Source organism: Malus domestica, chromosome 14, assembly GCF_042453785.1.
Source record: "Malus domestica chromosome 14, GDT2T_hap1".
NCBI classification, from domain to species: domain Eukaryota; kingdom Viridiplantae; phylum Streptophyta; class Magnoliopsida; order Rosales; family Rosaceae; genus Malus; species Malus domestica.
The window spans coordinates 18256930-18325771 of record NC_091674.1 but is presented as its reverse complement, the minus strand read 5'-3'; the positions used below and the strand labels follow the sequence as shown (position 1 = coordinate 18325771).

At 37.5% G+C, this 68842-nt stretch overlaps 4 protein-coding genes across 4 annotated transcripts; 3 read left to right on the top strand and 1 right to left on the bottom strand.

Annotated features, from left to right (window-relative positions):
• Positions 1–7936: 7936 nt before the first annotated feature.
• Positions 7937–8998, top strand: LOC139191205 (uncharacterized). Its single transcript, XM_070811777.1, has one exon. The coding sequence runs from the start codon at positions 7937–7939 to the stop codon at positions 8996–8998; it is 1062 nt and encodes a 353-aa protein (XP_070667878.1).
• Positions 8999–21641: 12643 nt separating this feature from the next.
• LOC139191204 (uncharacterized) lies at positions 21642–26467 on the top strand. The gene is made up of 2 exons (XM_070811776.1): positions 21642–21755; positions 26129–26467. Exons 1-2 carry the CDS (start codon positions 21642–21644, stop codon positions 26465–26467), a joined length of 453 nt encoding a protein of 150 aa, XP_070667877.1.
• A 19804-nt stretch (positions 26468–46271) lies between these two features.
• On the bottom strand, positions 46272–46907 carry LOC103412278 (late embryogenesis abundant protein At1g64065). The gene has a single exon (XM_008350870.2). It carries the CDS (start codon positions 46905–46907, stop codon positions 46272–46274), a length of 636 nt encoding a protein of 211 aa, XP_008349092.2.
• A 14280-nt stretch (positions 46908–61187) lies between these two features.
• LOC139191202 (uncharacterized) lies at positions 61188–61808 on the top strand. The gene has a single exon (XM_070811774.1). The coding sequence runs from the start codon at positions 61188–61190 to the stop codon at positions 61806–61808; it is 621 nt and encodes a 206-aa protein (XP_070667875.1).
• The last annotated feature ends 7034 nt before the right edge of the window (positions 61809–68842 follow it).

The window sequence follows — 68842 nt, the reverse complement described above, 5'->3', positions numbered from 1 at the left end:
ACAATGTGATTCATAATATGAACAGATCTAATTATAAACACAAAACTTTATGATTAAAACACTAGTTTTGAGTAGAAGTTCCTACTCATCTATAAGTATCCAAGTATTGTTCTAAAACAAGAGGATTCATGCAAGAAAGAAAATGAGAGTGAAAATTACCTTAGAAATATTTCGTTTGTCATGTGGGAATAAATAATAAAATCAAGTTTATAAACAATAATTTGCCAACGATGTTAGGAAAGTGATCAAGAAAGTTTACCTTAATATTATCCCTCACCTGTCGTTTTCACAAAAAGCATCGACCATCTAGAACTTGAAGTCAATAATTCCACCTTCGGCAAAGGGCGCGTTGGGCGTTGGCATTAAATTAATTCCTAGACAAACTCCAAACACTATATATAGCACCCTACTTTTCCATTACCTCCACAAACAACTCCCTCCACTTCCAAGTTTCATCGTTGCAAAAATACATCTCAAATTAAGAGAATTTTCTTTTCCATTGTATCACAAGAGAAGAACATGGCCGAGAAGAACCAATAGGTTTATCCTTTGGCACCAGCAAATGGTTACACATGAAGCGATGCAGAGTCTTTGGAATCCACTGATGAGATGAAACGCAAGAAGAGAATCAAATTGGCCATTTATATAGGCATATTCATTGTGTTTTAGATCATGGTCATAACTGCGATGAGTCTCACTGTCATGAAAGTTAAAACCCCAAAGGTCCAGCTAGGCAACATCAACGTGCAAGACCTCAACTCCGTCCCAGCAACGCCTTCATTCGACACTAAATTCACAACACAAATTAGAGTCAAAAACACAAATTTTGGTCCATACAAGTTTTGTACCAAGGGCGACTGTTGGGTAAGTTTCTATTCCCAAGAGCAAGGCTGGAATGCTTTCCACCAAAAAAATCAATGTCGAGGTGAACTTGAGTTCAAGTGCATTGAGCGGTACCGACCTTGGTAGTGAATTGAGCAGCGGGGTGTTGACTCTGAACAGCGCGGCTAAGTTGACGGGAAAAGTTGAATTGATGTTTATAATGAAGAAGAAGAAGTCTTCCACCATGGACTGCACCATTGCATTTGATTTGTCATCCAAGACACTCAAAAGTTTGCGATGCAAGTGAAAACAGAGTGGCTACATGGCAATGGAGCTTGTTTGTACTATACTTGACCAATCCCGAAACTATTGAGCACCGGTCAACGTTATACTGTCAAGGATCCAGAAGAGTTTCCTTCTAACCAGGAGGCCAATCATAGCACGACACGTATTGACATCAGAAGCCAATCATAGCACGACACGTGTCAATGTCAATGAAACTAGAAACTCTCTTCTATAAATAGAGATCATTCTCTCACAATATTTCCTAATGTCATTTGTACTAAATCATTCACTAGAACTCACTAAAGGAGAGCTTGAACCTATGTACTCGTGTAAACCCTTCACAATTAATGAGAACTCCTCTACTCCGTGGACGTAGCCAATCTGGGTGAACCACGTACATCTTGTGTTTGCTTCCCTGTCCCTATCCATTTACTTACTTATCCACACTAGTGACCGGAGCAATCTAGCGAAGGTTACAAACTTAACACTTTCTGTTGTACCAAAGTCCTCGCTGATTTTGTGCATCAGCAGAGCTAGTACTAGTACTCTGTATCTTTGCGAGTGATCAAGACTAGTTATTGGATTTTTTTAATTCGTTGATCCTTACATTTCCTATATACGTATATTTGTCAAACAATTTCCGACCAACTTACACTTTAATTATGAAGTAAGATTTAAAGTGAATAAAAACATTTCAAACTTTTTGTAACGTTAACATTAAGGGAACTTCTAAAGAGGCCACTTAAAACATAGTATTGATTCAACAAGGTTCTATAAATACCAAGGTTATTGCTATTGTTGGTGCCAAAACTCGTTCAAAGTTTGGACTAGGTTCAACATGTATTTCTCCGAGTTGTTGGTTTCGGTCTTAGTGCCATGAGATGGCTCGAGAGAAAGAGAGAATAGGTGTTCCACTGTTGGAGGCTACCAACAAACAGTGTTGTGTTTGAGTGGGTGTGAAAGTTGCATGTAAATCTGACTTCTTAACCAAATGAATGTGCATAGAGTGGGATGCTTGTTTGATTAAGTTTTTTCTATGCCTCAAGCGAACGAGGACTCTTTATGTATGCTTGCCTAAAAAGTAAATGAAAGCGAAATAGAAACTAAAATGAAAACAAAATGTAATCATTTCAAGATGGAGTCAAGATTACAAATGTCTACAAAAGTAAAATCTAGGCTGATGGGCCGAGCTATATGACTTGAAATGTAAATTGATTAGAAATGTAAAGAAAGCATTAAACTTTAGCAAGATTTAGGCCATGAAAGGTGAGATAATGCTAGGAAAGTCCACTGAGATCACTGGTGTCGAGTTGGACTTAGTGCTAAACATGGACCTTAGAGAGGGAATTAGGGAGGTTGGAATTGCACATCAATCGAATCATACCACAGGGCGGCAGAGCTGTAAAAGTTTTAATCTCAGGGATCGTAGGTAGTGTTTGCTTGAAAGGAAGGCTTTGAGATTGTAGATGAAGAGTGAAGAGAGGTTTGTGGAAGAGCAATTGTGTTTATGCTGAAAAATAGTTGGGTTGATTGATTAATCAATCAATGTTTTGTTTAATTGTAGAGATTGAATTTGATAAAGATCCTAAGCCTGAAAGGCTATGGCTCTATTTATAGGCAGTGGAAAAGGAGCAACCTCAATCCTATCGCTAAGTTGGAGCAGGGTAAATTGGTCATTTGGTGATGGTTGTGGCTGTAATTCCTAGTTAGATGGCCTTTAACCATGTCTTAAGGCGGTTCACCCAACAGCAGTAGTGATCTTAGCGTGTCGGATGATGCGTGTGTATGCATTTAAGGGGCCGAGATATTCTCGAGCCTTGGTTGTCTACTTGGCAAATGCGACATTGAGAAAACCGTGTTCGAGCCTTCAGACAAGTTAGAGAGAAACGAGATGGTCATCCAATCCCTAGTTTGGAATTGGAAACTAGTAGGCCGAAGTCCTGCTACTTGGCGTAATTAAAAATGAATAAACCTATAGCAGACCTTATTTTTATTTATGGCCCAAAGAACTATACCCACCCATATGTCTTATTTTCCCACTTGTGCACCTTGTATGCGTATATGAAGAACATTTTTATTAATAGGTAGATGAGACATAGGATCGTTGAATAAGCATAGTAGAGCTCAATGGCTAATAGGAGTTGGGAGTGAAGCAAGCAGTGCTTTGTTCTTGCCTTATTCAGTCGAAAATCATCTTGTCGAATTCTGACTTTTTGTATTAGTCGTTGTTAATAGGGTTGTTTTATTCGTATTTTACATATTGTTGAATACAGTTTATATATTTAAATACATTACATACAGTTTACATATTGTTGAATACAATTTATATATTAAATACATCTCACGTCTATTTTTGAATCAAAATTGATCTTGATACACCTTATATACTTTCTCATACTATTCTCATACCCCACTTTCTACATGTCTTCCCCTCATTGTTCCTTCTCCCCACACCTCCAAATTTCAAGACTCTCACTAAATATGTAAATGCTAATTATGAAGTTGACCACATGGCATTCGATTGTTGTTTCTGTTACTTGGGGAGAACAAGTCCAAAATTTACATCTCTCTCTGTTTTAATACTCATCTCGAATCAATCTCACAAAATTGTGACCCAAAAAAGAATCACAGAACATGGGTGAATTTTTTTTAATATTTTTACTTTTATCTCAACAATTGTATATGTCATAGCCCGTCCCGAAAATTTTATATCGGGAATGTGAAATGACAGAATTACCCTTGACGGGTATTAAGGTATGTGTGTATGTGACATTATTTAGACTTAAACTTTATAAACTTTGGAATTTGCTTATGTGGGATTGTTGTGTGGTTAGGGAATTAAGATGAAAAATTGATGATGTGGTTTGGTGTTGGACCACACAACACACACTTACGTACTCCCTGCTCTCTCCCTCTTCCCCGTATCTCTCTCTCTCTCCTCCCTCTCGACTCTCACTCTCTCTCACCCTCGATTCTACGGACAAGACCAAAACCCTCCAAAACTTTGTGGATCAAAGCAAATAAGGTACGATTCTTCATCCTTGTGATGTTCTGAGTCGATTGCTACTAGTTTTACGAAGTGAAACCCTCAGAATCGTCGTGAAATCCTAACCCCGAAAATGTGCACTGTTCATGCACACGTGAAATCTTGCATTTCAGGGAATTTCAAGCTCACAGTGAGCTTAAGGACATCCTCACGAGCTTCGGAGTGCTTCGTTGGTGATATTTGGACGTCGGAGGACCGAGAACGGAGGTTCTCAAAATTCCCGAACTATCGTGCTTCCCCAGGTAAATTCTAGTGAATTTTAGACCTTGAAACTTGTCCATCGTGATTCTACATGTTGAGGGCTTCAAATTGATAAAAAAAGTCGAAGAAAACGGTTGAGAAACGAAGGAGAACAAGTGATTTTAAAACTCGCCGGAATCCAGCCACGGGAAAAACCAGTCCGGCGATTGGTTGAGGAAGATGATGCGCGTGGGGGCGCGTGGCAAGCCAAAAAAAATTTCTACAAATTTCTCTACGTCCGTGACGTCGAGTAGGTCGATGTGGTATATTCATATACCCAAATTGAGCATCGTATGAGAAGTTATTTCGAATTGTTGGTTATGTGTTTAAATTAACGTTTTTATAGTTGTTTCGCATATAGGTGACACCTATCCTAAGGACGAGCGCATCCAGGGACGTCACGGGGGTTACGACCCATCGACTTACCAGTGAGTGGGCAGTTTTGTTTTCGTATTACCTATATACTACTGTTTTTCCTAGAAAATGCGTTTATATGAAAATATGTTTTAAATTGCCATGCATGTAATTGTTGAGATATTTGAATTGATAATTGATGCATATATATGTGAATTGACGATGTGGACGCACAAGTGAGTTTTTACATTATTCATACGATTTATTTATGTGAATTGCATTGAAAGCTCATAACCTACACCCTAGGTGTTAGTGCTTATATTATTATTCACCACACCGCACGCTCGCCTTGGATCCAAGTAGGTGGATGTCTTATAGACCATGTGAGGGTCCGACATGCTAGTCTTATAAATCACAAGATGTGATTCCGACTAGTGGGTGACATTAGTTATGCGCGCCGATGATTGATGAGAGAAGCACTAGAGCGTATTCTGAAGGGAAAACTATGAGATTCATGTATGGGATTTCTAAATGACTATCATGCATATACAAATCAAATTTAATATACGAAAGCAGCGGAAGCATTTATAACATATTATCAAAGCTATAGTCATGCAAATCCCCTTCAAGGTTCATAGGTTTATATATAATGCATCAAATAAAATTTTAGAGAAAAGAACAAAGTGAAGGTTTAGTCTTATACCTCTTGATCTAGACTTGAGACCAAGGATGGACCACCTCCAAGCCCTTTGTTCCTTGAACTCCTTGAGCCTAGCTTCCCTCCTTGCCTCCTCCACTTTGATAGAATGAGTGCTCCTAGGTTCTCTTCAAGTTTCCAAAGTAGGAAACCTCTAAAGATCCTCACCCACTAGTGTAGTGAGAAGGATGAAGGAATAACCAAAGGGTGAAAGATATGTTAGTAAAATCACCCCAAGGTGGCCGGCCTTTGTAGTGTTAGAGAGCTATTTTCTTTTGCCTCTTTGTAGTTTTAACACTTCAAAAAACCCTAAAGAACTTTGTGCTATAAAGTTCCTTATATAGACAAAAGAAACCTAGTCAACCACTTGACTAAATATCTCTCCCTTTCACCTAAAGTGGCCGGCCCTCTTTGTGTTGTTTGGGCTTTGGGCTTTTATTTATTTCAAGTCATCCAATGCTTGAATAAAAGCCCAATGGGTTTAGGCCCAATGGGCCCAATTAAACCCGAACGTTTCTTTAAGCCCAAAACAATCTTTATCGCTTTTATGATTTCTTTAGACTTTCTAAATTAATCACAACACTTAATTAATCCAATTAATTGTTTCCATCATCCATTAATTACTCACTACAATAGTGTATTGGTGAACAATCTTTTAGGTTCTAATTAGCAAGGTAGTGAGGTGATTGGCATTAATCCAATTGATTATATTTAATTCAATCACTTAGTGAATTAAAACTTCATTTTAATTCACCTTTCTTCTTTGACGACTACATTTAATCATCTAGAAGAACTCACAAGATATGAGTGACATCTAACCATATGTCATAGCTACCCAAGCTAATGTAGAAGTTTATTCGGAGAACCTATTCAGTTGGAATTACAATGTAATTCGATCCTTCTCTAAAACAATACTCTCAATCACATCATTAGGGTATGGATATATTATGTCAAACCCCTAATGTGATTATTCCTTCTTATATGATTCATTTGAGTCGTATAGGAACGCTTTCCTTTTAATACGCTCGATACTTCGGCCGAAGATTCCCGAATCATATCTTAGAGTATTCTTCCTCTCTTATCGAGGATTAGAGATTCCTTGTTGCGCATACACTTGCCTTCATGACTAAGTGGCTTAACCCCAACTATGCCGTTGACATTCTGATAGAGTGACTTTTGACATAATCAAAGATCAAGTACTTAACCACAAGACAACGACGATGCCTCAGGTCAAAGGACTACTTACACTATTCCAACCATTAGAGTTACTTGCTTGATATGTGAGTAGACCTCCATGCAAGTACTCTCGTTCGATTGTGTTCAGTGAACTCATTCCCTTAATGAGCACCTACATACTTGTCTTAGTGTCACAACACGAATGGGATGAGACTTTCCATCCTTCCAATTGAAGCGGACACAGTATGTACCGGTCTACGCATTGTCAGTATCCCTCCGACAATCCAATGACCAGGAACCTTTTTGGACATTTGGTTATGTGAAGAAGGTCTCTGTAGTCTAACATCATTAGATTACTTCTTCAATCGATCCATTGTCCATGGATACACTATTTAAGACATATATCGTTTATTGAGATAGTCCTAATTCGTGTCTTTGCCTTTTGATGTATAAGATTCATCTATACATCCATTCATTTTTCCTGAAAGGTTTCTTCCAAAGATTGACTTTCAGGGCATATTTCCAACATATTCTTACACCTTTCATCGTACAGACTACCATACGTAGTTCCGAGTGACGTGCAGAGTTGGGCCGTATAGGTCACTGTGGTGACTCCGGCTGAGTGGGATGTTGAGCTATAGAATCAGCCGTATAAGACCATTGTAGGGTCTCCGGTTGATTTATTATTTCACCTGATTTATATTGATGCATTCTTATTATATTTTGGCATGGCATGGCATATTCTTTCTGAGATGTTATGTTGATAGATGGTGAGCTGAGTTTTGATGATATATGTATATATATGTTTATATACTATTTTCTAGGAAAGTATACAGGTTTTACGGTGAGGGGTTAGAATTGTTTTAAATGAAATGTTTTGGAAAATCTTTGGTTTTACTGACCCACTCATCTTTATTTTGCGCCCATCCAGGTTCTAGTTAGCAGTTGGTGGCTCACGAGGTCTTTTTTGGCATTCTGACAGACGTTCTGCATGTATGACTCACCTGCGAGTGTTGTACTTGTAATTATAGTCCTACTTGACTGCACTTATACCTACGCTCTGAATTTGTGTGTTTTACTTTATAACTCACCCTTTTATGCTAGTAGGTTATTCTGTTAGTGATTGGTTTAAATTCCTTCATATTTATGTTTTATCTTGCTTCCGTGTCGCACTTTTGGCTACATCACGCTCACGTGACAGCCAGCACGCCTTGATTCTCAGGATAGGGGTGTGTCAGTTTGGTATCAGAGCCTAGGTTGCAGTCCTGTATAATTGTTAATGCTCTAATGATCTTTTGATGTTTTCTGTCAGAATTATGCCGCCTCATAGGGAACGTAGGGAATCCTGCCGTACTCCTGAACCTAATTTCCCTGATATCACCCAGTTAGGGGAAGCAATGGCCCAGGCTTTTCAGAATGCAATTCGTCCTCATCCCCCTCCTCAGAGGATACCCCTGGAGACTATGTACAATTTGAAATTGGATCGTTTTATGGGTGATGAGGGTCACGACGGGGCAGAGAAATGGCTAGACCATATTGAGAAGATGTTTCAGGTGATGCAAAGTCAGGGGAACTTTCCTGCTGATAGGTGGGTTGAGACCACTACCTGGTTTTTGGGTCGAGAGCCGGCAGGTTGGTGGAGGAATCAAACTCAGTTTATGTCCCCAGCAATGGCAGCTGATTGGGAAGTATTTAAAGAGAATTTCAAGAAAAGATTTGTCCCTCCAGAGTATATTGATGGCAAGAAACAGGAATTTACTCGATTGAAACAAAGGAATATGTCAGCTCATGAGTACTATAGAAAGTTTACTGATTTATCTCGTTATGACCCTAATACAGCTGGTAATCAGGTAGAGATGCTTCGACGTTTCAAGTTGGGAACTAAGAGAAAATGGCGGACTTTTGCCAGTGCACTTCCCTGCACAGATTATCATGAGTTTTTCGAGATTTTGGTTAGGATGGAGGACTTCGATAATCTTCCCAGTGACAGTGAGGATGACGAGGACAAGAATGATGGTCAGAAAAATGATGATAAAGGTAAGGGTATCTCCATTCTGGGACCTCACAAGACGCAGAATTTTAAGAAGAGTGGAGCGAGTTCGAGTTCTTCTAGTGGAGGATATAGTATTACTAGCCCGAGGATAGGTGGTGGAAGTTTTTCTGGTGGACCCAGATTCCAGAGGCAGAGATATTTCGGTGGTGCTGGTGGTTCTGGTGCTCCGTGGTGCCACCGTTGTAATTTTCGTCATCATGGTGAGTGCAGGAGAGGTGGTGGTGCTTGTTATACTTGTGGGCAAATAAGACATCGGGCTTCTCAGTGTCCCCAAGGTCAGCAGAGACCTCAGCAGACCACTATGCCACCTCCAGCGCCGATTTAGCAAAGCTTTGAACCAGGCAGTTATGGCCAGTCGGGTCGTGGTGGTGCCTACCACTACCAGAGGGATGCTGCTCCTTATGCTTCCAGACCTTATCAGTATCCCCATGAGCCTTATTCTCAGACGGGGTATTCCCAGGACCTTGGGGGTTATTCTTCTTATTCATCCATGCCAGCTGGTGGATCTCATTGGCATCAGGGAGGTCAGCCCCGTTAGGGGGAAGTTGCTGCTGGTGGTGCAGGATCATCTAGGCAGTCCAATCAGTCAGGCCAATGACGTACTTCTCATGGGTGAGGTAATCAAGGTAGTAGAGGTCGTGGTGGACGACAGCAAGCTCAGGGGCGTGTTAATCACATCTCACTGGAAGATGCTCAGAACCATCCAGATTTGATCATGGGTACGTTAAATGTTCTTGGTCATTTTACTAGAGTTTTGATTGATTGTGGTGCTACGCATTCTGTGATTTCTCATACGTTTGCTCAAATGACTCAACCTCACCCTTCACCTCTAGGATTTGATTTAGAGTTTGCCATGCCTAGATGAGATAAATGTTATGTTGATAGTGTGTATCTTGGGTGTCCAGTGATGGTAGAGGGCGTAGTTATGCCAGCTGATCTTATTCCGTTAGATATTGTGGATTTTGATGTGATTCTATAGGCTGATTGGTTGCATTATAATCGTGCCCATATTGATTGTTATGGGAAATCAGTTACTTTTTATCGTCCTGGACTACCCGAGGTTACTTTTGTGGGCGAAAGAAGTGGGGTGAGACATGGTGTTATTTCTGCCATAAGAGCAAGGAAGTTATTATCGAAGGGTTGTCAAGGATATTTAACACATGTGGTGTTAAATGATGTTGTTCCTAGCAGTGTAGAAGAAGTTGGTATGGTCAGGCATTATCCTGATGTATTTCCTGATGATTTGCCGGGGTTGCCGCCAGACAGAGATGTGGAATTCTCTATTGATTTGCTTCCAGGTACTGACCCTATATCTTTAACTCCTTATAGAATGGCTCCAACTGAGTTGAGAGAATTGAAAATTCAGTTACAAGAATTACTTGATAAAGGTTTCATTCAACCTAGTTCGTCACCTTGGGGAGCTCCAGTATTATTTGTGAGAAAGAAAGATGGAACTCTGAGATTATGTATTGATTATAGGCAATTGAACCGGGTAACGATTAAAAACCGTTATCCATTGCCTCGCATCGATGATTTGTTTGATTAGCTGAAAGGTGCGTGTGTATTCTCTAAGATTGATTTGAGATCTGGTTATTATCAGTTGAAGATTAAAGATGAAGATGTACCTAAGACGGCTCTCCGAACCCGTTACAGACATTATGAATTTCTGGTTATGCCATTTGGGTTGACTAATGCACCTGCAGCTTTCATGAGGTTAATGAACGAGGTATTCCAGCAATATCTTGATAAATTTGTTATTGTTTTTATTGATGCTATTCTGGTATACTATAAGTCTAAAGTAGATCATATTCGACATCTTAACTTGGTATTAAAGAAATTGAGGGAACCTCAGTTGTATGCCAAGTTCAGTAAATGTCAGTTTTGGTTGACTGAAGTGGCATTTTTGGGGCATGTTGTATCGGTACAAGGAATTCAAGTAGATCCTCAAAAGATAGCAGCAGTGGAAAATTGGGAACAACCTCAAACCGTCACTAAGGTACAAAGTTTTCTTGGTTTGGCAGGTTATTATCGACGGTTTGTTCAGGATTTTTCTATGATTGCCTTGTCGTTAACGAAGTTGACCAAGAAGGATGTTAAATTCGAGTGGGATGAGAATTGTGAGCGGAGTTTCCAGCAATTGAAATATTGCCTCACTCATGCTCCAGTATTGGTACTTCCTGATGATAGCGGTAATTTTGAGATTTACAGTGATGCTTCCTTGAATGGTTTGGGATGTGTTTTGATGCAGCATAATAGAGTGATTGCTTATGCTTCTCGACAGTTGAAAAATCATGAAAGGAATTATCCTACTCACGATCTTGAATTGGCAGCCAGTGTCTTTGCTTTGAAGATTTGGAGGCATTATTTATATGGTGAGAAGTGTAAGATCTTCACTGATCACAAGAGTCTCCAGTATCTATTTACTCAACATGATCTTAATCTTCGTCAGCAAAGATGGATGGAATTGCTAAGTGATTATGACTGCACTATTGAGTATTATCCGGGTCGTGCTAATGTGGTAGCTGATGCACTGAGTAGGAAACCTTAAGGTCGACTCAATGCTTTATATGCTTGCCGTGTTCCTGAACTGAGGGCAACTGGAGTAAAGTTGGAGTTGGAAGATCGAAGCGAAGCTTTTCTTGCTAGTTTTCAAGTCAGGCCAGTTTTGGTGGATCGTATACTCGAAGCTCAGATGGTGGATTAGGAAATTCAAGAAATGGTTCAATTAAGAAATGAAGGGAAAAAGAAAGACCTCAGGATTCGAGAATCAGATGGCATGCTTATGCAGGAGAACAGAATGTATGTATCGAATAATGAGGAATTAAAGAAGGAAATTTTGGATGAAGCGCATTGTTCAGCTTATGTGATGCACCCGGGAGGAACTAAGATGTATCATACCATTCGACCATTTTATTATTGGCCGGGTATGAAAAGGGAAATTGCAGATTATGTAAGTAGATGTATTATTTGCCAGCAAGTCAAAGCAGAAAGAAAGAAGCCTTTTGGGCGAATGCAGCCACTTCCCGTTCCTCAGTGGAAATGGGAAAATATAACTATGGATTTCGTGTATAAGCTTCCTCGTACACGAAATGGATTCGATGGTATTTGGGTGATTGTGGATCGACTTACCAAGTCAGCGCACTTTATTCCAGTGAGGGAAAAGTATCCTCTAAATAAATTGGCTAAGTTGTTCATCACGAAGATTGTGAAGTATCATGGAGTTCCAGTGAATATTATTTCTGATCGGGACCCAAGATTTACTTCTAAATTTTGGGTAGCTTTTCAGGAAGCTCTTGGTACGAAATTGCTTTATAGCATTGCTTATCATCCTCAAACTGATGGGCAATCAGAGAGGACTATTCAGACGTTGGAGGATATGTTGAGATCTTCAGTGTTACAATTTGGTGATTCCTGGAATGATCGCCTGGACTTGATGGAATTTGCCTACAATAACAGTTTTCATTCGAGCATTGGTATGTCACCATTTGAGGCACTTTATGGTAGGGCGTGTCGTACGCCATTGTGTTGGTCTAAGGTTGGTGAAAGAGTGTTAGAGGGCCCAGAAATTGTGGATGAGACTACTCAAAATATTCAGGTGATTAAGTCTAACCTGAAAACAGCCCAGGATCGACAGAAGAGTTTAGCAGATAGACATGCTACTGATCGAGTGTATGATGTGGGTGATTGGGTATTTTTGAAATTGTCACCTTGGAGAGGTGTAGTACGATTTGGGAAAAGAGGAAAGTTAAGTCCTAGGTCCATAGGGCCCTATGAGATCACTGAAAGGATTGGTGAAGTTGCCTACAGATTGGAGTTGCCTCCGGAGTTATCTAAGGTTCATAACGTGTTCCACGTCTCTATGCTTCGACATTATATTTCTGATCCTTCACATATGATCCCTCCTCAATCGCTAGAGATTAATCCGGATTTGACATATGATGAGGAACCAGTCACTATCTTGGATTGGAAAGATAAGGTTCTAAGGAATAAGATGGTGAGCTTGGTAAAGGTGTTGTGGAGGAACCATTCTGTAGAGGAAGCTACCTGGGAGACAGAAGATCGAATGAGAGAGATGTACCCAAGGTTATTCTATGGGTATTAAGCGGTTTATTTGGTGGTGGGAATTTCGGGGATGAAATTCTATAAGGAGGGGAGATTGTCACAGCCCGTCCCGAAAATTTTATATCGGGAACGTGAAATGACAGAATTACCCTTGACGAGTATTAAGGTATGTGTGTATGTGACATTATTTAGACTTAAACTTTATAAACTTTGGAATTTGCTTATGTGGGATTGTTGTGTGGTTAGGGAATTAAGATGAAAAATTGATGATGTGGTTTAGTGTTGGACCACACAACACACACTCATGCACTCCCTGCTCTCTCCCTCTTCCCCGTATCTCTCTCTCTCTCCTCCCTCTCAACTCTCACTTTCTCTCACCCTCGATTGTACGGACAAGACCAAAACCCTCCAAAACTTTGTGGATCGAAGCAAATAAGGTATGATTCTTCATCCTTGTGATGTTCTGAGTCGATTGGTACTAGTTTTAGGAAGTGAAACCCTCGGAATCGTCGTGAAACCCTAACCCCGAAAATGTGCATTGTTCATGCACACGTGAAATCTTGCATTTCAGGGAATTTCAAGCTCACAGTGAGCTTAAGGACATCCTCACGAGCTTCGGGGTGCTTCGTTGGTGATATTTGGACGTCGGAGGACCGAGAACGGAGGTTCTCAAAATTCCCGAACTATCGTGCTTCCCCAGGTAAATTCTAGTGAATTTTAGACCTTGAAACTTGTCCATCGTGATTCTACATGTTGAGGGCTTCAAATTGATATAAAATTCGAAGAAAACGGTTGAGAAATGAAGGAGAACAAGTGATTTTAAAACTCGCCGGAATCCGGCCATGGGAAAAACCAGTCCGGCGATTGGCTGAGGAAGATGATGCGCATGGGGGCGCTTAGACCCGTGCCACCCACGGCGCATGGGGGCGCGTGGCAAGCCAAAAATTTTTTCTAAAAATTTCTCGACGTCCGTGACGTCGAGTAGGTCGATGTGGTATATTCATATACCCAAATTGAGCATCGTATGAGAAGTTATTTCAAATTGTTGGTTATGTGTTTAAATTAACGTTTTTATAGTTGTTTCGCATATAGGTGACACCTATCCCGAGGACGAGCGCATCCAGGGACGTCACATGGGTTACGACCCATCGACTTACCAGTGAGTGGGCAGTTTTGTTTTCGTATTACCTATATACTACTGTTTTTCCCAGAAAATGCGTTTATATGAAAATATGTTTTAAATTTCCATGCATGCAATTGTTGAGATATTTGAATTGATAATTGATGCATATATATGTGAATTGACGTTGTGGACGCTCAGGTGAGTTTTTAGATTATTCATACGATTTATTTATGTGAATTGCATTGAAAGCTCATAACCTGCACCCTAGGTGTTAGTGCTTATATTATTATTCACCACACCGCACGCTCGCCTTGGATCCAAGTAGGTGGATGTCGTACAGACCATGTGAGGGTTCCGACATGCTAGTCGTATAGATCACTAGATGTGATTCCGACTAGTGGGTGACATTAGTTATGCGCGCCGATGATTGATGAGAGAAGCACTAGAGCGTATTCTTACACCTTTCATCGTACAGATGACCATACGTAGTTCCGAGTGACGTGCAGAGTTAGGCCGTATAGGTCATTGTGGTGACTCCGGCTGAGTGGGATGTTGAGCTATAGAATCAGCCATACAAGACCATTGTAGGGTCTCCGGTTGATTTATTATTTCACCTGATTTATATTGATGCATTCTTATTATATTTTGGCATGGCATGGCATATTCTTTCTGAGATGTTATGTTGATAGATGGTGAGCTGAGTTTTGATGATATATGTATATATATGTTTATATACTATTTTTCTGGGAAAGTATACAGGTTTTACGGTGAGGGATTAGAAATGTTTTAAATGAAATGTTTTGGAAAATCTTTGGTTTTACTGACCCACTCATCTTTATTTTGCGCCCATCTAGGTTCTAGTTAGCAGTTGGTGGCTCACGAGGTCTTTTTTGGCATTCTGACAAACGTTCTGCATGTAGGACTCACCTGCGGGTGTTGTACTTGTAATTATAGTCCTACTTGACTGCACTTATACCTACGCTCTGAATTTGTGTGTTTTACTTTATAACTCACCCTTTTATGCTAGTAGGTTATTCTGTTAGTGATTGGTTTAAATTCCTTCATATTTCTGTTTTATCTTGCTTCCGTGTCGCACTTTTGGCTACGTCACGCTCACGTGACGGCCAGCACGCCTTGATTCTCAGGATAGGGGTGTGTCAGTATATTTGAGATAAAATTAAAAATATTAAAACTCTTACCACTGTCCTACTATTTCTTGATTTCTAACTCTCTTGAGAAATAATAAAATATTCAGAATTTGTTAGAATAGTTATTGTTGTTGCAAATATTTAGTTATAATGGCTAACCAAAACAATTTTTTTGGAGCTTTCCCTCTTTTTCAGCAGTGTATTCGCTTGGGAGATTCTTTCCATGTATGTCGCTGGTCTTGGATTCCAAGATCAGCTAACAAGGCTACACACTTTTTGGCTTCGTGGCAATGGGGTTTGGGTTCACAGACCTCTATCTTCCCTGGTTTCTGTGCTTCGCAATGATGGACTTCCTTGTCCACACTAGGTATCTCGGAGGGTAGTGTAGGGAGTGATGTTTTAGCATCAGGTGCGGCATCAGGATCCTTGTATCTCCTTGGATTGCCTGTTTGTGGTGTAGTTTTTGGGTGTTTGCCTCTTTGTAGGCTTACTTGTACTCTGTTAGCTGTTTTTCCAGTAAATCTTATCTAGTTTTAAAAAAAAGTAACAAAAGTATGAGGAGTATCTTGGAAATGCTTTGCTAAATTAAAGTCGTAGGACAAAACAGTTTTTGGAGTCTATTTGTTAGCTAAGTTAATGCATATATCATGTAGAAATTTTTTAGTTTGATCAGAATACGGAATGATATATCACGTGTTAAAATATTAACAATTAGAAAAAAAAGATATTCGTGTTAAAAAATTAACAACATAAAAAAATAAAACTTTTTCTCTACTTATATAATAGCACGTAGTGTATAATTCATGATGAAAATATTCAAAATATTATGATATGGAAGGATGAATAGACCTCTAGTTGCCACTTGCCACTTGCCAACTACTTGTTTTTGTAAAAGCTCCAGTAATTATGGGAACTATGGTCAATCCAGATGATCTAGATTAAAAGACCGTAAACACGGACGGTGAAGAGTTTTTTACTTACTCTTCTAGCCGTCTAATAGGTTCTCTTGCGGTAGAATGAAGTCATGCCCATAACTAACATAAGCTTACTCTGGAACTAAATACATAGCTAAAAGAATAGTATGTGTTGTGGCCTATATTAAACTGAGGGTGTGGCATAGAGAGAAAGAGAGTGAAGAATAGGCTTGAGGAATTGTGTGTTAATTCCCCATCCTTGTGCCTTTATTTATAGTAATAAGGAGGAGAGAAACTTGCTCTCCAAGTAATACAAAGTCTATTAGAAAAGATCTTCTAGATCACAAAGAAATCCTAATCTATCTCTACTTAGGATTTATACAATCACAATATGTGTTAGAACATATGTCATAACACTCCCCCTTAAGTGTGCAAATATTCAAGTAGATGACGCATCAAATCTTCAGGCAAATGTAGAAGCAGTTGATGAAGTCGTCTCGTCTAGTCGACACAAGCAACAAATGTAAGTCTCAAAACAAACGGAAGAATGCATGGGTGGTAAAACTCACAAAAACTCACAAAACCTCACTATGGCAAAACCCAAGGTGGGACAAAAGCCCATAGCTAAAGGAGAAGAGTGAGAAGTTGCATTAAGTCAAAACTATACGTGTTCGGGACGCAAGTAGGACGTACACAAGGGTATGACCAACCCATGATGGGTGCCTCGTCAAAACCTAGTTAGGTAGCAAAAACCCAATGGGAAAAATGCTCCTAATCGTAGGAAAAAAAGTACATTAAGGTCAAGTGAGTATACTTATGCATACTTCCCCCCTGAGTTTGACAGAACTTCTAAATGAAACTACAAGCATTGCAAGTGAGAAAGTTACGCATACTAATTCCTTGGGCAAGCTTTTGGAAGGTAGACTTCGGCAGTGACGTCGTGTAGAGGTCGGCAAGGTTGTTTGGGATTAGACTGCTTGACTTCAATCTTCTGATGCTTATGCTGATGTAGACATAATATGCTTGACGTTGACTTGTTGGATGTATCATGATCTAGTTGATACATACAACGTTGTCTTCATAAATCGTTGTTGGAACTTAATGATGGATGAAAACTGCAGAAAGTTTGAATAAACTCAATAAGAGCTTTCGACCATATCTTTCACGTGATGAGATATAGTGAGTCTTGGAATGATTCAAAGGTTTCACAACAAAGGTCCATCTGGTTGACCTCCAAGTTATTGCAGTGTTCCTTCATGGTAAAGACATAACCATTCGGGAACGTACCTTGTGTGGTCAGATAGTTAGTCTGATTCAGCAAATCCCACAAGGTAAGCATCATTCCGAAGATCAAAGGGGTATGATCTATTCTGAGATGCATACGGATAGATAAGCCCAAATCCGTAGTAACGGAAAAATATTTTTAACACCAAATTGGTGGTAGCGTGTAGGCGCAGTGTTGCTTTATGCCAAAAAAGTATTAGCATATAAGATGTTCGATCTAGTGCATTGAGCTAAGCACAACAAACACCAATGGTACTTAGATATGGTTTTCTCACGTTTCAATATGGAACTTTATGCTCCATACCCTCCATAAATGTTTCATTTGCATCTAGCATACAAACGATCAGGGTATACTTAAACGTAACACCTTCTGGGTCTAATTCAAGTGGTGGACTAGAATACCATTAGAACTAGCTCAAAACTTCAAGTTGAGGTAATTTCGAGTTTTTCCAAGATCATTCATCTTAAAGTTCGATTTTAGGTGTGACTCAGTATTCTCAACTTTAACAATTTTGGATTTTGTATACGCAGGGGCATACCTCCCTAACTGATCAAATATTCACTTAGATGGGTATACTATATCCGCCCAGATAGTTATGCATCCGCAAAGTGAAAGCTTCTTGAGAACTGAGTGGGTGTTCTTGTGGTCTAGAACTATTTGAATCAGTACATGTAAGTCATTTGGAAACTCCATATAGGTTTCGTATCAAGATCCTAGATATACTACAACCACCTATGTAATGTTGTAATCAATCACATGGCGTACGAGAGAAGCCTTGCGCCACAAGGCGTCATATTGAACTATTTTATTCGTCATCAATTGATTCTTCTAGTTGACCAATCAGTTCTACATTGACACTAATTAACAGAATGCGGTTCGTTATCGGCACTTTTCATTTATGTCAATAGTAACCATATAAATAAAACATCATCTATGATAATCTCATTCTGATTCCATATTTCATCCAAACTAGTATATTGGACCAAGAACCTTAGGTCTTATGAGTAATCCGAAAACTTATGAGATGGAAAGGATTGAGACAGCGATCGAAGGGCGGATTTGTTCATGCCATGTTTCTCCACTTTTGAGGAAGTGAATCCTCGAAACAAGTGATCTGCCACGCTTTTGGCACATGAGAGATTGATTGGCTAGCCTCCAATGTACGAGGGTCGGCCATAGTAGTGGCGTTCCTGCTTTCGGGACGAAGGTATGTCGTACATTTGGTACACATATTGGCAGACACATTTTCAGCTAATATATGTGATCTCGTCACTTTTGCTAGATTAGAGGAAGTGTCTGGTTATACTTTGATGATCTAGATTGGGATCGAGATGAGACATAGTGAGGATGTCCATGATAATTCGCATCGTTCTTTTAGGAACATTAACGTTTTATCTCCCTGTAACGACGGGAAACTATCTCATAAAAACGACAATCCGCAAAACGAGCGGTAAAGAGATCGCCTGTCAAAGGTTCTAAGTAACGAATATTAGAAGGAGAATCATAACCAATATAGATTTCCATCCTTCCCTGAGGACCCCTTTTTCTTTTGTATGTAAGGGCGGTGCAAATGGCACATAGACCACACAACCAAAGACGCATAGATGTGATATGTAGGGTTCGTATCTGGTAACCAACTAACACATGCTTTATAAGGTTAGGTCGTGATGGGCCTCAGGTGGACCAACTTGGTTGCTTGCAATATTGCATGGCCCTAAGCAGAGATCGGAAACTTGGTACGTATAACCAATCAATCGTGCAATCATTTAAAGGCGTTTAATGAATGCTTATGCTGGGTCGTTCTAGGTATGAACATGGGGTACTTGATGTTCAACTTCAAAAACCCAACCGACATGCATATCTATCGAAAGTTTTCAATGTAAATTCTCCAACTTATCCAATCAAATAGGTTTGATCAGATAATCAGGGTGGTGAACCATGAGCTTGTTAATCTGAGCCATCAGTGTGGAGAATGCAGCTTGTGGACAACAGCCACACATGTGACTAACGTGTAAAAGCATTAACCAATACTATAAAGTATCTAAATGGTTTGCACGGTGGTTGAATCAGTCCATATATGTCCCCTTGAATCCTTTGTAGAAAAGATAGAGGGTGCTAAGGCATGATACACTTCCAGGTATGATTTATTTACTTATGGTAAGAAAATGCCCAAAGTGGCGCATCACGGATCATCCTAGATTTCCCATATGTACATCCATAGCGAAATCGCGGGCTTCTGGTTGGCCACGTAGTGGGCCTAAATGGGTGTAATCCACTCGTTAAGCATTTCATCTTTTTTAGAATATGCTTCTGGCTATATTCGTAGGAAGTACAATATGGTAATAAGCCAAGGAATTTTACTCCATTTTCTACATTGGTTTCAATATGGTAAAAATGCTCTTGAATATCCTTAAGGCTTAAAAGGCGTTCTTCCTCAAGTGAGTATAAGGTTTCCCTTTATGGTAAAATTAGTACCATTTGACAATATATGGTAGTGCCATGCCAAATAATCAGGTTGGATAAGCTTGAAAGGTTGTCAGGGGATGATTAGGTATGAAGTTAGCATAGAACCAGACTGCTAACTTCCCCACAAAACATACCTAAGCATGAGTTAATTGTACTCACATGTGGTAATTTTCGTTAATTAACTCGTATTCGAGAATAATAGTGACATCCAAACACCAGTCTTAAATCCGAGAATAAATTGTTCACAAAGTAAACAAATATGCAAAGCGGTCGGCCAATAGGCCTTCCATGTCAAATTTCTCTCTTGCAAATGTGTTAGGTGGAGCAAAATTAGTTTCACGGATGGACTATGGGAATGATACTTTTAAAAAACATTGGTGAAAGCACAGAAAAATGCATAACCAATGATCTATTCCGTCAAAACAAAGTTAGATTTTGCAGAGTTAAGGTTCGGGAATACTATCCCTTATTCTTAAAGTTTTAGGTGCCAAGGATCATGCTTCGGGCATGATACCACCTCTTGGCAGGCTTGATTCTACCATATATTGTAAAAACAAACTCGAAATGGGATTGTGAGAGAGAGAGATAGACCCAGACTTGGGTTTGGTAGGCTTCAGCTAAAGCTAGAGGGGTTTGTTTAGTACGCCTCTGCCAAAGCAGAGCAATACCGTTTGGTGCATCTCTACTAAAGTAGAGCATACCCTTCGATGCACCTCTGCCGAAGAAGATCACCACTATTCGGTGGACTCCAGCCAAAACTGGGCTATACCGTTTAGTACCTCCCAATCGAATTGGTGGGGTACCTTTTCTCTCACAAGTGTAGTATTAATCATATCCGAGAACTTGGAAAGCTTCAGCTCTCTATACTGCTACTTCATGAGCAATATAGAGATATAGAAGGACAAGAAAGATTTTCTTCCAGTCAAAATTCGATTGTATATAATCTTCAGAATTGTACCTATTCATGGACATAAAGGTTTCGATCATGGTTTGCTTTGGGCAAGAATTCATCTTTGCATGATTGTTTATGGCGAGTCAAAGAGCCATGGAGTCCTCGATAGTGAGGTACTTCCATTTGATACGCTTCAGGCATAAATGTTCAAATGAAGATCATGGCAAAGACTTATTCAGCTCTTCCACACCATAACTGGCTACAATGATTTCGCAACTAGTCGTAGTCAAGCGGGGTGTCACGTCTTGTATCCACATAAAGTAGTTTCTTGTTCGAAGCTTCCAAATTAGTGAAATCGAACTTGTTACGATTCAACAATACGCTGAATGGCAGAAACAAGAATGTGTGGTGCTTTAGGAAATAAAATTTCCATAAACATCAAAATTAGAACATTTAGGTTTTATGACATAGTTTGGTTTAAACGGATTTAAGCAAGAGAACTTCGGGTCCCAGCATGAGTGTTGCGCGTTAAGAAACTTCAGGTTTTTATGGCACTTTTGTGAAACTTCGGGTTTGGAAGTATGAACTTTAGGTTCATAATACCTGCAAACAAACACAATATATACAAGACATAATATATAAAGCAAAATAAAACAAATATATTAATAGTGGGTAGCTTCGGGACCCTTTGTGTGAAAGTTTAGGGAAATGGCCCTAAAAGGATGGAGCTTCAAGTCCAAAAATATTATTTTAATTGGCTAGGCTGCTAGCCAGCCAGAAGAATTGGGTTAACAGAACCTAGAGCCAAATATGGGCTAAGAAAGAAAAAGCGAAAAACAACTCCCATTAAATGGGGCATTTTTTCATGGGCTAAAGTAAATAGGCCAGAAAGAAATGAAAAAAATATATATACATTTTTGGCTTTGTAGACTATAGGTCCATAAAGGAAAACTGGGCTGAGGAAAAAAAAAACAAAAAAAAACCCAAAGAAATTATAAGCCCAAAAACGGGTTGAGGCCATTTGGTTTAAAAAAAAATGGCCCAAAAACTAAAGGACAATCTATTTAAGCCCAAGACAATGGGCTGGGCAACTGGGTTAAGGACCGAGATGAGGCCTAAGTCCTCGGGTCGAGTTACCGACACCCCAGCAAAACCTGGGTGTTCTGCCGTTGATGAAACCAAGCATGGCACTGTAGGTGGCGGTGAGTTCTAAGCAAAATCAAACGAGGTTTTAATGGGGAAAGGTTCCAAACATCTGAGGAGTGAGAAATCTCAAAATGTATAGAGATTTAGAAGGAAAACTCAAAAGGGCTCTCGTCGGGAACAACGATGTGAGCTTGAGGGATGACTGCTAGTCATCAAAATGAGCCACGGGACGAATGCAGGTCGTCAAAGAAAATCGATTTCACCATGTTCTGGTGAAAAACGATGGTAAGGTAGGCTGCAAGCCACCTAGACGGCGACCAATTTGATGCGAGAATTACTTGACACACAAATTAAACCCTCTTTTTGACAATTGTAGTATAGATGTAAGTAGGGTATCGTTCTAGGCCGGGGATTAGGAGGGATTGCTAATCTATTCTAAATTAATTTAAAAATATTAAATAAGACTCAAGGACACAAAACTAGGCTAAAAACTCTAATAACTCAAAACACACTTAAAATGACTCAAAATAATGAAAACAATCAAATTAAACACTAGGAACTGAAATGGACGGAAATTAAATTAAAAGACTAACAATAAAGAAAACTAACTAAATAATATAATTTAATAATGGATGGGTGTTTGGTTTTGATGAAAAGTAAATTAAACTTAATTAAATTACAGAATTGACAAAAACATAAAATTAAGGTAAAATGATAAATGACAGACTAGCTAGAGGGTTCTTCTCCACACATGACACATAAGCAACCTAAATTGATTTTCAGTTGTTCTTTCAATAAATTGTAAATCTCAACGCCCCAAATTAACCGTGAATTGCACTAATTAACCCTCAGTTTTTCCACAAGTTATTGGGTTGGATGATTGCATACGACAACCCAAAACATTCCCTACAAGTTCCCTACATGAATTGCATAATAGAGATACAAGCAAGAATCATTAAGTTCTATGAAAAACATAAGCATTGACGAGACACTCGTTACTATGATTTGCATGAAACTTATGCCAAGAATTTACTTAACGTGATTGTGACTAGCAACCTTCACTACTTGTGAATATAAGTTCATAACGATTAGGTGAAATTCACTTATATTCTAGCATCAAATTCATGCATGTAAATTAAGTATGCATCCTTAATCGACATACAAAAATAAGTTATCAATCAAGCAGTTAAGCAAATTAAATCACAACTCAGAAATCACAACTGAAGGTAATCAATTCATATTACAAATATATTCATGGCTTTGAATTAACCTCTAGCCAAAATAAATTTAGTTACACATTATTAAAACAGAAATAAAATAGAAGTTTGGAAAGTTTTAATCGAGGAGAAGCTTGCTGCTTCTGTTTCTGTCCGTGCTCTCCCTGTGCAGCTTGCGCTGTTTTTTTTATTTCTGCGCTGCCAAGTCAGCTTTGTTATTTCCCAGACTGCGTTGGCTTCCTCCATCTCTGCGCCTGCTTTCCCTCTGACTTCTCCTGGTCTCTCACTCCCGTCTCACTCCAGCTGCCCAAGGCAGCTCTTTATTTTTTTTTTCTCTTTTTTTTCAGCTTCTTTTCTGACCTCTCTCGCTGCCAAAGGCAGCGCCTCCTCTCTGCGAGCTGCCCAAAGGGCAGCCCCTTTTTCCCGCTCCAAGACCCCTCTGACTTCTGTTCTCCTCCCGAGGCTCACTCCCCTTCGCACGTCCCAAACAGCCCTCCTTTATGCTGCCCTTTCTGGCAGCCTTTCTCTCCCCCCTTCTTATATTTTATCTTTTTTTTCCGCCAGTCTCCCATCCACCTTTCCTTGTCTGCCATCCCTCTTATTTTATCCTTCTTTCCTCTGAGCTGCCAAAGGCAGCTATCCTCCCTTCCACCGACGCTTGTTCTGTTTCCGTGCTTCTGTTTTTCTCATGCCCTCTCACTTGCTGCACTTTCTTGTCATGTATCATAAACGTCCCAGACATTTGAATTATTTTAAATTGACCCTACAAGAAATTTCAATATATGTTAGAATAACAGAAGTCTCCAATAAGCACATGCAGAATGATCATTTTTTATACTCTTTAAATGCTGCTTTCTTTTCTCCTTTCAACCCCCACAACAACTCTTGTCCGTTGCTTTTAACAAAAAGCAAGTTCCCACCATTCCACTACTAATCCCATTTCACTAACCCTTTTCCATATTAAATATCCGGTTCATTTGATTTGTGGCCTTGCCACATCATGCTGCTTATATATTTATTATTATTATTTTTTTATTTGCTTAGTCGAAAGGATGAATGAGATGTTAGTTTTGACGAATTTATTACATAAAATTTCACTTGTGCCATTTTTATTTTCTTTGCATAACAAATCCTATAAACACAAAAATAACGTAAATAGCTCAAAAATATAAGGAACTAACTAAGAAAAGACGAGTGAATTTGAAGTAAAAATATATATAAAAATGATCCGATCAGCGACCCAATCTCAGTGAGCACGTTGCTTTTGCACATTAGGGTTTGGAACGGTCAACGACTTCGGCACGATGGCTCGGCGCAGCTCTGGCGCGAGTTAGGTACTCAAGTGCTGGGTTTTTGGGTCGGGCCAAACAAAAACAGAATTGTCATGCTTCTAGGCCCAAATTGGAGCCGGCTTGGCTTAGCCCGACGACGTAATTAGTAGGTTAGTGGCTTAGCGCAAGCTGCATGCTAGCCATATGAAATCAAGGCCTAGTCAAAGACAGACTAGGTTTTCAAGCCCAATACGAATTCTAGGGTTTCAACATCCTTTTCTCTTTTCTTTTTCTTCCTTATTCACACATATTCAATTCACATAATAGCAATATTATGGATATAATGCATAAACAATTGATGCAGAATCTAAAATTCATAAAACGTAAAGTTGGGTCATGCATTATGGTGAAGGTTTATGCAATCAAGGCTGAAAAAATATTGAAATAAAAACCGTTGTTTTAGAAGAACTTGGACTGCGTGATGAATATTATGAACCAGTTTGTAGGAGTTCTTTCTTCAATTTCGGATTTCATCTTCACAACCTGTATCATGTTCAACATAAGGAAAAAAAATAAATAAATAGAATTAACAAAAGTATATGAATTCAATAAAATCAAAATTAATCAATTAAAAATAATTAAAATGTAATACTCTCCTGATTGAAGACGAATAAATTCTCTTTAGCACAACGTGAAGAACGCGCTGATAACGTGTTGTGGCCTATATTAAACTGAGGGGTGTGGCATAGAGAGAAGAGAGTGGAGAATAGACTTGAGGAATTGTGTGTTAATTCTCCAGTCCTTGTGCCTCTATTTATAGTAGTAAGGAGGAGAGAAACTTGTTCTCCAAGTAACAAAGTCTATAGGAAAGATCTTCTAGATCACAAAGGATTCCTAACCTATCTCTACTTAGGACTTACACAATCACAATATGTGTTGGAACATATGTCACAGCAGTATGAACTTTCATTTTATGACACAACTATTTGCCAAAAACTTGCATGCTAAATCCCAATTCTAGTTTTGAGAACTATAATTCAAGCCCCAGCCCATCTCTGTTGCGGATTGTCCTTTTTTTGTCCAGATTGGTGCTGAGCTATAGTTGCAACTTTTAAATTCAATGGGTGGCTTGCATTAAATTTTCAAACACAACTCGTTATTTGCTTTTGCCAACAGCTGCAGCTATAGATCTACACCAATCTGCAAGGGAGACACGCGTGGGATTGAATTAGAGTTGTGAGATTGTTTTAGTGGCCATGTTAGAGTCAAAGAGTTGTTTCAAAAATGAAATGTCCAAACTAATTTTTAATTTAATGTCTATTTGGTGGAATTGACAAAAAAATAAGTGAACCAAGACTAAAAGAGATGAAAAAGATAATTTCAGAAGATAAAATGAGATAAAACTAATTTCAAAGCGTAAAATAGTGAGACTAAAAGGCATTTTCAAGAGTCAAATCACTTAATAAGCCTAATATTATATAATGCTATAATAAACAGGTTTCTTATCAGTCTCAATCATCTACTAGAGTATTACAAGTCAATAAAATACAGAGTAATTATTTGCGCGTTTTGCTTCCATTTTCCAGGAAACTATTAACTCGGTTGATGTTCCCCTAGTTAACTCATTATCCAAAACATTATACATACCAAGCTGCACACAACAAACGTTCACACAATCAACACATTTGTTCATCAGTTCGTATTGTACACATAGAAAAATAGAGAAACCAAACAGATCATTTTTCTTTCGAAGCTTTTATTCAGCAAAAGAAATTAAGATGGCTGAGAAGACCCAATAGGTTTATCCATCAGCCCCAGCAACCAATGGTTACCAAAGAAGTGATGCTAAGTCCTTACAATCAGCTGATGAGCTCAAACGCAAAAAGAGAATCAAGTTGGCCATTTATGTTGCTATTTTCATTGTGTTTCAGATCATCGTCATAACTGTGATTAGTCTGACTGTCATGAAAGTTAAGACCCTGAAGGTCAGGCTAAGCAACATCAATGTCCAAGAGCTCACCTCCGTCCCAGTAACGCCTTCATTCGACACAAAATTCACAACACAAATCAGGGTCAAGAGCACAAACTGGGGTCCTTACAAGTTTGATGCTAGCACTGTCTCGTTTCTGTACCGAGGCGCGGCTGTCAGACAAGTTGTTATTCCAAAGAGCAAGGCTGGAATGCTTTCCACCAAAAAAATTAATGTCGCGGTGACCTTGAATTCAAATGTATTGAGCTGTTCCAATCTTGGCAGTGAATTGCGCAGTTGAGTACTGACTCTTAACGGCGCAGCTAGGTTGAACGGAAAGGTTGAATTGATGTTTATAATGAAAAAGAAGAAGGCTTCCACCATGGACTGCTCCATTGCATTTGATCTGTCATTAAAGACGCTGAAAAGTTTGCAATGCAAGTGAAAACAGACCCAAGATTCTTTGAATTTGTTTTATATTTCCGCAAATTTTGAATATTTTTTGGGTTTTGCCTTTTGTCCATATATCCTATAGTAGTATATATGCAGGGCCGGTCCAGAGATTTTTGAGGCCCGGGGCGACGTAAAAAGAAGTGCCCTAACTTTATGTAAGAAAATTATTTATTTTCACACATAAGATATCGAAAAAATTATACTTAGAAAAACACTTCAAACTCAATAATTTAGAAACACAGAAATACTAATTTATTTTGTATTGAGAGAGGGAAACAAAAAAACTTCGGGCTTACAAGTAGATAGATGATGAGTTTTGTTTTCCATTTGAACTTTGAATGTGTTTTTGAATAAATCGTGAGATGTTTTTTTCTTATTTACTAACCTTGTCAATATGGGACTAAAAAATAATGATGTTTTCGAGTCTTTAATTGATATGTATTATTAATGAATGGGCACTAAATTAAACATTTTGATGACACGTCATATAATTTACAAATTTGGTCTACGTATTATTCTTTGTTGAAGATTAGACTTGAATTAAAACGAATATTTAAAAATAACAATCCACATAGCTACTAGATAGTAACTAAAAATAAATTAACAACCAAACAAAAATTTGTAAAAATTGAAAAGAATAAACATGCACATAGCATTTCGAACTTAGGACCTCTTGTTAATTTTAAACAACAAAAATCATTATTTCTAATTAAACTTCTTGATCATTTAACCAAATTTTCTAAATTTATACTCTTATAAAAAGAAATTTGTAAAAAAAAGGAAAGTAAATAAGCACACATGGTGTTTTGAACCCAAGACCTCCTTATTATTTTCAAATGACAAACTACCACTTCTAGTTAAATTTCTATGTCTTTGAATCAAATTTTATAAATTTATACTCTTATAAAAACATATATAAACATACCGCCCTAATAATTTTGGTGCCCCTAAATTTTTTGGGCCCTGGACGGTCGCCCCTCCTGCACTGGGCCTGGGCCGGCCCTGTATATATGTATTCATACCAAAGCGCAATTTTGCAGTTTGCTTTTTTTTTTTTTCCTCCTTTGGTTATATAAAGATTGAGACGGGTATAACATAGCTCACAGAACTTTTCAATAGGATTTTGAAAACGAAGAAGATGCCAAATGAGTGGTGAAAGAGTACTTTGGTGCCTATCTACAATAATAAGGGTATTAAGCTAATTAGTCATACAATGAAGCTCTGGGAGAAAGTCATTGAGCATAGATTGAGGCAAGAGACACGGGTTTCAGACCACCAATTCGGGTTCATGCCATGACACTCAACCATGGAGGCAATCTATCTCTTACGAAGATTGATGGAAAGATATAGAGATAGGAAAAAGGATTTACACATGGTCTTTATAGAAAAAGCGTATGATAGGGTCCCAAGAGACATTATTTGGAAGATTTTAGAGAAGAAAAGAGTACGAGTAACATATATCAAAGCTATAAAGGATATGTATGATGAAGTAAAGATTGTCGTAAGAACTCATGAAAGACAAACCGAAAGTTTCCCCATAACTGTTGGGTTACATCAAGTCTCATGCTTAAGTCCTTACCTTTTTGCATTGGTAATGGATGAGTTAAAGGGACATATTCAAGATGATATTCCTTGATGTATGCTTTTCGCAGACGATATAGTGTTGATAGATGAAACTAAGGAATGGGTAAATGCGAAGCTTAACATTTGGAGAGAAGTGTTGCAATCTAAAGGTCTTTGCCTAAGCCGATCAAAGACATAATATATGGAGTGCAAGTTCAGTGCAAATGGAAGTCAAAATGAGTTAGGGGTGAGAATCGGAGATCAGGAAGTACCAAAGAACGACCACTTTCATTACCTAGGATCTATCTTGCAAAAGAACGAAGAATTAGATGGAGACCTCAACCATAAAATACAAGCTGGATGGATAAGGTGGAAGAGTGCATTCAGCGTGATGTGTGACCGTCGTATGCCACTGAAGCTCAAGAGAAAATTTTATAGGACGACAATATGGCCGGTGATGTTGTATGGCACAGAATGTCGGGTGGTGAAGCATCAACACGTACATAAAATGGGTCTAGCGGAGATGAGAATGTTTCGTTGGATGTTTGGGCACACAAGAAAGGATAAGATTAGAAATGAGGATATCCGAGGTAAAGTAGGAGTAGCCGAAATTGAAGGAAAGATGAGAGAAAATCGGTTATGGTGGTTTGGACATGTGCAAAGAAAGCCTACTGACGCTCCAGTTAAAAGATGTGACTGCGGGACAGAGGTTCAGGGCCGAAGGGGTAGAGGAAGACCTAGGAAAACTTTAGAAGAGACTCTAAGAAAAGACTTAGAGTACTTGGATCTAACGGAGGACATGACACAGAACCGAGGGCAATGACATTCTAGAATTCATATAGCCGACCCCATTTAGTGGGAAAAGACTTTGTTGGTCATATAAAGATTGAGAGTGCTCTTGTTTCAAATTATGAACTGATTCTTCGTTTCCTAGCTTTCTTTTTGTAAAGCTCAGTAACATAATATTGACACTTGATCTCAAAATAGTAACTAATAGCATTCAAACATTTATAAATGGGAAAGACCATAAAGATTGCAAGATGCACATGTTGCTTTCAAACTAAGAGAAACGTTAGTAAAGTGGTCAAACGTTCCATTGTTTGGGATGGTGACCCTTTAATTTCATCTAATCCAACCCAAGCTTCAAGTGACTGATACGTAATTCTTTGTCTGTCCTACAAGGGGACAAATTACAAGCTGTGGTCTTGTTTGCAGTGGGGTATGATATTGATGTCTAGTTTGTCCATCGTAAGATGCTGTTTGATCAACTCTTTGATTAATTGTGGTGTTTTCATTCTAATTTATATGTTGTGCGTACTATAAATGATTTTCAAAGATAAATATCTAGGGAACATATGTTGTTATGTTATTAAACTAATGCATAGTTCCAGGCAACATTTTCCTTACCTTTCTAGTACATTTCCCAATATATTGTTAACTTTCTGTAGAAATTGAATGCCAAAATCTAAAACTATGAACGAAGACTTTGATGACGAAGGCAAGAGGAATTTTCTGTAAACCTGCAGAGAGAGTTCGTTGCTCTCAGTGCAGTGTGATGTATTGAAAAATTCACACCTTAACACAAGTCTAGAGCTAATTTTGAGCGGCACATGTTTAACTTAAACTTCTAACAGAAAAGACTTTTGGCACAACACAAGCCATTAAGATGTTTTAATCTCAGACATACATTGTGATCAAGTGTTCTCTCTATTACTAATAACAGCACTTAACTTTTATAGAAAACTTGAAAACCAAGCAACCTTCAATCCCGCAACAAGCTTAATCTCCAACACTCCCTTTTAGGGTTGTTGCAGATTTGACTCCAACCATACTTTTGAGCATATAGTACCTATCTTTGCGAAGAGCTTTGGTAAATATATCAGCCAATTGTTCTTCTGATTTGCAAATCACCAAGTTAATTATGTTGTTCTATAATGCACCTCTAATGTGATGATACCTCCAGTGAATGTGTTTTGAATCTTTGATGAAAGACTGGATTCTTTGTCATGGCAGTTGCATATTGATTATCACAGTAGAGAGTAGTTGCATCAGTTTGCACCTCACCAAAATCCTCAAGTACAAACCTCAACCAAACTGCTTGAGTTGTTGTTTCAGAATCACAAACATACTTAGCTACCGTTGATAATGCAACACTATGTTGCTTCATTGATTCCAAAAAGAAGATACCACTATCAAATGTAAAGGCATAACATGATGTGCCCTTCATATCAGTTTCATCTCCTCCTAGTTCACTATCACAGTAGCCGACAAAATTGCTAATTTTCCCTTCTCATACTCAATACCATAATCAATGGTTCCTTGAATATATATGAGTACTCTTTTTACAATTCCAAAATGTTTCTTGGTTGGATTGTGCACAAATCTTGACAATAGATTTCCTACAAACATTATATCAGGTCTTGTGGCAGTGAGATACAAAATACTTTCCACAATTTGTCTATAAACTATTTCATCCGCTGGTTCACTCTTATCACCTTTATTGAGCTTATCATTCACAGCCAGATGAATACTTACAAGTTTACAATCTTTCAAATCAAATTTCTCCAAGAGAGTTAAAGCATACTTCATTTGATTGATAAAAATCCCATGTCCAGACTGCACAATTCCCAATCCTAAGAAGTGATATAACAAACTATGATCTTTCATTTCATACTTCTTAATCATATATATCAGCCTTGAATTCATTTATCAGCTTCATACTACTTCTAGTATACACAATACCATCAACATAAATTGATACAATTAGTGACTCTACACTTTATCTTCAGAACCAGGAACAGTGAATCCCTTAGGTTGATCCACATAACCCTCTTTAGTTAGTACTATAATAAAAAAATGTTGATTTAACATTTAGATGATATAATTTTCAGCTTTTCTGAGCTACAAGAGAAATAAATGTTCTTATGGTATATAACCTAGCAACATGAGCAAAAGTCTTATTTGTTGTGCGGAAGCGGCATTCGACTGTACGTGAAAAATTAAAACAGAACAAAATAAAACCACTATCAACAAGAACACCAAGATTTATACTGGTTCGGCAATGCCTACATCCAGTTTGGAGACGACGGAGTATTCCACTATAATCAATGAGAACATACAATAGTGTTTATCACTCAATTTCCCAAAGACCCGAATAACCCAAGCTCTCACACTTACAATAGGAAGAGAAAACCAAAAATACAAAGCAAGACAATTTGAGAAAATTCTTCTCTATGCCGAATGGCTTCTTGCTATTTTTCTCTCTTCCTTGTTGTTCACCTCTCAATGCTTATGGGATGTACCTTGCTCCTCTTTTATAGCCAAAGAAAAGCTTCTCAAAGACATCAATGGCCAAAGGCCTACCATCAAGTCAAAAAGAGTTAGGCACAAAGAGTTAGGCACAATTGTAGTTTGTCTCCCATTATCACAAAGTAGCCCAAAGAATTGAACTTTGACTACATGTTTGAGTCAATAATCAACAATCTCCACCTTGGCTCAAACCCTCTAAGTAGAACTCCTAATAGTCGTCTCCCAATCCCCCATGGGGCAATCAACAAATTTTACAAATGCCAATCAAGTCTAAGCAGTGCTTAAACTTGTGCAATGAAACTGGCTTTGTTAACATATCCGCAGGATTGTCAGCGGTCCCAATCTTCTGAAGAAGAATATCTCCCTCGTCAATAACCTCACGAACAAAATGGAACCTCACGTCAATGTGTTTCGTACGTGCATGATGAACTTGATTCTTTGCTAAATGAATAGCACTCTGACTGTCGCAATGAACATCCATATGGTCTTGTTGAACCCCTAAGTCATAAAGCAACCCTTGAAGCCAGATGGCTTCCTTTATAGCTTCTGTCACAGCCATGTATTCTGCCTCAGTAGTCGACAAAGCAACTGTAGATTGCAGAATCGACCTCCAACTTACTGGACCTCCAGCAATAGTGAATACAAAACCAGTAGTGGACCTACGCTTGTCCAAATCACCTGCGTAATCAGAATCCACATATCCAACAACACATTGACCAGTAACTTTATCCTGCTGGAACAATAAACCAACATCCACAGTACCCAGAATATACCGTAGAATCCATTTCACAGCTTGCCAATGCCCTTTTCCTGGATTATGCATATATCTACTGACAATACTAACAACTTGTGAAATATCAGGCCTAGTACACACCATAGCATACATCAAACTACCAAAAACATTTGCATAAGGAATTTGAGCCATGTACTGACTCTCTTCAACAGTTTTAGGAGACATAGAAGCGCTAAGTTTGAAATGAGAGGCAAGAGGTGTACTAACCGGTTTTGAATTTTCATTCATCCTGAAACGTTATAGTACCTTCTTCAAATACTGCTTCTGACACAGACTAATCTTGCCCTTCGCTCTATCTCTTTCAATTTCCATACCTAGTATCTTCCGAGCTTCTCCCAAGTCCTTCATCTCAAATTCATTACTTAGTTGAGTCTTCAACCTTTCAATCTCCACTTTGCTCTTACATGCTATAAGCATATCATCAACATATAAAAGCAGATAAATGAAGGTTCCATCTTGTAGTTTGCAAAAGTATACACAATGGTCATAGTGACTTCTTGTGTACTTTTGCCCGATCATAAATCCATCAAATCGTTTGTACCATTGTCTTGGAGACTGCTTCAAGCCATACAATGATTTTTCCAATTTGCAAACCCAATTTTCCTTTCCAGCAACCTTAAAACCTTCTGGCTGAGACATATAAATCTCTTCCTCCAAATCACCATGTAAGAACGCAGTCTTGACATCAAGTTGGGCCAACTCAAGGTCAAACTGTACAACCAAAGCCAACAAAATACGAATAGAAGAATGTTTTACTACAGGAGAAAATACCTCATTGTAGTCAATGTCTTCCTTCTGAGCGTAGCCTTTAGCTACCAATCTGGCTTTGAATCTTACATTGTCTTTTCCCAAAGATTCCATCTTTTTGGCATACACCCATTTACAACTAATTGCTTTCTTTCCCTTTGGTAACTGAACCAGATTCCAAGTCTCATTTTTATGAAGAGATTTCATCTCCTCATCCATAGATTTCTTCCACAACTTGCACTCTGAACTCATGACAGCTTCTTTGTAGGCGGATGGAATATCATCTTCAATAACAAGAAGTGCATATACCACAATATCAGTAAATCGAGCAGGCTTTCAAATTTCCCTTCTCGATCTTCTGGTTGCAATATAGTCTTGTTGCTGTGGAGGCTTTTGGGTAAGTGCTTCCTCTTCATCATCCTCGTCCTCATCATCATAATTAACTGTAGGACTAGTGGCTGTAACATCAAACCTTACTAGAACAACTGGAGTCTTCAGTAACTCCACCTGCTTTGAGCTACTCATGGTCTCGGTCGCTTCAGTTTCACCTTCATGCTTGTTCTGATTAACCATAGCAGCCTCATCAAAAGTCACATCTCTGCTTACAACAAATTTCTTCTCATCTGGACACCAGAGTCGGTATCCCTTCACGCCAGTGCTAAAGCCCATAAATAGAGCTTTCTTTGCTCTTGGATCCAACTTGCTTTCTCTGACATAATAGTAAGCAGGACAACCAAATATGTGTAAAAACTTGTAATCAGTACAAGGTTTACCAGACCATACCTCCATGGGCGTTTTGCCTTCATTCACAGCCGCTGGCAATCGATTAATGAGATGGCTTGCATAAGTGAGTGCCTCAGCCCAAAATGCCTTGCCTAATCCAGCATTAGACAACATACACCGAACTTTCTCAAGCAAAGTACGGTTCATGCGCTCTGCCACCCCATTCTGTTGCGGTGTCTCCCTAACCGTGAAGTGCCTCACAATACCCTCATCTTGACAAACTTTCAAGAAAGGATCAGACTTATATTCACCCCCATTGTCTGATATGAGAGTCTTGATCTTTCGACCGCTTTGCGTTTCAATCATCTTTTTTCACTTCAGGAATATCTTCAAGACTTCATCTTTACGCTTCATGGTGTACACCCATATTCTTCTAGAGAAGTCATCAACAAAGGAGACAAAATAATGGCTACCTCCCCAAGATGCATTCTTGGAAGGTCCCCAAACATCAGTGTGAACATAATCAAGAATGCCTTTAGTGTGGTGAATAGCAGTGCCAAATTTTACTCTAGTTTGCTTACCCAACACACAATGCTCACAGAATTCCAATTTGCATGCCTTTGCACCTTTCAATAAGCCTTGCTTCACTAATCCTTGCAACGCTTTTTCACCAGCATGCCCAAGACGCATATGCCATAACCTCGTGGTATCTGAGCTATCTGCATCAGCAGCTTCGGTGACAGCTGCTCCACCAATAACTGTATTCCCCTGCAAGAAATACAAGTTATTTCATCTTGTACCTTTCATCACCACCAGTGCCCCATACACAACTTTAAGAACTCCACCCTCCATGGTGATCTTGAGACCCTTGGATTCCAATGCACCCAGTGACATGAGATTTTTCTTCATATTCGGTACATACCGAACATCACTTAATTCTCTGACTGTTCCATCATGCATCTTCAAACAGATTTTGCCTATCCCTTGTGTTTTGCAGGCATTATTATTACCCATCAAAACAACTCCACCATCCAGCTCCTTGAAATTAGAAAACTATTCCCGAATGGGACACATATGATAGGTGCAACCTAAATCCAAAATCCACTCATTTGAGTGACCATCAACATATGAACTAGCCAAAGCAAACTCGAAATCATCATCTCCAGATTTTGCAATATTTGCTTCAGAACCGGCTTTCTCCTTCTCTTTGTTCTTCAATTTGGGGCAGTCTTTCTTCCAATGACCCTTTTAGCGACAAAAAGCACATTCATCTATTAGCAGGAAACTTCCCTCGTGACTTTGAACGAGATTTTCCCCGCTTCCTAGATTTTCTTTCCTCTGTTCGACCCCTTGCAACAAATGCCTCGGTTTGTGAATTGTGAGTCTTCAGTTCCTTCTTACGACACTCATGATTCACCAATGCCGTAGACACCTCATCAAGTTTCACCTCGGATTTTCCATACAACAGAGTAGTTGTCAAATGATCATAATCATCAGGCAATGAATTTAATAAACATAGTGCCTTGTCCTCGTCAGGAATTTTCACATCAAGGTTTGCTAAATCAGCAAGTATTTTATTATAATCATTGAGGTGTTCGTGCATAGAGATACCTGGACGATACTGAAATCGGAAGAGTCGCTTCTTCAAGAAGAGACGATTTTCTGCGCTCTTGGTCATATACTTCTCCTCCAATTTCGTCCATAACTCCTTAGCAGAAGTTTCCTTCATATACGGGTATTTCAACTCCTTATCAAGGAATGATTGAATAGCAGCACAAGCATGAAGATTAATTCGCATCCACTGCTTGTCATCAATATCTTCTGGTTTATCTTCCAGAACCATATCCAACTCTTGTTGATACAACACATCCATAACTTCACATTGCCACATACCAAAATTATTAGAGCCATTGAATTTATCAACCTCTAACCTTGTAGTAGCGGTTGGATGTCTATTGGATGAAGACGATGCTGACCCCTTCTTTACAGATTCATCTTTATCTCCAGCCATCTACTCAGCACTATTCACAAATACGGCACTGTTCACAGGTACAATACTGTTCACAGATACTGTAGCAATTCACTGTTCACGGAACTGTAGCGCCAACACTATTCACGGAACTGGGCTCTGGTACCACTTGTTGTGCGGAAGCGGCATTCGACTGTACGTGAAAAATTAAAACAGAATAAAATAAAACCACTATCAACAAGAACACCAAGATTTATACTGGTTCGGCAATGCCTACATCCAGTTTGGAGACGACGGAGTATTCCACTATAATCAATGAGAACATACAATAGTGTTTATCACTCAATTTCCCAAAGACCTGAATAACCCAAGCTCTCACACTTACAATAGGAAGAGAAAACCAAAAATACAAAGCAAGACAATTTGAGAAAATTCTTCTCTATGCCGAATGGCTTCTTGCTATTTTTCTCTCTTCCTTGTTGTTCACCTCTCAATGCTTATGGGCTGCACCTTGCTCCCCTTTTATAGCCAAAGAAAAGCTTCTCAAAGAAATCAATGGCCAAAGGCCTACCATCAAGTCAAAAAGAGTTAGGCACAAAGAGTTAGGCACAATTGTAGTTTGTCTCCCATTACCACAAAGTAGCCCAAAGAATTGAACTTTGACTACATGTTTGAGTCAATAATCAACATTATTGTAATCCACTTCATACTTTTAGGAATAGCCCTTAGCAATCAGCCTTGCCTTATGTTTCTATCTGGTGTCATCCTAATTCAATTTGGTCTTGAACACCTATTTCACACCAGCAATGGGTTTATTTGTTGGTCAATCAACAACTATCATGTTTCATTCTTCTTGATCATCTCAATTTCACTATCTTCTAAGCTTCATCAGTGGCAACATCTTCATATTTCTCAGTTCAACAAAACAGAGATTACATTTTGCATAAACATCACTCAATGATCTTACTTTCACTAACTTGCAGAACTGGTTTCACCAACTTCAGTCACTGATTCAGGAAATACAACTCTTGGAGAATTTCTCCCTACTAAATGTAATTCTCCTATATTCTGGTTACATGCATCTTTTTCAATTGAACTGACATCTTCATTGAAAAGCATGACTTTTCATTCTCAGAATTCCACCTCTAGGTAGCATTCTCATCAAATATAACACTTCTAGACAATATGATCTTCTTTGTTTCTGAAATGAACACTATGTACCCTTTCTCAGTTTGCCATATCCAACAAATATTCCTTTAATTGAACATTCATCCAGTTTGTACCTTAGTTGTCCAGGAATGTGACACACAACCAAAGACTTTTAAGATGTTTCACTCTTGATCTTCTTCCAGCAAAAGCTTCAAATGGAGTTGTGTCATTCACTACCCTTGAAAGACATCTATTAAGTATATCGACAGGTATGTTAATAGCTTCACCCTAAAGATAATAAGGCAGTATCTTCTCATGTAGCATACTCTTTTCCATCTCAACAATTGCCCTGTTTTTCCTCTCAACAACCTCAATTTGCTGTGGTGAATAGGCATCTGTTGATTATTTCTCAATCCCAATATCTTCACAGAAGCTTTGAAACTCATTTGAGGTATATTCTCCATATCTGTGACTCCTTAACTTTTTAATTTAATAACCAGATTGTATCTCCACCATTGACTTGAACCCTTTAAAAACTCCAAAGACTTGAGACTTGCATGTTAAGATATACACCTCACACATTCTGGTGCAGTCATTAAGAATGTGAAGAAATACCTATTTCCTGCCATTGTAATCACTTGCATTGGTCCACGCACATCTGAATGTATTAATTCAAGAGGTTATGAAGCCCTCTACACTTGTTCTTTGTTGAATTCCTCTCTATGTTGCTTTCATGCAGCACAACTAGTGCAAATTCCACCACATCCTTTGAGCTTAGGTAGCCAATACACTATTTCTTTTTCATCCAACAGTTGTAAACTTTGAAAATTCAAATGCCCCATTTTTCTATGTCAATCCCATATATTTTCTTCAATCACAGCCTTCCTAGCAACTGTATTCATATCCTCTATAAGTAATGGAAATCATCTATTTCCTGTGATTTGCATTGTGACCACATGATGTTCAAGCTGTCTATCTTCAAAGATTGCCACCATGTCATCAACAAACAACAAAAAATATACATGCTGAACCACATGACTAACACTCAAAAGATTTTCATCAAGACCAGGAACCAACATTACCTCCTTAATGTACCTAGTTTTATTTTTAGTTTCAATCACCAATGTACTCTTCTCTATAGCTTGAACAATTTGTCCATTGCCCATCTTGATCATAGTATTCACTGACCCGCCAACATATATCAACAAGGATTTATATGAAGTCATATGATTATTGCATCCACTACCAATGAACCACACATGCTCATTCTTTATCATTGTAGCTGAGTAGCAGGCAAAGAACATAGAGGTTTCTTCTTCCATTTGCTGAGCACAATGTACTAGTTGGATAATTTTGCTTCTGCAATCCTTGGCAATATGCCCAAATTTGTGACACTTATTCTTTCAATGTTTTCTACCCTTGGATCCACTAGCATATGAACTATTTGTTGACTGGATACTAGGGTTACTAAAAGCCTTCTCAATGGCATCTCCATCCTCAGCATGCCTATTCAACTTTTGTTCAAACATTTTCAGAGCTGCTAGTACCTTAATAGGACAATTTTACTAATATCCTTAGTACCCTTAATCACAGATACGATATTATCAAATATAAGAGTTAATCTTATAAGCAATTTCTTACAATTCTTTATCATACATCTTCATTTTATTTATCAAATCAAACAACATAGTAACATAAGCATACAATGATTCATCATTTCATTCTGGCATATTCAAAATTTCTTCTAATACCTTGCAATTTCACAACTCGAATTTATGAATCACCTGTACTCTTGTTTCAATGTATCCCAAGCTGCCTTAGCAGTTTCTTGATTTGCAATCCTTGGAAAATTTCATCTGGAACTGAGTTCTGAATTAATCTCAGTGCTCTAGAATTGTGAACAATCAGATCCTGAGCTGTGATTTCCTTCTTCTCAGCTTGCTTAACTTTAGTCACTTTAGGTAGTTCATAACCTTCATACACCAGAAGTCATAGTTGGCTCTGGTGAAAATCGAAGCTTATAGCTTACATCCTGATCCAACCATTTCAACTGAATCTTCTAAATTCTTCATTGAGAATCTCAAAAAAAAATATTCACAGATCATGCCCTTTGATTCAAATAGAACCAAGCTTTGAGGCCAAGTTTACTTTCTATAAAAATTGAATTCCAAAATCTAGAACTATGAATGAAGATTTTGATGACGAAGGCTATATGAATTTTCTGTAAACTTGCAGAGTGAATTTGTTGCTCTTAGTGCAGTGTAATGTATTGCATCATTCACACCGTCACATAAGAAGCATGAATGAATAGAAGAAAGAATCTAGTAGTTAGGCCTCATATGATTTGCATGAGTCTAGAGCTAGCAAACCCCATGTGAGCGGCACATGTTTCACTTAAACTTCTAACAGAAAAGAATTATGGAACAATACAAGCCATGAAGATGTTTTAATCTCCCGAGTGTTCTAGCTTTAACTAAGAACAACACTTGAACTTTTACAGAAAACTTGAAAACCAAGCAACCTTCAATCCTGCAACAAGTTTAATCTCCAACATATATATTTTTTATTCATTTGTTGTTTTTGAACGTGAAGAAGTGGCGGGGATGCACTCATCCTTCATACTTAACCAAATAGAAAAAGAAGTCTAAAAGAACAAATAAAAATTGAGTGGCCTTATAGGGGCTAAAAGTGAGAAATAAGTAATGGTGAGAAAATTAGAATTAGATATTGTTCTAAAAATCTCTGTCTAGACGTAAGTGGCTAGTTACTGTCACGCTTAATCTCCAAGAGTTTGGAAATTAAGAAATGACGCATAGACCTGCTTAGGCATCCGCCTAGCCCGCCTACGGGCGCCTAGACACCTAACTAGGTCGCGACTCTCACTTATCGATAACGTTCATTCATTTTATTTTTATTTCAATAAATTGTAAGAGACTCATCGAATACTTGGATGAACACTCATTATTGTTGTCATATTTTCAAAATGATGTAACACCTTAATCTATGTGTCATTTTATTTTGCAATTTATTTATCCCGATATAAGTATGTAATCTTTTAAGTGTAAATCGTCACTTATTTATACGATATATAATAAATTTGCTTAAATCAGCCTAATCTGCATAAGCCCCGCCTAGACAATAGGCCCTACGCCTTAGCTCACCGCCTGATTAGCGCCCATTATCTTTTAGAATCTTGGAATTAGATGCCTCATTTTAGACTTTTGTAGATTAAACATTTGTTAGATCCAACTTTAGATTAAAATACTTTCAGTTTTGATTAAATGACACACCCCGACCCGGAATGTCCACTAGGACTCCGAATCGAGTTGTGCTAGCCGACACCTAGAAGGTGACGAAGCCATAAAGTGTAGTGATGTAGAAAATGTGTATAACTTTAAACCTAAAAGTGCTTAAATATAAGAGTGCGCTATGAGCGGGAATGAACTCATTTCACACATGATGTTAGAGTATAAGTACAGGGTGAGAAGTATACTATCGTTACGAAAGCTCAGCTACTAAAACCTGGATGGGCGAAAAACAAGGGTGAGTGGGCCTAAAATAAAGCTTTATAAAAAGCTTTTTGAAAACGTTATAACCCTTCGCAGTAAAACAAGTATAGTTTCCAAAATATACACACTGTGTATAGTATGAACACTTACCATAGCCTACACTATTTTAAGGATGCCAAACGTCACAACTTCTGTAAATAAATACATGATGCTCGTAATCACATATTTTCACGTAAATAAACATATCACATCAAATGCTCATTGATAGATGCTGACACATGAGTTCATGCAAAGGTATTATGACATGAATAGGACTGGGTGTAATAATGATATTCACTCTAGTATTATAATCATGTGAAGACTGACGCTATACGCAGCATATACGAGTCGGAGTTGCCTATTACAACTTGTACGACAGGACTGGCACCTATAATGGATCCAAAGTGAGCGTACGCTGTGATGTGTACATACACGTGAAAGCCTGGCCCTGGTCCTAGCCCGGGCAAGTACTAACACCGGTGCAACAATGATGAGCAAATAGCTTAAATATAATCATGCCACAGTAATTTCAACAATTCTAGTCATTATAATTAAGGCATCCCCTTTAATAATAAGCTTACATGTGGATCCCATAGGATTATTTCATCATTTCCCGACAATAAGGGATTTCTTATAAACGTTAATTTAATCATGGCAATCACGTAGAGAATTTATTAATAATTGTACACACACACACACACACACACATATATATATATATATATATATATATATATATATATATATATATATATATATATATATATATATATAGCAAAGACCCACTCATAGATCATGTCGTTGAGTCGAACTTGTTCAAACTAGAATAGCCGAAGTCAGCGATAATAATTGCAACTAAGCATAGTATTAGGACCTATTAGTAAAACTCCACTAAAACAATTAAATTTGGGAAAATGGAGTGCAAATTAGGAATTAGAGTGTCGAAATACGCTAAGGAGTGTCCTCGACATATTTTACAAAAAGTTAACGGTTAAACTTAAAAGTCAACCGAGACGCCCTGGTGGTCAACAATGTTAAAACTTTAGAATTTCATTAAATGGATGCCAAAAACAGACTCGGGGCGTCAAAGCCTAGGAGGGTTTCCGAAAATTTTCCAAAAAGGCCAACATAAGGAATATTCCAAGAATATTTTAAGAACATTCCAAGAATATTCTAGGAATTCTTGAGAATATTCCAAACCCAACTCAGAAATGGGTCTGGGCTGGATCTGGGCTTGGGTCATGGGCCTGGTTTTTGGGCTTAAGGCCCTTTTTTTTCCCTTTTTCTCTGGTTGGTTGCCAATGCAACCGTCGGATTCTGGAAATTTCACTGGAGGACAAAACGAAGTTCGAATAACCACAAATCTTCACTAAACCTAATCACCTAATATACCAAATCGAAGATTAAAGGACGAGGAATCGAAGTATACCATTACAACTCCCGGCCATGGCAGAAGTAAGCCAGAAAAGCACCTGCAACTTTCTCGAGTTCGCCGGAAAATATGGGGAAATTTCCACTGTGCAATTTCTATGCCAAAATCTCATCAAATCAAACACCTAATGATCTAAAAGTCACTTCTAAATCACAAAAGGGATAAAAGGAGTTGATCTAATGCTTACCCAATGTCGAAGAATGAAGGATCTCGTCGGAGTTCACAAGGTTAAGTGTGCTACTGCTACTATGCAGTGGTCTATGTTTCTGTGTATGTGTGCCCCGACAGTGGAAGGGATGAAACATAGGGGAGGGAGAGAGAGAGAGAGAGAAACGTGAAACATGGTGGTGTGGTGGCCGTCAGATTTATTCCCGGTGTTCACGTGCAGTGACCATAGAGGAAAGAAAGTGTAGAGAGTTTAAGAGGAAGAGGAATGCGAAGGTCACATCGAGGTGGTCATCGCTGGTGGCGGAGGAGCTCGCTGAAGTGGTGAGTTGTGTGGGTCGTCGGGTTCTCTGTGTTTGCAGAGAGAGAGAGCTGAGAGTTAGATGAGAGAGAAATGAGAGAGTTTTAAAATAGGGAACGTTAACGAAAAGCTCCCGATACTGTTCACTTTAACAAACAATCACATTTTTACACTAAAAAGTCAATCATGGTACTATTCACTTTACCCTTTATTTTGTCTTTATCGTTAAAACTCAAAGTTTTCAAGCCCTTTTCATTAGTTTTTCTTTTAAAATAAGGGAGATGGTGCTCCAGAAAGAAGGGAGACACGGGGACAAAAAGGAGAGGTGACCCATGTGGGTGGGTCCCATTGGCTCACAAAACAAAACCACAAATGACAAAACAGAAAAATAATTCCCAAAAACATGAAATTACTAAAACGTCCATCACATTCGTAGTTCCGCAAAATTTTAATCGTAACTCTGATTTCGGTTCGCTTGCACTCATGCATTCGTAGCGACGAGTACTAAGACAATATGCTAAGAGGATGGTTCATACGTGTTACAATACAACAGTCAACAAAAGTAAAAAATCTCGCTTCTAGTGGTATTTTCGTAAAATTCACTCTTTTAAAATTAATAAAATCGTAAATATAGGGACATGCTATGACATTAAACCTTATATTTCAGGTATATTCTTAATTTTAGTGTTTTTCATATTCATTTTAAATTTATTTATGCGTAAAAAATGCACTTAATAATGTTAATTAATTTATCGCTATTTTCTCATACCTTCCTCAATTTAAGGATTCAATCATATATCTAAATTATTTAAGAAATTAAATATATCTAAATTATTTGTAACCTTTTTTTACACAAAAATTGTTTGTAACTTTTTTCTTCATTACCGTAACTATTGTTGTTAATGGTTATTTCTCATTCTTTATTTTCGTCTCTAGAAATTCAAGTGTGATTTGAATTGAAATGTGTCATCGTTCTTTAAAAATAAACATTGACATGTACCAACACAATTTATTTTCAAATTGAAACGTACCTATGCTAAACTAAAATGTATTCATATGTATTAAAATGTAGGCTTACTAAATTGAAATGCACACATGCCGAATTGAAATGTACCATATAGACTTGAAACATACCAATAATGTACACATAATGTACCAATGATGTACCAATAATATAAAAAATCATTGGTACGCTATTTTTCAATATATTTTTAAAGCTTAAGACGTCCTCAACAAATCCTCATAAGGAACCTTCCTCAAAATATGTCATCTTGACCTTCAAAATACCCAAAACGTCCAAAAACGTCAATATGAGAACGTTGTGTGCTGGGCTTTCTTTTCTTCACCACCGTCAAACTGCCTGTAATTAAATTTTGGAATTTTGACACAATCATCTTGAAAGACTAATGAATCTACTCCAATTGGAATTACTCCAAAATTCCTTCATTTGATCACTTTTTGCTCAAAGTAGATTCACATGTCCTACAATTGAAATATATAACAAAGTATCAAAATTCAACCAACATAATTGTCAAAACATACTAAAAATAGGGTAGAATATATAATATAAAATCGACTCATCACATGTACATTTCCACATATTTCTCCCTGTAACGAAGGATAACTTTTGTCCCAGTATAGGTGAGGCAAGGAAGAAAATCGATGCCGAATATTGATAAGTACTTTTTGGCTACCTAAGCTCCTCATTACAGTGAAAGAAAATTAATTTTGTGGAATATATATAGGGTACGATATATAGATATGGGAGACTTTGGATGTGGTCCTTAGTTATGAATATTCTTTGATTGAGACCTTGTTGGTTTTAATTTTTTATCGAGGTCCCTGAAATTAATGTGATAATTTATTTCTATGTACGTTACTATATTTTTTAAATTAAAAATTAAAAATTTTAGTTGTTTATATAAATGAGATTTTAAATAAAAAAATCATAATTTGTGGGATTAAAAATATTAAAATATAAATATACTATTGTGTGTGTGTGTATATGTTCATCAAAATTAACCAAAAAAATTATTGTATCAAAACATGGGTACATTCTTCAAAATCACAAAAAAAAAAAAATATTAGGCTTATTAACATTAGTAAATTTCTTCGATTAAACTAGACATGGATACATTTTAAAATCAAAGAAAAAAAATGTACTCATATAAGTTTAAAAATGGATCAGAGAAAAATTGAATAGATATTATAAAAAAAAAAAGACAGTACATTTTACATATAACAAATTGGTATATTTAAGAGTACATTTTAAGAGTAAAAAGTTTTACATGAATGGGTACGTATAATTAGCATGGGTACATTTAGCAAAATAAAAAGTACAAAAAAAAATATGGGTACAAATACAAATAAACTTTAAAAAAATATGGGCACAAAAAGAAATTAATATATGGGTATAAATTAAAACTGAAAATAAAATTGGTACAAATTAAAAAAAAATTGCAAATTAAAAATGGTTACAAACTAAAACTAAAAATATATGATAAAAAATTTAGTCATAAATATAAATATACTAATTGTAACATTTTTAACATTAAATGAATATATTTAGAAATAAAAAAATATTTTATTATTGAAATAATTAATGATGTTATTAATACTCAAGGACCTTGATTAAAAATTGAAAATGAAGATTAAAAATTGAAAATGAAAAGGATTTTAATCAATGGAGTAGCAAAAGGAAGGATGAGGTCCTACATAAGTATATGTATATTGTATATTTACACACACACACACACACACACACAAACACACACATATGTATATGTATATTTACATATATTTTGTCACACATTTTGTAGGGCCTATTCCATAACTTTTTTCAAGAATTTGAGCCATCTATATTCAATTCATCATTCATACATCATCCTTGCTGAAAATTAGAGAACTCCAAAATGATTAAGACATTCATTTGAAATGAAGAAGAAAGACACTAACACTAAAATAACTATCAACGGTCATATAGTTTAGGATTTGGATGATTTTTGGTACATATGATCTTTGAGGAAAAACCTAAAAAATACACGGTTAGATCCTTGAAATACATAACGCAGTGGGGTCCTACAAAATGTGTCAAACCCCCCCCCCCCGGTTAGATCCTTGAAATACATAACGCAGTGGGGTCCTACAAAATGTGTCAAACCCCCCCCCCCCCACCCCTGCACACGAGATCCTAACTCATATATATTTGGGCGCGCGTGTGTGTATGTGCGTGTGGCAAATAATGTCATGCGAAAATTGCACGTGCTTAAAATTTTCACGGTTACTATTAGTTAATTATGAATTTGGATGCTCACATTCTGTTATCTTTAACTCATGCCAAATTGGTGCTTGACACTCCACAAGAAGAGTATATATAATTGTAAATGATCTTTAATCTAGAGATCCAAGACCACATTTACGGGTCATCTATCTATTAGGTGATGTGTTTACTTATTACTAACTTGTCATAATAGATAATAGTTGATGTAGTAAATAAACATCTTCCATAAAATGGCTTGTTAATGTGGTCCCTTTAACATTGCTCATGCTATGTAAGAAAGAATTTTGTTTACTGGTTAACTTACGGTACTGGCGCTCAAGTTGGCATTTAAACGTATAAGGCAGGTAATGAAGAAGTACTAATATTGCAAGTTTAGACGGTCATTGTGGACAAGTCAAATGCAATGGTATAGTCCATTGTGGCTACTCAGACATTTAGGTTTGCTGCTTAGCGTCAACACCCCGCTGCTCAACTCAGATTTGAAGTGTTTGAAACTATATATCTTATTTTGTTATAATTTTGTGAATGCATGGAAGATGATTTGTAAGCATATGTTTCTATGTTCAATCATATAAAAGAAAAAAGAAAGTACCATCTACAATAAATCCAAGGCGTACACTGAGAAACATAAAAAACAAATAATAGTAATAATCTTCATCTCGGAAGTGTCTTATCATTTGCACTGCAAACTTTTGAGCATCTTGGACGACAGATCGAATACAATGGTGCAGTCCATGGTGGAAGCCTTCTTCTTCTTCATTATAAGCATCAATTCAACCTTTCCGGTCAATCTAGCCGTGCTGTTGATAGTCAACACTCCGCTGCTCAATTCGCTCCCAAAATTGGAACTGCTTAATGCACTTGAGTTCAAGCTCACCTCAACGTTCATTTTTTTGGTGGAAAGCATTCCTGCCTTGCTCTTTGGAGTAACAACTTGTCCGATAACTGCGCCTTGGTACAGAAACGTGACAGTGCTAGCATCAAACTTGTAAGGACCCCAGTTTGTGTTCTTGACCCTGATTTGCGTTCTGAATTTTGTGTCAAATGAAGGCGTTGCTGGGACAGAGGTGAGCTCTTGGACGTTGATGTTGCCTAGCCTGACCTTGGGGGTCTTAACTTTCATAACTGTGAGACTAATCACAGTTATGACAATGATCTGAAACACAACGAAAATAGCAACATAAATGGCCAATTTGATTCTCTTCTTGCGTTTCAGCTCATCAGCGGATAGCAAAGACTCTGCATCACTTCTTTGGTAGCCATGGTTTTCTGGGGCTGAAGGATAAGCCTGTTGGGTCTTCTCAGCCATGTCTCTTTACTTCTTTTCTGATATAGAAGTGATTAGCTTTGAGTTTTAAACAATGAAATTTTCAAGTGAGGGAGTTGTTTGCGGAATGATGGAAGAGGTGTGTTGTTATATATAGCGTTTGGAGTGTGACCAATTTCAAAAAGTTATTTAGTGGAATGAACTTCCTGGAAATTGAGACTTAAGGGAAGTATTTTATCGCAGACGCAAACGCGTCCAAAGCCATGGTGCAAATTGTTGACTTCTAGATAATCGGTGCAGATTGTTGACTTCTAGATAATCGATGACTTTGGTAAAGTGTGTGACTTTCAGATGTTTGCTTTCAGCCGTCAGGAGATGACATTATCTCTTGTCGTATTCTATTTTTTATTTCTCATACACTTTTTATTAATTTCAATTTTTTGATCTTTCTCAATTTATTAGATCCAACAATTCAAAAATTAGAAAAGTAATGAAAATGTTTGAATATCACATCCCATCTCCAAATGACAAGTGAGAACGTGATGTAGGACCTATATTTATTCTAACTTGATTTATTCCTTTTTTTTTTTTGAGTAAGATAGGCAAGCAGGAATTATATTTTCCAGTTTTCCATCTGCATTTTATTTTGGGAGCTTTATATATATAAACAATAATTTTTACCATATTTCAAGGAATTCTGCTACTTTTTAAATATGTCAAAGAGAGATAAAAGTATAAAACTACATAAAGCCTAGCCCAAAAATATGAAAACAATGTTTGAAAATACCAACAATACGCATAAGATTTTAGGCTTTTAATAAACCCAGCCCTCACAACTCCAACAAAATTAATGTGTCATAAGTTTAACCAATCCTCGACTATTGATGCAGAACAAGTTTTGAAACTATATGTAGTATAAGTTTGTATCATATATTACTATAATCAGTTCAATCAGGCCTGAACCATTTTTGTAAAATCAGTTCAACCCTTCTTCGATAATTTTTGCAGAATCAATTCGACATTTGTTGACAATTTTTGCAAAATTAGTTAAACCTGTCCTCGACCATTTTTGTAGAAGCAGTTCAATCTGTCATCGACCATTTTTGCAGAATCAATTCAACCCGTCATTGACCATTTTTACAGAATCAATTCCATTCATCCTCGATCATTTGCAAAATCGGTAGAGCCCTAGAAAGAAGTCTCAGCAGTCGGTAGAGCCCTAGAAAGAGAAGGCACCGGAGGGGGATCATTCGGAGCCTCAGTACTGGACAGAACCCTAGAAAGAGGAGGCATCAGAGGTTGATCATTTGGAGCTTCATTACGCGGTACAGCCCCAGAAGACGAAGGCAATAAATGCTTTTGGAACAAACCCACAAACCTCTAATGATCAAGTAAAACCTGACCATCAGATTCCTTCATCTGGTCAAGCTTCCTCTTCATGTTTGTAGCATAGTCATGTGTGAGCCGGTGCAAATGTTTATTCTCATGCTTGAGCCCTCTAATTTCCTGTTTGAGACTCATCACTTCAGCCGCCAATGATTCAACTTGGCAGGTTCGAGCAAATAGGCGTTGGGCCATATTAGTCACAGAACCTGCACACTAAACACTGAGAGCCAGAGAATCCTTAACAGCCAAATCATCAGACCGTTTGGAAAGTAGTCTGTTATCTTTGGGAGTGAGAAGGTTCCTGGCCACCACCGCAACGGTCATATCATTCTTCATCACGGAATCCCCAACGGTAAGAGGACCAGTATGGGAGACGAAGGATGGGCGCCATATGTTGTCTGGAGAAGGCGTGGCTGCCTCTTCAACAAGGTTCAAGTCAAAACGACGGTTTTTGGATTTTGTGATCTCAAGATTCAGGTCGGACATTTTCAAGATCTTAGAAGTACAACTTCAGGTCACAACTTCAGGTAAAAACTTATTTACACTGGAGGGGCCAGACATTTTCAAAGGTGTTGAAGAGAGAAGAGGTCGGACAAATGAAGATCTTAGAAGTACAAGAATGGAGCTTCTACTGGTGGAGATTCAAGTGTGCTTTGGAATTTAATGCCAGCCTCTATAAAAATCAGCACTCGACGGAGCTTCAGAAAACGAAGAGGCGCCTGCTCAGAAATCGAAGAGGCGTTTGCTTTCTCAAAAGCTGGGCTGCTCAGAGACCACGAGGGTCGATCTCAGAAATCGAAGAGGCGTTTGCTTTCTCAAAAGCTGGGCTGCTCAAAGACCCCGAAGGCCGATCTCAGAAATTGAAGAGGCGCTTGCTTTCTCAAAAGCTGAGCTGCTCAGAGACCACGATGGCTGATTTCAAAAATCGAAGAGGCACCTACTTTTTCAACCTTGTCAGCACCTGTCACACGCACACTCAGCTTTGCGGAAATTACGAGCATTCTGTCGAAGATTTCTGGTGAAGTAGAAAGCACATGAATCTTATTGTTCAATCACCCACTTTCCACACGCAACATTAGCTCATGGGTACCACAGATAACTTTGCCAAAGTTCTCTGACAAAGTTGAGACACGTGAAGCTTGCAGCTCCCACTACATCGCTCTGACCAAGAAGGGTAAAAGAATAGCAAAGAAACAGCATTAACAAAGTTTAGACACATAAATTTTGAAGGTCTAGCTACCATATTATTACACACAAGGGTAAAGGAACAGTACCACTGCTGGATAATTGGAAAGTCCCTATGTGTTAACCTCTGTGCTCCGTGGCAAGGTAGACTAGCAAACATGCCCAACCTTTACTCACATTCGAGAAAACACTCCCAACAAGATTGCTTGCTCCAAAATCGAAGAGGCACCGCCCTCCGAATCTCGAGAGCCAGACTCCCAACATGATTACTTTATCAAAAATCGAAAAGACACCGCTCTCCGAATCTCGAGAGCCAGACCCCCAGCAGGATTGCTTTCTCAAAAATCGAAGAGGCATCGTTCTCCGAATCTCGAGAGCCAGATCCCCGACAGGATTGCTTGTTCGAAAACCGAAGAGGCATCACTTTCTCAACTTCGAAAGCCAGATCTCCTTGGATAAAGCTTGTCTGTAATTTTCACACGCAACATCAGCTTTCCAGATACCACATACCACTTTTTCAAAGTGCTCTGACAGAGTTAAAACATGTGAAGCTGGCAGCTCCCACTAACATGCTATGACCAAGCAGGGTAAAGGAATAAAATTACTACTTGTTGTTAGGGAGACTTCTATATATGTCGACCTCCATCCCCAACGGACAGGCAGACCTGCAAAAATGCTTCACCCTTCCTCATATCTGAGAGGGCACTCCCAACGAAGCCTTTCGAAATATTCAGCTTTCTTTCCCCCCGATAATACCTCTGCAAACAAGCTATACCAGAGCAATAATATCTCATATCATCAGGGTTAAAAGCAAGAGTATCCCATATCATGCTTTTTCCCTGTCTTTTCCTTTGGTCTTGTTCTTACCTACAAGACAAGGAGAAAGAGAGCAATCAGTCAGCACTTGGAATCAAGCTTCCAGTCAGGAACTGACTGCCTGGAACCCCTTACCTGATTACTTACCTGGCATTGCTCTCAAGTACTCATCTTCAACATCTTATGCTTCCAGGGAAGATACTGCATCTGCTTGAGGAACAGATAGGGCAAGTGAGAAGGATACAAGGAAGCATGTGGAGACAAGCGTAACAGTACACGTGCCGATACATCCACTACTTCGTCGAAAGAAAAAGTATCTCATATCAGCAGGGTCGAACGTACTCTAGATTTGATGGACTTGTTTTGACCCTCAAATTCTTCAGTCAGCCTTATACTCTGGAGGAAACCAAAAAACCCTCCAGCCCAGTTCAAGAATAAGCCTGTGGAAAGTTACTTCTTCAAAAGAAAAAGTATCTCATATCACATCTTCTCATTTTTCTTCTCTTTATCCTTTATCCTGCCTGCAAGATAGGGAGAATGAGAACAATCAGCCGGAACTCGAAATCAAACTTCTGATCTGGGACAGATTGCTTGGAGCTCTGATTGCTTACCTTGCCTGTCACCTCTTTCAGCAGATCCCCTAGCTCGGCGACTTGGGGGACTTCTACTACATGGTTTGTATCGCGCTTGACCAAGCCTGAAACTGCAAGTAAGCTTAAAGTGAAATTGATACATTACCTTGTGCATCTCCACCAGCTAAAGATACCACCCCTGGATGGAGGAATAATACTTCCAGAGAAGATGCCACATCTACTTATGAGACAGATAAGGCAAGTAAAGATGATACCACACTTCGGTACTTAGAAGTTTCGTGATTACGAGATCATTCTCCCACAATATTTCCTAATGTCATTTGTACTAAATCATTCACTTGTACTCACTAAAGGAGAGCTTGAACCTATGTACTTGTGTAAACCCTTCACAATTAATGAGAACTCCTATATTCCGTGGACGTAGCCAATCTAGGTGAACCACGTACATCTTATGTTTGCTTTTCTGTCTCTATCCATTTATATACTTATCCACACTAATGATCGGAGCAATCTAGTGAAGATCACAAAAAATGACCGTTTTCGCTACCTAGGATCTATCTTGCAAAAGAACGGAGAATTAAATGGAGATCTCAACCATAGAATACAAGCTGGATGGATGAAGTGGAAGAGTGCATCCGGCTTGTCGTGGGACTGTCGTAGGCCACTGAAGCTCAAGGGAAAATTTTATAGGACGACAATAAGGCCAGCGATGCTGTATGACACAAAATGTTGGGCGGTGAAGCATCAACACGTACACAAAATGGATGTAGCGGAGATGAGGATGCTTCGTGGGATGTGTGGGCACACGAGAAAGGATAAGATTGGGAATGAGGATATCCGAGGTAAAGTAGGAGTAGCCGAAATTGAAGGAAAGATGAGAGAAAATCGGTTACGGTGGTTTGGACATGTGCAAAGAAGGTCTACTGACACTCCGGTTCGAAGATGTGACTACGGGACAGAGGTTCAGGGCCGAAGGGGTAGAGGAAGACCTAGGAAAACTTTGGAAGAGACCCTAAGAAAAGGCTTAGATTACTTGGATCTAACGGAGGACATGACACAAAACCGAGCGCATGGCGTTCTAGGATTCATGTAGCCGACCCTATTTAGTGAGAAAAGGCTTTGTTGTTGTTGTTGTTGTTGTTGTTGTATATGATTTTGTATTTTATATGATATTTATTCATTGTTTTAACCAGTTATATGCAAAAAAAAATTTGTTTGTCTCGCGTTCATATATGGGTCAAGCAACTGTAAAGCTAATTTCGGTCAAAATATTTCAGTATATACCCTGGATATTGTAGAAGCTTGGACGATATATTGATCAAGACAAAGTGAACAATTCTGACAAAACTATACCATTTAATGTCTTACCCAATTGACTTGAATAACTACAGCGTACCAATCAAATTATTGGTATTATGTGACTAGAAGCTCATAAATAATATCTAAGGTTATCCTTTTCCCTTTTCTTTCTTTTTTTTTTTACATCTTTTTTGATACAAAGAATCAAAAATGTATTTTTAGTTTTCATTTTCCACAACTTGCATTTACGATCCAAACTAATACTTATGTAATGAAACAAAATAATTTATACTTGAACGTTGAAATTAGTGGAAAAAAAATTATCTTATTGTTTCGTATAATCTTCTGATGAAGCCCAAATCATCAGCCTTGTAAACTAAGAGGTAGAAGGTTGAATATAGAGATTTTAGAGAGAGAAGTCGAGAGAAATTGAAGAGAGAGAGAGAGAGAGAGAGATAATAGTTTTTCTGATTTTCTTGAGGAAGTTATTACACTATGAGAATATTTATACAAGAACGTTTACAGTTGCATATTCTTACAACTATAACTAACTCTCCTAATCTTATTACAAGTGTCACAATCCTATTTCTTACATGTTGTACATTATCTCTATCATCCCCCGTCAAATGCATGAGTGGTGGAAAAACCAAGCATGAGATTGTTGTAGTGAGTTCGAAACAATGGAGCACTGAGACCCTTGGTAAGAATGTCTGCAAACTGAACATCGATTTCAATATGTTTGGTCTTTTGATGTTGAACTGGATTAAAAGAGAGAGCTATGGTGGATCAATTATCACAGAAGAGCACAGGAGCACAAGGCATTTGAATATTCAGAAAAGTTAAGAGTTGTTAAATCCAATCAAGTTCAGATGCAGTGGATGACATGGCTCGATACTCTGCCTCTGTGGATAAGCGTGAAACAATTTGTTATTTCTTGGAGGATTGAGATATTGGATTTGATCCTAAGAAAACAATTAACCCTGTTCTAGACCTTCTGTCATTTGGGTCACCTGCCCAATTTGCATCACTAAATGCCTTTAAACATACCTCACCAATATGTAATCCCAAAAGACATTGTTCCTTTCAAATATCGTAAAATGTGTTTGACATCAGTGTAGTGAGATAGCATAGGTTGTTGCATAAACTGACACACATGATGCACTGAGAAAGCAATGTCTAGGCGAGTAAGGGTTAGGTACTGCAAAGCACCAACTATACTTTTGTATGTACTAAGATTTGGATATGAAACTCCATCATCCTTCAATAATCGATTATAGGGCAAACATGGAGTGCCACAAGGTTTGCAGTCACTCATTTCTGTCTTGTGCAACAAATCTTGGATGTACTTGGTTTGTGATAAAAACAAATTAGTAGTTGTTTAAGATATCTGAATGCCCAAAAAAATAATGGAGTGTACCCAAATCTTTAATATCAAACTCATTAGTAAGAGAATGAATGACCTGTTGTAACTTTAAGCCATACAAAGACTTATGTAACTTACAAACTAAATGAGGGTACTTAGGGTTTTCAAATCTAGGTTGTTGTGCCATGCAGGCTTCTTCCTGCAAGATTCCATGCAGAAATACATTTTTAACATCAAGCTGCCTTAAATGCCAATTGAATTGAGCAGCAAGTGCTAAAACTAATCTCATTGTTGTAAGTTTAAGAGCAAGACTGAATATCTCTTTATAGTCCAATCCTGTCACTTGCAATTGAACCATCTAAATTCTTTGTTATCTTAAAAATCCATTTACATCCCACTAAGTTCTTCTGAGATGGAAGGGATACAAAAGACCAAATACCTTGAGAATGAAGGGTATCAATCCTTTCCTTCATACCAGTTAACCACACATATGATTTCATAGCAGATTTATATGTAACTGGTTCAATGAGAGACATATCAACCTCACCAGATGTCCCTAGAGCACTCAAGAAAGCCTTGTGTTTGATTATACCACTTTTATTGTTGGTCTGCATTGGATGCATATTTAATGGTGCAATAGGTAACATAACTTGCAAACATTATGGACTAAACTCAGGATCCAGAAAGAGTTGAATATTTTCACTTGTTGCAACAGTAATAGACTGGGACATATGTGATGATGAGGATTGTGGTGATGCAACAATGTTTGAGGCATGAACAACAGGACTAGAAATAAGTGCACTAGTGTCTGAAGCTTGAATAGTAGGATTTGAGGATGGTATATGGGGAGGAGAGATAGGCAACACCAATATATTGTTAATATTGGGAATTGGTGTGATGCATGGTTGTTGTGTAGAGACAGATTTGAGCACTATTTTGTTTTGATAACTGAAGTAAACTGAGCTAAGGAAACTTAGTTTCATCAAATACAACATTTCTAGAGACAAAAAAAAAATCCTTTTTAACACTTATAACAGATGTAACCCTTATATTTAGAAGCATACCCTAGAAAAACACACTTGGTTTCTTAGCTTGAAGTTTGGTTGTGCTATATGACTTAAGTAAAGGATAACAAGAACAACCAAATACCCTTAGGTGGGTAATGACAGGATTATGCCCATACAATGCTTGAAAAGGTGATTGACTATGTAACAGTGGTGTTGGCATCCTACTGATTAAGTAAATGGCTGTTTGGCAAGCAAAGGTCCAAAACTGAGAAGGAAGTTTGGCATATTGTAACAATGTAATAGTAGTTTCAATGACATGTCTGCTTCCTCTCAGCTAACCCATTTTGTTCAGGTGTATAGGGACAAGATTTATGATGTACAATTCCCTTGGATTGAAGAAAGGTTTGTAATTTATGACTGATGTATTCACCCCCATCACTTTGTAAGGTTTTCACATAAGTAGAGAATTGAGTGGATACAAAAGCACATAATGTAACAAACACATCATAAAAGTCTGATTTGTTGTATAAAAGAAACAACCAACAAAACCAGGTGCACTCATCATTGAGAGCAACATAGTATTTATAACCATCAATTGAATTACATGGTGCAGGACCCCAAATGTCACTGTGTACAGTATCAAATGGTATGACATACTTGGTATGAGTGGATTGAAATGGTAACTTTGTAAACTTTCCTTCTAGACAGCTTTGACACACATTAGAGACTGTGTCTTTATTACATGTAATGTTTACTTACTTAGTAATGAAACTATATGGTTGGTTGTATGTCCTAACCTAGTATGCCATAAGTTGGAACCAATAAGTTGTCCAAGATAAGCAACAACTGAAGTTTTGGAAGGTTGGTATATAAGTGAACTAGTAACAAGTGAGTGGATGTGATAGAGTCCATTACTGTAGAGTCCCTTCTATAGAATTCTCCATGTGGTGGCCTTATCCTGAATCTAAAAACAAAATGCATCAAAGATTAGCCAACAAATGTTATCCAAACAAATCCTATGAATTGACAATAAATTTATGTCAATTTAGGAACATAAAAGATGGAATTAAATTTGATAGGATTTACATGAGTTGTAAGTATGAAACTGCCAATGTAAGAAACTCTCAAACCTTCACCATTAGCAGTTTGAACAACTTCATTGTTGGGATATGGAGAAGCTAATGACAAGTTGCTAAGATCAGCTGTTATATGGTTAATAGCTCCTGAATCTATCAACCATACTTGTGGTGACTGAGAAGTAAATGCTACAGTCCCTATTTGTGAATTCTAAGATGATGGAGAAATACAGTATTCATTGCTTGCATTGAATGAGGTTGAGAATCATTCATCGAATGAGGAGCATTATATGAATATCCCTACATTGAAGCACTACCCCTTGAGAAAACTGAGGTCCCATATAAGGCCCATTTTCATTGCAAAAAAAATACCAAGTGGTATGATTGAATTTGACACATATTTGGCGTTGTTGTCTATCAAAAGACTTATTGAAACAATAAGGTGTAGTGTGACCATCAATATTGCATAATTGATAAGTCTGCAATGGAGGTGCTAAAGGACTCCCAAATTAATTTGGAGATTGACCAAGTACACCAGGATTAGGTGTAGGTAAAACATGAGTTTATGTAGGATACACTAGTCTAGGATTATAGTATCTCTAAACTGCATGGCAGTTGCCCTTTCCTTTGTTTTTGTTGTGATAAGGCTTGAATCCTCCAGATACAATATATAGCTGGCCACTAGTATAATGGTATGATTAACCACCACCAAAGTTATATGACTGAGGTGACATGTTAGATCCTTTGTTTATGGCTGGAAAATTATTGGCAACCATGGCAGATAGAAAAGGAACAATAGTTTAACTGTCTATAATTGTTTCATCAGCAAGTAATTGAGACCTGAATTCTTTGATGGTCATGACACTTTCTCTGCCTCTAACAGCGGTTCTGAATGTATTATACTCTTGAGGTAAGTCATTGAGAGTCAAGATAACAATATCTTTATCAGCAACAAACTCATCAGCAGCAGACAAATAATCTCTAGCTTCTTTAATTTTTTGCAAATACTGAGTCACAGAGTTTGAACCCTTCTTAATGGTTTGAAGATTATACTTCATCTAAAAAATACTGGTCTTTGAAACAGTGGAAAATTGTTCCTTAAGTCTAGTCCATAAATCCCTAGAATTAGAACTACAAATTGCACTTGACATAGCTACTAAGGACATTGTTACATTAATTAACTGCATAAGTGCACGATCATGTAATTTCCAAACAGTATATTCATTTGTGTCTATAACAGATAATGAATTAACAAAATTAACTCCAGATTCACCAGAGTTAGATGCAATTCGAGTAGGACAAGGTGTTGAGCCATCAACAAAACTCATAATACCATTACTTTCTAGCAGTAATTGCATTTGTAATTGGTGTTGAGAAAATTCAAATCATCAAGCTTAACATTGACAGATGTTGAAATTGTAGAAATTAAGGTAGTAATTGTTGACTGAACTGAAGTTGAGAAGCAGTTACCATTTTCGCAGAAATTGAATCAAGAAACTAGTAAAGAGAAAGATCAAGAACCGTGATTGTAAGAGCAATGAGCAAGATAAACAACCACCGTGAAACCCTAGAATTTTGCAAAAGAAAACTGATCAGAGCTTGTCGAAAAAGATTAAAGCTCACCAGATTACGATCAAAGAAGATGAAAAGCGGGAACCGATCAAGGATCAAAAGATGTGTCAGCAACAATGGCGATTGATACCATGTAAACCAAGAAGTAGAAGGTTGAATACATAGATTTTAAAGAGAGAAGTCGAGAGAAATTGAAGAGAGAGAGGGTATAGTTTTTCTGATTTTCTTACATAATTAGGAAGTTATTATGCTATGAGAGTATTTATACTAGAACATTTACGATTGCATATTCTAACAGCTATAACTATGTCTCCTAATCTTATTACAAGTGTCACAATCTTATTTCATACAAGTTGTACATTATCTCTATCATAACCATTTTAACCATCTCAAGGTTCAGTGTTGAGGGTGATTGTAGAACGGTGCTAAAAAATGGATCTAAAAAGTGACTAGCTACCTTGATTAATCCATATTTGTGAGAAAAAAGGGTAGGTGCTTGGGCAGGTTAAGCGAGCTATGGGAGTCAGTCAGAATGTGATTTTTTTTTTTTAAAGTGACTGAAATAATCAGTTTTTTCTTAGGATTTCTTTTTCTCTGCATCATGACTTCTCTCTTTGTCTCTCCTCAATTCTTTTTCTTTTCTATGGAGTGAAAAATAATCAAGAAAATTATGGAGGTAACATGTGGACTTTTGGGTTAAAAGGACAAAATTACCCGAGGCACACTGGGATTCCCACGCGCATGCAATGGACAGTAACGGCTCAATCAAGGAAGAGTCAAAGGTGATCAAAATGGTATTTATCCAAATCCTTCTCATCACTCCTCATCAAATCCTTATTCAAAAGGTAACTCCCAAAACTTCCTATTTAATTTGGGATTAATTACCACTTTAATTGTAAGATATTATTTCACATAATATCTTGCAATTATTCTCCAATTACATCATATATGGCCGGCCACTATTCTCCAAAGAGGATCGGCCATATTGGAGATATGCCCTGAAAGTCAATCTTTGGAAGAAACCTTTCAGGACAATGTCTGTATATATGGATGACTCTAATACAGCAAAAGGCACAGTCACTCATTAGGGCTATCTCAATAAACAATATACGTCCTAAATAGTGTATCCATGGAAATGGATCGATGGAAGAAGTAATCTAATGATGTTAGATTGCAGAGACCTTCTTCACATAACCATAATGTCCAAAAGGTTCCTGGTCATAGGATTGTCAAAGGGATACTGACAATACATAGACCAGTACATACTATGTCCCCTTCCAATGGGAAGGATGGAAAGTCTCATGCCATTCGTGTAGTGACACTAAGACAAGTATGTAGGTGCTCATTATGGGAATGAGTTCACTGAACACAATCAAACAAGAGTACTTGAATGGAGGTCTACTCACATGTCAAGCAAGTAACTCTACTAGTTGGAATAATGTAAGTAATCATTTGACCTGAGACATCCTTGGTCTCAAGTCTAGATCAAGAGGTATAAAACTATACCTTCACTTTGTTCTTCATTTTTGTTAGATGCATCATATATGAACCTATACTTTTTGAAGGGGATTTGCATGACTATAGCTTTGATAATATGTGATAATATGCTTCCGTTGTTTTTGTATATAAATTTTGAATTGTATATGCATGCTAGTCACTAGAAATCCCTCATAAATCTCATAATTTCCCTTCAAGTGGTATCAAGAGCCAAAGGTTTATATTTGATGTGTCCTTTTGGATTTTATGCATATGGGTTTTGATTTTATGTTTGACATATTATTTCTTCATTCAAAATATGTTTATCTTTTTGTTTTTCAAAGTGTTGAAAAATGTGTTTCAAGAGTTGAAAAAGATATGTATGCAAAAGTGTTTTGGATGCATGAATGAAGAGTGAGTTTTTTGAACAAAATTTGGGGCTTTTGTACCATAGGGAAGCGCATGGTTTTTTTTGGGGGGGGGGGTTTGGCTTGTGTTGGTGTTTTATTTTAAGTTACACACACACACACACTTTGAAGCTAGAAAGTAAAGACCTTGTCACTTTTGTTTTTTTTTTTTTGGTTTGAAAAAGTCACCAAGAAAGTGCAAATCTTGAAATTGTTTTCATGGTTTTGTTCTTGGTGTTCATGGTTTTATTCTTGTGTTCATACTTTGCTTTTTGAATTTGGGTGATAAACTTTCCATCAAAAGCTTTCCCTAGATTTACTCTTCCCTAGACTTGACTAGGTGGCCATACCCTAACCATACCTTTAAAGTACAAAAGGTGACAAGGAAAAGTATGGTTTTCTACTTTATTTTGAAATAAAGGGAACAAGTTTGACATTATCCCTCTCCCCATCACTCAACCGGCCACACCTAATGATGAGTCCTTTATGGGCTCTTTTGCAATTTTAAAAGTTGATTATACTTTCTAGTATTTACGGTTTGACCCCTAACTTTCTATATTTGCATTTCGGCCCCACCTTTCTAAGAGGTCAAAATACTTTGATTTTAATTTTTCATAGTTTAAACTCATCATACAATTATGCCCATATGTACTAAATCTAATTGATTATGTTGCATTCCAATTAAATTATTTAATGTGATTAAGTAGTTAGAAAATGGTTGACTATGGACTTGTGCCTTAAACGATAATTGAGCTATGAGAAAGGCCGCTAAATTCAAATTGTTTGAAACTTGGGAATGTGTTTTAATTTCTATTTCAATTGGACCTCAACACGTTAGACGTTAATCTTTCTCTTCGTCATAGTATATGTAATTTGTAGGAATTTGTACAAATCGGTTTGTAATTCTTATTACTTCTTTATCTCTTTCAATTAGTTGATTCCCTCTAGTACTAGACTAGAGTTTCTTTAACTATTGGTAAGGAGACATATTAAAAGGGGTTTTCATGAGATTAAAGATTTGTTGGGTCCAACGCCCTAATTAGAAATGAATGATTGTCTTTCGTTTCTAATGGCTCAATGAAAAAATGTTTTAATTGGATTGAAAGTGCGTAATTAAAACGAAACATTCTTCCCTATATCTTATTCAACAATGTTGGCTCGTTGTTGAATCAACCTAATAAGTCCATAGTCATCCAAAGAGCCTAAGATAACTATAAAGTCAAAATTTAAAGGAATGCAAAAACCTTAGTAGTAGTAGTAGTTACTTCCAATATTTGAAAAATTTGTTTTTGATATTGATTTGTTTTTCTCAAAACAAATAGTGGGGGTATCATATGCTACTAAACTAAAATGAACACAATTAGTAGTAATATATATCTTCAATATTTTAAAAAATTGTTTTGATATTGATTTGTTTTGCGAAAATGAATAGTGGAGATATCATATGCTACTAATTTCATTTACTTTGGACTAGTAGTTGTAATAGGACACAATTTATTATAATGTGATTAAATAAATAAAATGATGAGACCTTAAAATCCCTCAACCAACATCCAATATTAAGTTGAAAGCGGAGAGGTGCTTTGAACACTTCTTCGTGGCCTTCCACCATAGTAGACTCCAATCGTTTATGACTTATACACCGCCTTCACCCTATCATGGGGGAGTTCAAAGTATGTGCTTATACTCAGGAGGAGTCTATTTCAAACATTTGATATGGTGATGGTAGGCAACGAGTATGGCCGACATCGTATCATCGTGAGGTCATACTTGGACCCCTATCTAAACCAGCATGGTGGGTCAAAAACTTAACTAAGAGAAATGGTGCCAACATCGTATCATTGTGAAGCATTGTTCTCTAGAGGCTAACTAGATGGGTAATCACAAGAGGTTATTGTGAATGGGTAATTCTACCCTCTCATTATTATTTTTGCTAGCCAACATCGTATCATCGTGAGGTGAGCTTGGTAATAGTGAGCCTCCCATAACCTGCTAGGAGCTTTCATTGAAATCTCCCAGATTTCATCTTGAGGGATATGGAATTTTCCAAAAATAGTGGGTGGTGTCATTCGGTTTAAAGACCCGAATCGTTTGACTTAATCAACAATCAAACTAATTTATTTTATTGTTATGTATTTAGATATGGTTGGAAGCACACTTGCAAAGATACTCAACAAGCATTGCCTTGAGGGGCACAATTTCCCATCTTGGTACCGTAATGTCAAGATTCTCCTAACCTTGGAGAAAATTGTTTACGTACTAGACAAGGCTCCACCTCACATACCTCTTGGCCCTGAGGCCACTGAGGATGAATGTGCTAAGCATGACAAGCACGTTGAGGATGATACACAAGCCAAGTGCTATCTGTTGGCTTCCATGAATGAGGAGTTGCAGAGACAGCACGAGGGTATGGACAGTGCATCCTCCATCATACTTCGTCTTACGGAGTTATATGGTGAAGGGATGCGCAACCGTCGCTTCAGCACTATCAGTGTGAAGACCAAAATGGTCAAGGGAGCCTCAGTACATCAACATGTACCGAAGATGATTGGACTCATTGAACAATTGGAGAACCTAAGTACTCTACTGGACGGGGAATTGGCCCAGGACTTCATCTTGGCTTCTCTTTCTGATACGTTCTCGCAGTTCGTTATGAATTACAAAATGAACAAGATGGATAGTACTCTCTCTGAGTTACTAAACATCTTAGTAACTGCTGAGAAGACTATGAAGAAAGAGAACGTTTGGGGACTGCTGCAGTAGCCTACAACAAGCCATCCACTTCTAAGGCTAAGCTGAAAGGCAAAGGCAAAGGAAAGGTGAAGAAGTCACCCACTCCTAAGGCATAAAAATGAGTGAAGAAAAAGAAGGCAAAAGAGCCCAAGGGGACTTGCCATCATTATGGAAAGGACGGGCATTGGAAGAGGAATTGCAGGTTATACCTTGCATCTCTGAAGGACAAGCCACAAGGTATGGTTTTTGTTCTTATCTTCAATTCTAATTGTTAGATCTTCTAATCTTTATATTTGATATAAAATGCTAATCACTTATGCAATTGTATGTAGGTGAAGGAACCAAGTAGAAGATGGACGAGCAAAGAAAATGATGGAGTGAAGAGTTCGGCAATTAATTTTTTTTTTTTTGCTAACTACTTAGGAAGTTTGTTAGGCACTTAAAGATAGTCTTTAAACTTTCTTATTTTGCTAAGAACTTATTGTGTGGCTTCATATGATGGAAGACCCACTTTTGGTGCCTATATGAAGGTATATAATTAGTCTCTAATATAGGAGCTAATTCTTTTGTATTAAAACATTATGAATGTTTAACTTATCATATCAATGTAATGTGATGAATGCCTGCTACTATACTTGTTCCTCAAAGTAGTGTTATGAATTGAATATTGTCTTGTTGTATTCTAGTTGAGATACAAGAAATGTATCATTTATATAATGCGATATCCAAAATTTGGATTTATCAATTAAGGATAGATCTTACATGGTGGCCATAGATGGATACAATGAATCTTTAGATTTGGTTCCAATTGCCTACATATGAGTTCTATATGCATTGAGAAAGTCTAGAGATTCCTTTCTTGAAGAAAAGGAAGATCACATTATAATGACATAAGTAATACATAAGAAAAATGTTTCTTATATGGTTATCACTTACTTAACCACAATAACCAAGATCACTCTTGGTTCAATTAGTAGTTTTGAACAACTAATTGGACATTCTTAAATTATTTTAAGAAATGTCAAATGTGTTAGTGATCAAACCAATGATGAAGTTTCTAAATCTATAAAAGGTTTAAAGACTTTAGTCACTTAATAACAAGACATCAACTTAGTGGAGTTGGAATAATAAGCTTAAAAGGTTTTAAACTACTCCACAGTGTCCTCTACCTGTATACTTCATGATTATACACTTTGAATGTATAATGCGATTTCTCATTAAGGTCATGAGAAACAGTGGGAGGTGAGAAAAGGATATAAACTTGAATATGATTGGTTTATAGTTGTCTAAAACTAATAGTATAACACTATTATTAATGAGCTTGTAATTTTAATTGTTAAAGGTCTCAAGCGCTTCGAAGCGTTAAAATCTATGTTGTGTAACATTCTAGGAATAATCTATGAATGTTGGTTTCACCAACCTAGCATAAAATGGTTATATGTTGGGAGTTGTCCATCATTCTCTTTTACGAGAACAAGCTAAGTACAAAGCAAAAGGACAAGTTGATGAAACAAAAGGGAATAGTTTCAAAATGAGTCACAACACATAGTTTAACAACAAGACAATCCGATTTCGACACCTCATGTAACTATAATGCTCTATGTAGTTTTAATAAGGAATTAAATCAACCACCTAGAAGGAATGGTTGAACTCCTATATCCTTAGTAGAAGCCATGCTTCCACTAATGATTTGGATAATTCTTATATGACTACTTTAAAAGGTTTTAGTATGAATAAAACTTGAAATATGATGTTTGACACCATATAATTTAAATGAATGGACTCGATAAAACAAGTCATACATTTCAAATGGAATTACTTGAGAATGAATTCTTTTGTGTATGTTCGTTTAAATAACCTGTGTTAGCTTGAATTGTTGATTGTCCAAAAATGTTGAGACATCATCAATAAGCTAATGGATCTTAAAGATTGTTAATAGATCCAAGACAAGTTAGTGGGAGCTATATGCATTCAAATGAAGAATATATAAGTGTTATGTTTTTCTTAAGGTTTCGAATGAATGCTTAGTTACAATAAGGTCAGTGGGAGTGATGTCATACTTTTGAGCAACATATTATGAATGAAGTCTATTTGATAGACGTAATAAATATTGATGTTACTCAAAATGACAAATTGTGACAAGGTCAATTTTGAAGTATAGACTTAAAATGGACCTATTGATATAGCAAGGCTGTCTCAAGAATGTTATATAGGGAAATTGAATCTCAAACGTTGAAGATTTGAGAAAGTATTTCTACATATGATAGAAAATTGCTTTTATGACCCTTATAAAGAATATGTCACAAAATCACAAAAGAGACACATGCATGGACTTGTGAGATGATATCCAAAGGTGAATAACCCTCGGGGTTGTCACTTTAAGATATTGCGATAGCCCAGGATCAGAACCGTAGCAACTGATAAAGTATTATTACCTTTGAGAAAGGAATATCAAAGTGAGACTCTAGAAGCGTGCATTCACTTAGGTTATATAAACCAAAGTGACAATAACCCATTTTAACAAATGGAACTTCATGGTGGATGAAGTACTAATCATATGACTGTATTGTTAGTATGGTACTACAATGGTCTCAAGGTTAGAGCATGGTCTGTATAAAGTATACAAACGAAATATCTGTTGATATTTATTAAAGTTTTAGAAACTGCTTCAAAAGGTGTTTCAAATAGACGGGGTTCATTTTGAACTAATGATTGAATCCAAACCATAAGGTCATTAGTAGGATACTGCGACGTAATTGGGCGATAGCTCAAGCCATGGAATCAAGGTCTCGTTAAAGTATTTTAAACACAAAGAAGAGATAACGTTAAATGTTTTTGGAAACATTTAATAAATAAATCTTTTTAAGTTAAAAGGATTAATGCATAACCTAGTTGGCCTACTAGCTCAAGTTCACTCAACTAGCATTTATGAGATGCAATAGTGATTGACTTTAGTGCAAATGAGAGATTGTTGGAGATATGCCCTGAAAGTCAATCTTTGGAAGAAATGATAGGAGCATATTTATGCAACTTAGTTAGCTTGTTTCTTGGCATTTACTTAGTTTAATTCTAGTTATTTTCGTACTTTAAGCTATTTTCGTGTGTTTGTAGGTTCAAATAACAAAGTTGGCAACAAAGTGTTATTTGGAGCATTTTGGAGCATTTTTGGGCCAATATTGGATAGTGCAAGCATGGAGACATGAGGATGGACGTTTTTGAAGATTAGAAGGCTAGAAATCAGCATGTGTGTGTGCAAGTGTGTTGACCTACAATTACCAAACATCCATCCACTACACCTATTACATCCACTCATTACCAAACATTCATCCACTACACCCATTACATCCACTCATTACCAAACATCCATCCACTACCAAACATCCATCCACTACACCCATTACATCCACTCATTACCAAACATCCATCCACTACACCCATTACATCCACTCATTACCAAACATTCACCCACTACACCCATTACATCCACTCATTACCACAACAATCACCCTCTACACCCATTACATCCACTCATTACCAAACATTCACCCACTACACCCATTACATCCATTCATTACCACAACATACATCACTACCACCTTAATTAGATGGTGGTCCTCTCCCTAGCCTATAAATACATCTACCCTTCATCATAACAAAGGGGGAGATCCATCCAAAGACACATTCACACAGACAGTTTAGGGAGAAGGGAGGAAGACACATTCTGCCGCAAGGCAGAGTCTTTTCTTCTTAACCATTCTGCACATTCCCACAACAAAAACACAATTCCATGCACCTTCATTTCCCTTTCCTTGTCGTGACCTCCAACCAACCTAAACACATTCAGTCATTCCCTTCCATATATCCATACGCATCCATCAAACCACACCTGGTGCCGCAACAAAGAGAAGAAAGAGGACCCTTGGACGTGCTTGCCATTCAAGTTGGATTGTTGGAGCGTTTTTAGGTGTTTTCATTCTTTTGTTTTCAATGTCTAAATTTGTTTATCTTTGCTTTGTGAGCATGAGGAACTAAACCCCCCTTAGCTGGGGGGGGGGGGAATTCGAAACCATGTTCATGCTTGCAATATGATTTGATTACCTTCAGTTGTGAATTCAATTTACTTATCCATTTGAATTAAAACTAATTTGTGTATGTTGGTTGAGAGTGCACGCTTTATTTTCATGCATAAATTTGATGCGAGGATATAAGGGAGTTTCACCTAATCGTTATGAACTTATATTCATAAGTAGTAAAGGTTGCTCGTCACAACCGTGTTAAGTAAATTCTTGGCATAAGTTTCATTCAATTCATAGTTACAAGTGTTTCGTCAATGCTTATGATTTTCATAGAACTTAATGATTCTTGCTTGTATCTCTATTATGCAATTCATGTAGGGAACTTGTGGGGAATGCTTTGGGTTGTTGTATGCAATCATCCAATTCAATGAAATTAGGAAAATCTGAGGGTTAATTAGTGCAATTCACAGTTAATCTGGGGCGTTGAGAATTCATAGTTTATTGAAAAGCAACTGGAAATCGTTTTGTTTGCAAGTGTGTCATGTGTGGAGAAGAACCTCCTAGCTAGCCTTCCATGCATTCAATCTACTCAAATTCGTGCAAATTTCATTAGTTCTTTAATTTACTGGTTTTGTTTTCAAATTCGTCAAAACCAAAACCCCCTTTACCTTGTTGAGTCATATTAGTTAGAAACTGATTTAGTTTGTGTTTTTAAGTATTTCGAACCAAGTTAAAACCAAAATTCGTCCAAAAGTGTGTTTAGAGTCCAAATCTGCCCAGTTTGTGTTTTTAGATAGATTTGAGCATTTTTAGCTTGTTTTGAGTTCTTTGAGTTTGTTTTGAATTCTTTGAGTCTAGTTTAGTGTTTTTAACTTTGTTTATATGTTTTTAAGTCAGTTTAGAGGTTATTAGCAAGCCCTTCTAATCCCCGGTCCATAACGATCCCTACTTACATTCTTTACTACAATTGATACAAGAGGGTTTAATTTGTGTGTTAAGTTAATTTTCGCATCAAGAAACCTTTCAGGACAATGTGTGTATATATTGATGACTTTAATACAGCAAAAGGAACAGTCACTCATTGAGACTATCTTAATAAATGATATACGTCCTAAATAGTGTATCCATGGACAATGGATCGATGGAAGAAGTAATCTAATGATGTTAGATTGCAGACACCTTCTTCACATAACCATAATGTCCAAAAGGTTCCTGGTTATAAGATTGTCAGAGGGATTCTGACAATACATAGACCAGTACATAGTATGTCCCCTTCCAATGGGAAGGATGGAAAGTCTTATGCCATTCGTGTAGTGACACTAAGACAAGTATGTAGGTGCTCATTATGGGAATGAGTTCACTGAACACAATCAAACGAGAGTACTTGAATGGAGGTTTACTCAAATGTCCAGCAAGTAACTCTACTAGTTGGAATAATGTAAGTAATCATTTGACCTGAGACATCATAGTTGTCTTGGGGATACGTTGTTGATCATTTGATAATGAGACGTGACCACATCTCATCTTGGATGTGTTCTATGCATTGTTGGGGTCAGTGGTTTATTCTCAGAGGCATGTGAATGATCAACAAAGGATCTCTAATCCTCGGTATGAGAGGATGAATACTCTTAGATATGATTCAGAAATCTTCAGCCGAAGTATCGAGCGTGATGATGGAAAACGTTCCCATACGACTCAATAGAATCATATAGCTTGATATAATCACATTAAGGGAGTATCCATACCCTAGTAATGTGATTGTGAGTATTGTATTAAAGAAGGATCGAATTACATTGTAATTCCAATTGAATAGGTTCTCCGAACAAATTCTACATTAGCTTGGGTAGCCATGATATATGGTTAGATGTCACTCATCGCTTGTGAGTTCTTCCAGATGATTAAATAAGTATTCATCAAAGAAGAAGGAGAATTAAAAGTAAGTTTTAATTCACTAAGTGATGGATAAATACTAATCAATTGGATTGATACCAATCACGTCACTGCCTTGCTAATTAAAACCTAAAATGATTGTACACCGAAACACTCTTGTGGTAAGATAACTAAAGGATGATGGAATTAATTAAGTGTTATGATTAATTAAAAAGTCTAAAGAAATCATAAAAACGATGAAAGATCGTTTTGGGCTTAAAGAAAAGTACAGGTTCATTCAGGCCCATCGGGCCCAAACCCATTGGGCTTTTATTCAAGCATATGATGACTTGAAATGATAAAAGCCCAAATCCCAAACAACACAAAGGAGGCCGGCCAAGGATGAGCATAGAGAGAGACAAAGTCAAAAAGGTGACTTACTTCTTTTACATACATAAAGGAAGTTTAATGAAAAAGTTTCATTAGGGTTTTTGTGTGTTCTTTTTAACTAGAGAAAACAAAAGTCTCTCTCTCTCTACACACAGTATAGCCGGCCACCATAAGGGAGAAATAGCTAATTATCTTTTCTCCCTTTTGGTTATTCCAACATCCATCTCACTACACTAGTGGGTGTGGATCTTTAGAGGTCTTCTACTTTGGAGACTAGAGGACAATCAAAGGAGCTCTAAATCTATCAAAGTGAGGAAGCAAGGAGGGAGGCTAGACTCAAGGAGTTCCAAGAACAAAGAGCTTGGAGGTGGTCCATCATTGGTCTCAAGTCTAGATCAAGAGGTATAAAACTATACCTTCACTTTGTTCTTCATTTTTGTTAGATGCATCATATATGAACCTATGCTTCTTGAAGGGGATTTGCATGACTATAGCTTTGATAATATGTGATAATATGCTTCCGTTGTTTTTGTATATAAATTTTGAATTGTATATGCATGCTAGTCACTATAAATCCATGATAAATCTCATAATTTCCCTTGAGGCCACTCCCCTATAATTCACCCTATTATCCCACTAGAAAGCTAGGCCATTGGCTACCCACAAACTCCTAAACACATTATTTTCAGAATTCTAACTTTGGCATTGGAGATTATTCGGCCAAAGCCCCCCTTCATTATGGGTGCGTGAGGCTTTTGGCCTTAATTTTAGGTGTTATTGTTTTGCTGG

Excerpts from the sequence above, each read along its gene's own strand:
- LOC139191205 (XM_070811777.1), top strand. The coding sequence starts at position 7,937 with ATGCCGCCTCATAGGGAACGTAGGGAATCCTGCCGTACTCCTGAACCT.
- LOC139191202 (XM_070811774.1), top strand. The coding sequence starts at position 61,188 with ATGGTTGGAAGCACACTTGCAAAGATACTCAACAAGCATTGCCTTGAG.
- LOC103412278 (XM_008350870.2), bottom strand. The coding sequence starts at position 46,907 with ATGGCTGAGAAGACCCAACAGGCTTATCCTTCAGCCCCAGAAAACCAT.
- LOC139191204 (XM_070811776.1), top strand. The coding sequence starts at position 21,642 with ATGGGCTGGGCAACTGGGTTAAGGACCGAGATGAGGCCTAAGTCCTCG. Across the intron at positions 21,756-26,128 it reads ATGAAACCAAGCATGGCACT|ATCATCGTCATAACTGTGAT; the intron begins GTAGGTGGCGGT and ends ATTGTGTTTCAG.